At 43.7% G+C, this 72,089-nt stretch overlaps 4 protein-coding genes across 8 annotated transcripts; all 4 read right to left on the bottom strand.

Annotated features, from left to right (window-relative positions):
• Positions 1–9,426: 9,426 nt before the first annotated feature.
• On the bottom strand, positions 9,427–11,718 carry LOC134943235 (gamma-crystallin 1-like). Of its 2 annotated transcripts, none has more exons than XM_063932179.1 (3): positions 11,710–11,718; positions 10,225–10,467; positions 9,427–9,702 (listed from the first exon to the last, which is right to left on the bottom strand). In XM_063932179.1, exons 1-3 carry the CDS (start codon positions 11,716–11,718, stop codon positions 9,427–9,429), a joined length of 528 nt encoding a protein of 175 aa, XP_063788249.1. The 2 variants fall into 2 exon arrangements, with proteins under 2 accessions (XP_063788249.1, XP_063788250.1); XM_063932180.1 differs by having other exon boundaries at positions 9,427–9,696.
• Positions 11,719–34,587: 22,869 nt separating this feature from the next.
• LOC134943234 (gamma-crystallin 1-like) lies at positions 34,588–39,850 on the bottom strand. 3 transcript variants are annotated; one of them, XM_063932177.1, is made up of 3 exons: positions 39,842–39,850; positions 36,282–36,524; positions 34,588–34,863 (listed from the first exon to the last, which is right to left on the bottom strand). In XM_063932177.1, the coding sequence occupies exons 1-3, from the start codon at positions 39,848–39,850 to the stop codon at positions 34,588–34,590; spliced, it is 528 nt and encodes a 175-aa protein (XP_063788247.1). The 3 variants fall into 3 exon arrangements, with proteins under 3 accessions (XP_063788247.1, XP_063788246.1, XP_063788248.1); XM_063932176.1 differs by lacking the exon at positions 39,842–39,850 and adding an exon at positions 37,552–37,560; XM_063932178.1 differs by lacking the exon at positions 39,842–39,850 and adding an exon at positions 37,552–37,560 and having other exon boundaries at positions 34,588–34,857.
• A 5,624-nt stretch (positions 39,851–45,474) lies between these two features.
• On the bottom strand, positions 45,475–47,413 carry LOC134943403 (gamma-crystallin-3-like). Its single transcript, XM_063932276.1, has 3 exons — positions 47,405–47,413; positions 45,968–46,210; positions 45,475–45,750 (listed from the first exon to the last, which is right to left on the bottom strand). Exons 1-3 carry the CDS (start codon positions 47,411–47,413, stop codon positions 45,475–45,477), a joined length of 528 nt encoding a protein of 175 aa, XP_063788346.1.
• A 6,514-nt stretch (positions 47,414–53,927) lies between these two features.
• Positions 53,928–55,142, bottom strand: LOC134943232 (gamma-crystallin 1-like). Of its 2 annotated transcripts, none has more exons than XM_063932175.1 (3): positions 55,134–55,142; positions 54,457–54,710; positions 53,928–54,189 (listed from the first exon to the last, which is right to left on the bottom strand). In XM_063932175.1, the coding sequence occupies exons 1-3, from the start codon at positions 55,140–55,142 to the stop codon at positions 53,928–53,930; spliced, it is 525 nt and encodes a 174-aa protein (XP_063788245.1). The 2 variants fall into 2 exon arrangements, with proteins under 2 accessions (XP_063788245.1, XP_063788244.1); XM_063932174.1 differs by having other exon boundaries at positions 53,928–54,203; positions 54,468–54,710.
• Between the last annotated feature and the right edge of the window lie 16,947 nt (positions 55,143–72,089).

Raw genomic sequence — 72,089 nt, 5'->3', positions numbered from 1 at the left:
AGGATAATTTATCCTACTACTATCCGGTAATTGCAACCCCATTACACAGCTTGGCTAGCATCCTTTATGCTGCATGTGCTCTATATAGTATTCAATTATCTAAATTATCTATTTTATCCATTGGAAAGGGTTGTCTACAGGGAATGTGTGTGTTATTGTAATTTAAAGGAATAAAACTGTATTACACCAGATATTCCTTTCTCTTCATCCTGAACTGCTGGTTTAATCCCATCTTCCAGCTATCCAGCTGTCCTGTACTGCTGGCTCAATCCCAGCTTCCAGCTATCCTGAACTGCTGGCTCAATCCCAGCTTCCAGCTATCCTGAACTGCTGGTTCAATCCCAGCTTCCAGCTATCAGTTTTCTACCACAAGTGTCACTCAACTATCATTGCACTGGTATCCCCAGTGTTCTAGTTCCTTGTAGATGTACAAACACTTGTGGCCAGCCATAGAGTTTAGTCGGACCTGCCACGTCTGTATGAGTAGGTCATATATCAAGCCCATACTATTCCGTCCTCGGGACTCCAGCCAACTAGCTGCTCGAACTCATCCGGTTCCACAAGTACCATTAGCCGTGACAGTAACTAATAGAGTTATTGAAAGAATCAATAAGGTTGTATCAATATACATAATTATATGGCTTTGGAATATTTTGTCGATGGTTAGAATGTCAACATAGTCATAATGTTGACATCTAACATGTCAATATGTTCAGTATGTTGACATTGGCCATGTAGACATTGAGATTGTTGACACTGATGACAAGTCAACATGCTAATAATATCACCAATTGGCGGTGCGGCTGGTCAGATGTACCCTAACCTTAACCATGAGCCTAAGCCTAACCAAAAGCAGAGTCCTAACCCTAAAACTAACCCTAACCCTAGGCCATGGCTGATGTTCTTGCTGTTTTGGCTTTATTCGCAATCTTGTAACATGGGGGTCATTCCGAGTTGATCGCACGCTAGCTATTTTTTGCAGCTCTGCGATCAGGTCAAAACTCGGCAAAACTGCGCATGCGTATGCACCGCAATGCACAGGCGTGTTGTACGGGTACAAAGCGGATCGGTGCTGGGCAATGGATTTAATGAAGAATCCATTCACACAGCCGACCGCAAGAAGATTGACAGGAAGAGGGCGTTTATGGGTGTCAGCTGACCGTTTTCAGGGAGTGGTTGGAAAAACGCAGGCATGTCCAAGCGTTTGCAGGGCGGGTGTCTGACGTCAATTTCGGGACCGGACAGGCTGAAGTGATCGCAGCGTCTGAGTAACTTCAGACCTACTCAGAAACTGCACGATCTGTTTTTGTACTGCTCGGCTGCACAAGCGTTCGCACACTTGCAAAGCGAAAATACACTCCCCCATAGGCGGCGACTATATGATTGCAGCGCTGCAAAAAATAGCTAGCGAGCAATCAACTTGGAATGACCCCCGTTAGCCTCTACCTGTGTATAATGGCGCAATCTGCTATTGCGGCAGTAAGTGTGTACCTATTCTTAACCCTTTACTAATCCTAACCATAATCCTAAACTTAACTATAAACCCAACCATAAATCTTATGCTGTCATTTCACAAAAATGTTGACAATCCACTTGTTGACAAGTATGATGTCAACATACATTGACATCACGACTGCATTCTAATTATATCACAGTGGAATGAAGGACTTCTATAAAGTTAATTGCTATTCAAACTGTTATAATTCTGTAATAAAAAGTCTATATGTTTAAAAGACAGATAAAGGTTTTTTCCTAAGTGAAATTGATACATTAAAATAACATACAGTATTAATATCAAACACAGGAAAATAATTTGTTCATTTTAAAGATGAAGATACTGTGAGACAATAATAATGACATAACTTCTATCTACCATTATCACTCTGAACCACCAAGAAAAAAGGCAGTATTCATATTTTGGGATAATTATAACAAGACAGATTATACTGTCTGGTCATCCAACTAATCACTTCAGGTTATACTATGAGCTGGACATGTACTAGTTGAAGGGTACTTTTCCAATGACATCTTATCTACACCGCCAGATAAATTAATTTTATATTTCCATTATAGGTTTTGTATATGAGAAAAGTTTACTATTAGGATTTTTTGATAATTTTCTGACTTTTCAGAAACTTCTTTAATTATTAGAGATGAGCGGGTTCGGTTCCTCGAGATCCGAACCCCCCAAACTTCACCCATTTTACACAGGTCCGAGGCAGCCTCAAATCTTCCCACCTTGCTCGGTTAACCAGAACGCCCCCGAACGTCATCACCCCGCTGTCGGATTCTCGCGAGATTCGTATTCTATATAAGGAGCCGCGCGTCGCCGCCATTTTCACTTGTGCATTGGAGATGATAGCGAGAGGACGTGGCTGCGTTCTCTCAGTTTCTGTGTTCAGTGTGCTGCAAATATCTGTGCTCAGTGTGCTGCAAATATCTGTGCTCAGTGTGCTGCAAATATCTACGTTCTCTGTCTGAAAACGCTCCATATCTGTGCTGCATTGTAGTTGTGCGCAGTATATAGTAGAAGGACAGTGCAGAATTTTGCTGACCACCAGTATATATATAGCAGTATGGTACAGTAGTCCATTGCTCTACCTCTGTGTCGTCAAGTATACTATCCATATCTGTGCTGCATTGTAGTTGTGCGCAGTATATAGTAGGAGGACAGTGCAGAATTTTGCTGACCACCAGTATATATATAGCAGTACAGTAGTCCATTGCTCTACCTCTGTGTCGTCAAGTATACTATCCATATATGTGCTGCATTGTAGTTGTGCGCAGTATATAGCAGGAGGACAGTGCAGAATTTTGCTGACCACCTGTGTATATATAATATATATAGCAGTACGGTACAGTAGTCCATTGCTCTACCTCTGTGTCGTCAAGTATACTATCCATATCTGTGCTGCATTGTAGTTGTGCGCAGTATTAAGTAGGAGGACAGTGCAGAATTTTGCTGACCACCAGTATATATATAGCAGTACGGTAGAGTAGTCCATTGCTCTACCTCTGTGTCGTCAAGTATACTATCCATATCTGTGCTGCATTGTAGTTGTGCGCAGTATATAGTAGGAGGACAGTGCAGAATTTTGCTGACCACCAGTATATATATAGCAGTACGGTACAGTAGTCCATTGCTCTACCTCTGTGTCGTCAAGTATACTATCCATATCTGTGCTGCATTGTAGTTGTGCGCAGTATATAGTAGGAGAACAGTGCAGAATTTTGCTGACCACCAGTATATATATATAGCAGTATGGTACAGTAGTCCTTACTCTACCTCTGTGTCGTCAAGTATACTATCCATATCTGTGCTGCATTGTAGTTGTGCGCAGTATATAGTAGGAGGACAGTGCAAAATTTTGCTGACCACCAGTATATATAATATATATATAGCAATTCGGTTCAGTAGTCCATTGCTCTACCTCTGTGTCGTCAAGTATACTATCCATATCTGTGCTGCATTGTAGTTGTGCGCAGTATATAGTAGGAGGACAGTGCAAAATTTTGCTGACCACCAGTATATATAATATATATATAGCAGTACGGTACAGTAGTCCATTGCTCTACCTCTGTGTCGTCAAGTATACTTTCCATATCTGTGCTGCATTGTAGTTTTGCGCAGTATATGATAGGAGGACAGTTCAGAATTTTGCTGACCACCAGTATATATATATATAGCAGTACGGTACAGTAGTCCATTGCTCTACCTCTGTGTCGTCAAGTATACTATCCATATCTGTGCTGCATTGTAGTTGTGCACAGTATTAAGTAGGAGGACAGTGCAGAATTTTGCTGACCACCAGTATATATATAGCAGTACGGTACAGTAGTCCATTGCTCTACCTCTGTGTCGTCAAGTATACTATCCATATCTGTGCTGCATTGTAGTTGTGTGCAGTATATAGTAGGAGGACAGTGCAGTATTTTGCTGACCACCAGTATATATATATAGCAGTACGGTACAGTAGTCCATTGCTCTACCTCTGTGTCATCAAGTATACTATCCATATCTGTGCTGCATTGTAGTTGTGCGCAGTATATAGTAGGAGGACAGTGCAGAATTTTGCTGACCACCAGTATATATATAGCAGTACGGTACAGTAGTCCATTGCTCTACCTCTGTGTCGTCAAGTATACTATCCATATCTGTGCTGCATTGTAGTTGTGCGCAGTATATAGTAGGAGAACAGTGCAGAATTTTGCTGACCACCAGTATATATATATAGCAGTATGGTACAGTAGTCCATTACTCTACCTCTGTGTCGTCAAGTATACTATCCATATCTGTGCTGCATGTAGTTGTGCGCAGTATATAGTAGGAGGACAGTGCAGAATTTTGCTGACCACCAGTATATATATAGCAGTTCGGTACAGTAGTCCATTGCTCTACCTCTGTCGTCAAGTATACTATCCATATCTGTGCTGCATTGTAGTTGTGCGTAGTATATAGTAGGAGGACAGTGCAGAATTTTGCTGACCACCAGTATATATATAGCAGTACGGTACAGTAGTCCATTGTTCTACCTCTGTGTCGTCAAGTATACTATCCGTATCTGTGCTGCATTGTAGTTGTGCGCAGTATATAGTAGGAGGACAGTGCAGAATTTTGCTGACCACCAGTATATATATAGCAGTACGTTACAGTAGTCCATTGCTCTACCTCTGTGTCGTCAAGTATACTATCCATATCTGTGCTGCATTGTAGTTGTGCGCAGTATATAGCAGGAGCACAGTGCAGAATTTTGCTGACCACCTATGTATATAATATATATAGCAGTACGGTACAGTAGTCCATTGCTCTACCTCTGTGTCGTCGAGTATACTATCCATATCTGTGCTGCATTGTAGATGTGCACAGTATATAGTAGGAGGACAGTGCAGAATTTTACTGACCACCTGTATATATATAGCAGTATGGCACAGTAGTCCATTGCTCTACCTCTGTGTCGTCAAGTATACTATCCATATCTGTGCTGCATTGTAGTTGTGCGCAGTATATAGTAGGAGGACAGTGCAGAATTTTGCTGACCACCTGTATATATATAGCAGTACGGTACAGTAGTCCATAGCTCTACCTCTGTGTCGTCAAGTATACTATCCATATCTGTGCTGCATTGTAGTTGTGCGCAGTATATAGTAGGAGGACAGTGCAGAATTTTGCTGACCATCAGTATATATAATATATATATATATATAGCAGTATGGTACAGTAGTCCATTGCTCTACCTCTGTGTCGTCAAGTATACTATCCATATCTGTGCTGTATTGTAGTTGTGCGCAGTATATATTAGGAGGACAGTGCAGAATTTTGCTGACCACCAGTATATATATAGCAGTACGGTACAGTAGTCCATTGCTCTACCTCTGTGTTGTCAAGTATACTATCCATATCTGTGCTGCATTGTAGTTGTGCGCAGTATTAAGTAGGAGGACAGTGCAGAATTTTGCTGACCACCAGTATATATATAGCAGTACGGTACAGTAGTCCATTGCTCTACCTCTGTGTCGTCAAGTATACTATCCATATCTGTGCTGCATTGTAGTTGCGCGCAGTATATAGTAGGAGGACAGTGCAGAATTTTGCTGACCACCAGTATATATATAGCAGTACGGTACAGTAGTCCATTGCCCTACCTCTGTTTCATCAAGTATACTATCCATATCTGTGCTGCATTGTAGTTGTGCGCAGTATATAGTAGGAGGACAGTGCAGAATTTTGCTGACCACCAGTATATATATAGCAGTATGGTACAGTAGTCCATTGTTCTACCTCTGTGTCGTCAAGTATACTATCCATATCTGTGCTGCATTGTAGTTGTGCGCAGTTTATAGTAGGACAGTGCAGAATTTTGCTGACCACCAGTATATATATAGCCATAGGTGTGCGCAGGGGGGGTGCCTGGTGCGCACAGGCACCCCCTAATGTCTGGCACCCCGATCTCACATGCCTGATGCAGGGATCGCCGAGCAGGCTGATTACTGTCCCCTCTGCACTGCACCCTGCAGGACTGCATTACTGACCGGACGCCTGGGTTAATCAAGGGTGCCACTGCCACCGGCTTTCAGATTCCCAGCTCCACCTCCATGTACAAAAACAGTGTGATGTGACGTGATTATGTCATGCTGCTCACATGCCCACCCGCCACATACACACCTCACTCCTTCTATGCTATGCCAACGCCAGCCACTGATGAGGAGCAGCATGCAGCCAGCGTTCCTCTTAGGAAGACAAATTCAATACTGGCAGACGGCCGGCAGCAGCACAGAAAGGTCACTCGTTTTTCCATCAGCAGCAGTAACTGGTCTGTGACTGTCAGTGTCAGTTTAGTTACTGACTTGTAAGTAAGCTGCTGCAGCTTGCAGGGGAAAGAGGGGGAGCCAGACCAGGCTGTGGAGGAGCAGTGTAATTGCATGAGTGCCATCAGGGGTGTTTGTTTGGTGCACACCACAACATCTGACAATGTATCTGCTTTATTAGGATTGGTACAAAGGTGGATATTTTATATGCGTTGACCATCAATAGATGGTGCTAGACACGCCCAAAAGGTGGGCTAGACACACCCCTCCGACGGTGCACCCCCTAATAAAATGTGCTGCGCACGCCAGTGTATATAGCAGTACGGTACAGTAGTCCATTGCTCTACCTCTGTCTCATCAAGTATACTATCCATATCTGTGCTGCATTGTAGTTGTGTGCAGTATATAGTAGGAGGACAGTGCAGAATTTTGCTGACCACCAGTATATATATAGCAGTACGGTACAGTAGTCCATTGCTCTACCTCTGTGTCGTCAAGTATACTATCCATATCTGTGCTGCATTGTAGTTGTCCACAGTATATAGTAGGAGTACAGTGCAGAATTTTGCTGACCACCAGTATATATAATATATATATAGCAGTTCGGTACAATAGTCCATTGCTCTACCTCTGTGTCGTCAAGTATACTATCCATATCTGTGCTGCATTGTAGTTGTTTGTGATGTTTGGGGCTAATTTTTTTAAGTGCCATCCTGTCTGACACTGCAGTGCCACTCCTTGATATGCCAGGTGTTTGTGCCGGCCACTTGGGTCGCTTAGCCTAGCCATCCAACGACCTTGGTGCACCTCTTTTTTTCTTTGCATCATGTGCTGTTTGTGGACTATTTTTTTAAGTGCCATTCTGTCTGACACTGCAGTGCCACTCCTAGATCAGCCAGGTGTTTGTGCCAGCCACTTGGGTCGCTTAGCTTAGCCATCCAGCGACCTTGGTGCACCTCTTTTTTTCTTTGCATCATGTGCTGTTTGGGGCTAATTTTTTTAAGTGCCATCCTGTCTGACACTGCAGTGCCACTCCTAGATGGGCCAGGTGTTTGTGACGGCCACTTGGGTCGCTTAGCTTAGCCATCCAGCGACCTTGGTGCGCCTCTTTTTTTCTTTGCATCATGTGCTGTTTGGGGCTAATTTTTTTAAGTGCCATCCTGTCTGACATTGCAGTGCCACTCCTAGATGGGCCAGGTGTTTGTGCCGGCCACTTGGGTCGCTTAGCTTAGCCATCCGGCGACCTAGGTGCACCTCTTTTTTTCTTTGCATCATGTGCTGTTTGGGGCTAATTTTTTTAAGTGCCATCCTGTCTGACATTGCAGTGCCACTCCTAGATGGGCCAGGTGTTTGTGCCGGCCACTTGGGTCGCTTAGCTTAGCCATCCAGCGACCTTGGTGCACCTCTTTTTTTCTTTGCATGATGTGCTGTTTGAGGACTATTTTTTAAATCTGCCATCCTGTCTGACACTGCAGTGCCACTCCTAGATGGGCCAGGTGTTTGTGCCGGCCACTTGGGCCACTTAGCTAAGCCATCCAGCGACCTTGGTGCACCTCTTTTTTTCTTTGCATCATGTGCTGTTTGGGGACTATTTTTTTAAGTGCCATCCTGTCTGACACTGCAGTGCAACTCCTAGATGGGCCAGGTGTTTGTGCCGGCCACTTGGGTCGCTTAGCTTAGTCATCCAGCGACCTTGGTGCAAATTTTAGGACTAAAAATAATATTGTAAGGTGTGAGGTGTTCAGAATAGACTGGAAATGAGTGGAAATTATGGTTATTGAGGTTAATAATACTATGGGATCAAAATGACCCCCAAATTCTATGATTTAAGCTGTTTTTGAGGTTTTTTTTTTAAAAAAAAACACCCAAATCCAAAACACACCCGAATCTGACAAAAAAAATTCAGGGAGGTTTTGCCAAAACGCGTCCGAATCCAAAACACGGCCGCGGAACCGAATCCAAAACCAAAACACATAACCCGAAAAATGTCCGGTGCACATCTCTATTAATTATATTTTATTTCATTTTCTTTTGAGAATCTTAACAAAATATATATTTTTAAAAATAGATAAGAAATCCATATTTGTGTCTTTGTTTTGTAAGAGAATAGTGAAGTTCAGTGATTGCACCTTGCTACAATCAAACGGTGATAGTACAGTATATCTGAGAGAATGATCTGCCATGTTTGGGGCTTTACAGATAAATATCATACCAAGGTCTTCTGCAGGAATATCTTTTGTTTGATTGTTTTGGGATCCTTTCAGGTAATACATACAGTAGTGACTAAATCCAAATTTACAAAGGTTAGAATGTTACTGTACAGTACAGTATGTATTAGAATTTATAGAATTGTTTTCCATATGGATAAAAAACATATTCAACAGCTCTGCAAACATCTAGCATAACAGCAAAAAAATTGGTACTGTAATTTTGTGTATGGGTTTAGAATACCCCAAGTCCTTTACTTAGCTCAAAACAGCAACTTTACTGGACGTGTGTTTGATATGATCTGTGATGTTCTTGATATCAAACAACTGTTGCACACAAGCTTTACCAGCTATAAATTAGTGTGAGGGTTGAAAGATACTGTACAATAGTACTTGCCAATGTTATCGAACATTCCTGCCCCTCGGCTTGGTGTTACATGATATAAGAACAACACAGAAGTCTTAGACATGTGTGGGATCAGTAGATTAAATTAAGTGTTGGTCAATGAAGTACCATGTTCGTGGTTTTTAGTGTATCTCCAGGTAAGTTAGCCCTCAATGTACAAATTCTATTTGACCTAATATAGGGAATTCAATGTTTAGACTCAGATTTATTAGCACCAGTAACTGTATAACTAATCATGTATTTCCAAATGTGTGTAACTTAGAAATCTGCATTTTATCTACAGGTAGAATAACTGCTTTTTTAAATTGGTTCTTGAAGACCCTTGCCTTTTTTGAACCTGCTATTATTTAAATTGATTGTGCAACTTCCTTATTGCCTGTAACTTAAAAAGAAATTCCTTCCAATACTATAAAGACTGCTAATGATATAAAACTTACGACATGAATTTGCTTCATGAACAGTTTATTAAACCAAAGAAGTGCATAGAAGTCTAACAATGTTCTTCACTTAATACATATGGTGGACACGTCTGAAGGAGCCAATTCTGGGGCTGGTGGCTCCCCAGTCGGTGTATCTCCGGTACTCCCCAGGCTTCAGATAAAACTGACGTCCCCGGTAGTTGGGCTCCTCATAGAACATCCAGTATCCGTCATATACATGGGCGGAGTGAATGTCATGGTAGCGGAACCTCTCATAGACATGGGGACAGTCTTCTGTGAACTCCATCATCTGACCTCGGAAGTTCTCTCTCTCATAGACACTGATTCTGAATGATCCCTGGTGCTGTTTTAGAGAAAAGACAGATTGAAATGTTCAAGATGTGAGAAAGAGGTCACATGTAATTGTTTAACAGATCTTTAATATGAACATGTATACCTTAACATGTGAAAGCTTTATAATGGGAAACATCAATCAACAACTTTGATTATGCATCTGAGTGAGTGGAGACTTGATAAAATTATATAGAGATTTTTACTTTTTATGTTTTATATTAGTGTTTTATGATCTCTTATATTAATATCAGGACTATAATCTAAAGGGAATTGCCTTACATTAGCCTGAGACAATTTTATTTTATACAATTGTTATTTAAAAATAACAACTAAGGTGTAGATATTATTAACGCTTCTACTATAGCTCTATTGTACTCTAAGTGTTTTTTCAAATGTTAATACTTGATTAACAAGATGTCCAAAGTTTGTTATTTCCCCCAATGTTGACACATTAAAACGGACAAATGACAGAAAATTAATCTTCACTTTATTTTAAACAAAAATTAAATCCATTACTAAAAATGCTGCTTACCTGGGGGCTCAGACGGCAGGACTTTATAGAGTCATTGTAACCCAGCCACTGCTGGAAGTCGGGGTACTCCCCTCTATGCAGGAAGTACTGGTGCCCCCTGTAGTTGGGGTGCTCATACAGGATCCAGTTTCCACTCTCCACACGGATGGAGTTACAGCGTCTGAAGTATGAGGACAAGTCTGGGCACTCAGAGTTACACTCATGGGAACGGCCCTGGAAATTCCTGTCCTCGTAGAAGATGATCTGAAAAAAAAAATATATATAGTTCATTCTTGCATTTTTTTGTTTTCATTTCCTCTTTAATCCACTTCATTAAACAGGGAGTAATTCAATTGTTTTCATCGTGGCTTTAACTAATGGGCGCAGGAGAGCAATTCAATTGTTTTTGGGTGCCCATTAGTTTTTGCATGTATTGCGATGAAAAGCACTAGGTTTAGCTGCGCAAAGCAGATAATCCCATCTAAAGTCTTGGGTAGACTGACTTTTTAATGATTTCTGCTCAATATCTTAGGAGGATGCAAGTGGAAATATTTGATGAACGCAATAGAATTCTCACCTTAGTGTCTGTTTCTATCTCCCGTGTAATCTTTGTCATGTTAGACAACAGAAAGGCATTGCTTGCCAAAATGTTATGTCCTACAGCAGTGATGGCTAACCTTGACACTCCAGCTGTTGTTGAACTACACATCCCAGCATGCCCTGCTACAGTTTTGCTATTTGTCCATGCTAAAACTGATGCAGGGCATGCTGGGATATGTAGTTCAGCAGTTGGAGTGTCAAGGTTAGCCATCACTGTCCTACAGTATACAGACAGGTGCATAACTGAGTTATCCACCCATCCAATGCCCGATTCAGCATGATATGTAGTTTTGCAAAAATGCCCAAAACTACAACTCCTTCCACTAGCATGTGAAGGGGCCGCCCTGCACAGGGCAAGGCCGACCCGCATGCTGGGTCCTTCATCCCCGCTAAAATGCAAGCGCTTTGCATGCGCAGAAGTGCAGATATCGCTGAATAACGATTTCTGCTCTTCAGCGACTGATGCTGAATCGGCCCCCATATACACAATTTGGCCAGCTTACTGACTGCATAGATTTACACTTGTTTTAAGTCACTGAAAAGATTTAGGGTGAAATGTACTAAGCTGTGCAGAGAGATAAAGTGGACGGAGATAAAGTACCAGCCAAACAGCTCCTAACTGTCATGTTACAGGCTGTGTTTGAAAAATGACAGTTAGGAGCTGCTTGGTTGTCAACTTTTCTCTCTACACTTTATAACTCTCCAAGGCTTAGTAAATCTGCCCCTTACACTTTTATCCCTATAAAATGAAAATATTGTTATCAAACAAAATAAGAGGGAACAGCAACAAATTATTTGCATGAATCAAACTTCACATATTGTATACGTTCACTATGTTTAATTTGCCCCTCGCATTAAAAATGAAGAAGCCAATTATTAGATATATTTACTGTAAGTTGTCATTACCTTGCCCATGTTGGAAGCTGAAGGTGTTCTCAGTAACTGTCTCTTAGAGCAGGGGGAACTGCAGCTATATATACATCACTTTCTCTATACAGTACAACGAGCGCTGACAATACACATGGAAGCATCTGTATAGCCATTGTGTATTATATTATGTTAGAGACTGTTCAGGAATTGTTTGTAACTGTTGCTATTGGGTTTTGTATAGAACCAGTAACCTACATGCAATTTCTGATCAGCTCCTCTGTAGTTTAAGCAAAAACTATTTACCGGTAACAGTGCAAGAAAAGCTTCTGTAGGTTCTCTGTTGGCTTTTTTCATATTGGCTTTTCCCAGGCTATTTAATTAATTAGCACAGCGGCTCTCAAACTGTGTGGTCACTTGCAGGGGTGCCTCGGGTTGGTGGTCCAGGACCAATTCAAACTATTTATTGTCAATGTAATAGGCGTGGTTGCCAATCATATAATATGTGACCAAACAGAAGCAAATCCTGTCCCTCAGCACACAATAGAACCTAAGGATGACATATAACTAGTGATGTGCACCGGAAATTTTTCGGGTTTTGGTTTTGGATTCGGTTCCGCGGCCGTGTTTTGGATTCGGACGCGTTTTGGCAAAACCTCCCTGAAAATTTTTTGTCGGATTCGGGTGTGTTTTGGATTCGGGTGTTTTTTTACAAAAAAACCCTCAAAAACAGCTTAAATCATAGAATTTGGGGGTCATTTTGATCCCATAGTATTATTAACCTCAATAACCATAATTTCCACTCATTTCCAGTCTATTCTGAACACCTCACACCTCACAATATTATTTTTAGTCCTAAAATTTGCACCGAGGTCGCTAGATGGCTAAGCTAAGCGACACAAGTGGCCGACACAAACACCTGGCCCATCTAGGAGTGGCAATGCACTGTCCTACTACTATATATATACTGCGCACAACTTAAATGCACCACAGGTATGGATGGATAGTATACTTGATGACACAGAGGTAGGTAGAGCAGTGGCCTACTGTACCGTACTGCTATATATTATATACTGGTGGTCAGCAAAATTATGCACTGTACTCCTACTATATATACTACAATGCAGCACAGATATAGAGCGTTTTTCAGGCAGAGAACGTATAATACTGGTGGTCACTGGTCAGCAAAACTCTGCACTGTACTCCTCCTATATAATACTGCTGGTCTCCAGTCCCCACAATAAAGCAGTGTGAGCACAGATATATGCAGCACACTGAGCACAGATATGGAGTGTTTTTCAGGCAGACAACGTATACTGGTGGTCACTGGTCAGCAAAACTCTGCACTGTACTCCTCCTATATAATATACTGGTGGTCCCCAGTCCCCACAATAAAGCAGTGTGAGCACAGATATATGCAGCACACTGAGCACAGATATGGAGCGTTTTTCAGGCAGAGAACGTATAATACTGGTGGTCACTGGTCAGCAAAACTCTGCACTGTACTCCTCCTATATAATACTGGTGGTCCTCAGTCCCCACAATAAAGCAGTGTGAGCACAGATATATGCAGCACACTGAGCACAGATATCGAGCGTTTTTCAGGCAGAGAATGTAGATATTTGCAGCACACTGAGCACAGATATTTGCAGCCCCCTGAACATAGAACTGAGAGGACGCCAGCCACGTCCTCTCACGATCATCTCCAATGCACAAGTGAAAAATTGCGGTGAGAAAAAGCCAGATTCACATAATACACTTCAGTTCCCCCATGTGTCACTCCAGCCAGCACCCTCATGTGTCACTACAGCCCACCCCCCCAACACACACACACACACACACACACACACACACACACACAGTGTGCCATTGCAGCAGCCCCTTATGTGCCCTCTGCCAGTGGGTGTCCCACCTCTAGTATCTGGCTCCCTCAGTTCTCAGTCATCATAATACTGCTGCCTGTCTGGATCTGTTGTGATCACGTGACTTTGAGTGTGGGGAGCCACATTTGAATAAAGAAAGAGCCGCATGCGGCTCAAGAGCCACAGGTTGGCCACCACTGCACTACAGCATCAGTAGTCTGCACATCTGTGGGATGGAGTGGTGGGAGTTTCTCTATTAAGTTGGGCTGGCTGGTGAGACAAAAGTGGGCTGGAGAAACAGAAGGGGGCTGGCTGGTGAGACAGAAGAATGCTAGCTGGTGAGACAGAAGTGGAGCTGGCTGATGAGACAGAAGTGGGTCTGGCTGGTGAGACAGAAGTGGTCTGGCTGGTGAGAGAGAAGGGGTGATGGCTGGTGAGACAGAAGTGGGGCTGGCTGGTGAGACAGAAGTGGGGCTAGCTAGTTAGACAGAAGTGGAGCTGGCTGGTGAGACAAAAGTGAGGCTGGCTGGTGAGACAGAAGTGGGGCTGGCTGGTGAGAGAGAAGGGAGCTGGCTGGTGAGACAGAAGTGGGGCTGGCTGGTGAGACAGAAGTTGGCTGGTGAGGGTGGCTAGCTGGTTAAAGAAAAATGGTGCTGACTGGTGACAAGTGGTGCTGACTGGTGAGACATAAGTGGGGCTGGCTGCAGAGACAGAAATGGGGCTGGATGATGAGACAGAAGTGGGGCTGGCTGATGAGACAGAAGTGGAGCTGGCTGGTGAGACAGAAGTGGAGCTGGCTGGTGAGACAGAAGTGGGGCTGGCTGGTGAGACAGAAGTGGGGCTAGCTGGAGAGACAGAAGAGGGCTGACTGGCGAGACAGAAGTGGGGCTGGCTGGTGAGACAAAAGTGGGGCTGGCTGATGAGACAGACGGGGGACTGACTGGAGAGACAGAAGAAGTCTGGCTGGTGAGACAGAAGTGGGTTTGGCTGGTAAGACAGAAGTGGGCTGGCAGGTGAGATAGAAGGGGGCTGGCTGGTGGGACAGAAGTGGGTCTGGATGGAGAGACAGAAGTGGGTCTGGATGGAGAGACAGAGGAGGGCTGGCTGACGGGACAGAAGTGGGGCTTGCTGCTGAGACAGAAGTGGGTCTGGCTGGTGAGACAGAAGTGGGCTGGCAGGTGAGATAGAAGGGGGCTGGCTGGTGGGACAGAAGTGGGTCTGGATGGAGAGACAGAAGAAGGCTGACTGGTGAGACAGAAGTGGGGCTGGCTGATGAGACAGAAGTGGTACTGGCTAGTGAGACAGAAGTGGTCCTGGCTAGTGAGACAGAAGTGGGGCTGGCTGGTGAGACAGAAGTGGGCTGGCTGGTGAGACAGAAGTGGGGCTGGCTGATGAGACAGATGTGGTACTGGCTAGTGAGACAGAAGTGGGTCTGGCTGGTGAGACAGAAGTGGGGCTGGCTGATGAGACAGAAGTGGTACTGGCTATTGAGACAGAAGTGGGACTGGCTGGTGAGACAAAATGAGGCTGGTTGGTGAGACAAAAGTGGTACTAGCTGGTGAGACAGAAGTGGGGCTGGCTGATGAGACAGAAGTGGTCCTGGCTAGTGAGACAAAAGTGGGGCTGGCTGGTGAGACAGAAGTGGGCTGGCTGGTGAGACAGAAGTGGGGCTGGCTAGTGAGACAGAAGTGGTACTGGCTGGTGAGACAAAATGAGGCTGGCTGGTGAGACAGAAGTGGTACTAGCTGGTGAGACAGAAGTGGGCTGGCTGGTGAGACAGAAGTGGGGCTGGCTGATGAGACAATGTGGTACTGGCTAGTGAGACAGAAGTGGGTCTGGCTGGTGAGACAGAAGTGGTACTAGCTGGTGAGACAGAAGTGGGCTGGCTGGTGAGACAGAAGTGGGGCTGGCTGATGAGACAATGTGGTACTGGCTAGTGAGACAGAAGTGGGTCTGGCTGGTGAGACAGAAGTGGGGCTGGCTGGTGAGACAGAAGTGGGGCTGGCTGGTGAGACAGAAGTGGGGCTGGCTGGTGAGACAGAAGTTGGGCTGGCTGGTGAGAGTGAAGTGGGGCTGGCTGGCGAGACAGAAGTTTGGCTGGCTGGTGAGACAGAAGTGGGGCTGGCTGATGAGACAGACGGGGGACTGACTGGAGAGACAGAAGAAGTCTGGCTGGTGATACAGAAGTGGGTTTGGCTGGTGAGACAGAAGTGGGCTGGCAGGTGAGATAGAAGGGGGCTGGCTGGTGGGACAGAAGTGGGTCTGGATGGAGAGACAGGAGTGGGTCTGGATGGAGAGACAGAGGAGGGCTGGCTGACGAGACAGAAGTGGCGCTTGCTGGTGGGACAGAAGTGGGTCTGGCTGGTGAGACAGAAGTGGGCTGGCAGGTGAGATAGAAGGGGGCTGGCTGGTGGGACAGAAGTGTGTCTGGATGGAGAGACAGAAGTGGGTCTGGCTGGTGAGACAGAAGTGGGGCTGGCTGGTGAGACAGAAGTGGGGCTGGCTAGTGAGACAGAAGTGGGCTGGCTGGTGAGACAGAAGTGGGCTGGCTGGTGAGACAGAAGTGGGCTGGCTGGTGAGACAGAAGTGGGCTGGCTGGTGAGACAGAAGTGGGCTGGCTGGTGACACAGAAGTGGGCTGGCTGGTGAGACAGAAGTGGGGCTGGCTGGTGAGACAGAAGTGGGTCTGGATGGAGAGACAGAAGTGGGTCTGGATGGAGAGACAGAGTGGGGCTGGCTGGTGACACAGAAGTGGGCTGGCTGGTGAGACAGAAGTGGGGCTGGCTGCTGAGACAGAAGTGGGTCTGGATGGAGAGACAGAAGTGGGTCTGGATGGAGAGACAAAGTGGGGCTGGCAGGTGAGACAGAAGTGGATCTGGCTGGTGAAACAGAAGTGGACTGGCTGGTGAGACAGAAGTGGATCTGGCTGGTGAGACAGAAGTGGACTGGCTGGTGAGACAGAAGTGGATCTGGCTGGTGAGACAGAAGTGGACTGGCTGGTGAGACAGAAGTGGATCTGGCTGGTGAGACAGAAGTGGATCTGGCTGGTGAAACAGAAGTGGACTGGCTGGTGAGACAGAAGTGGATCTGGCTGGTGAAACAGAAGTGGACTGGCTGGTGAGACAGAAGTGGACTGGCTGTTGAGACAGAAGTGGACTGGCTGGTGAGACAGAAGTGGACTGGCTGTTGAGACAGAAGTGGACTGGCTGGTGAGACAGAAGTGGGCTGGCTGGTGAGACAGAAGAGGGCTGGTTGGAGAGACAGGGGTAGGACAGGGTAAGTAGGAGGAGAGGTTGGGTGTGCATAAAGAATGACCAATGGCAAAGTAGGCAGCACATGCAAAGGTGAATGTCCGTGTACAGGAGTGACTGTGTGCAGGTAAACCATGTGAAAGCAGTATTTTACTGACCTGCAATTGTCTTTATGCTGTTAATTACTGAAGATAATCATGTAAAATGGGAAAATATTTATCTATCCCATCCTCGTACTTGTTGCTCCCCCGCTGCCATTAACCACCAAAGAGAGCTCCATAGCACCAATATCCTTCACTTTCCAATGAGATAGAAGTCATTCAAAATAATTGTGCCGACAGAAACAAATAAAATGAATAAATTAAGAATGCCCTAATTTATATGGAATATGTAAATATGTAAAGTTGTTATTGTTGTGTAATGTGAGCAGCATTTGTGACTCCTGAACTCTAGTGTCCTCAGGCTGGGTACAGCATGTAAAATCCATCTGCTGCTGTAAGTGTCTCATGACGAGTCCAAGCAAAATGCAGATGGCAACACTGGGTACTGACAGAAATGACTGGTGCAGTGACAGGACTGGTGCTATGACAGACAGGGCAGGTGCAGTGACAGGACTGGTGCTATGACAGACAGGGCTGGTGCAGTGCCAGGACTGGTACTATGACAGACAGGGCTGGTGCTATGACAGACAGGGCTGGTGCAGTGACAGGACTGGTGCTATGACAGACTGGGCTGGTGCAGTGCCAGGACTGGTACTATGACAGACAGGGCTGGTGCAGTGCCAGGACTGGTACTATGACAGACAGGGCTGGTGCAGTGACAGGACTGGTGCTATGACAGACAGGGCTGGTGCAGTGACAGTACTGGTACTATGACAGACAGGGCTGCTGCAGTGACAGGACTGGTGCTATGACAGACAGGGCTGCTGCAGTGACAGGACTGGTGCTATGACAGACAGGGCGGGTGCAGTGACAGGACTGGTGCTATGACAGACAGGGCTGGTGCAGTGACAGGACTGGTGCTATGACAGAGAGGGCTGGTGCAGTGACAGGGCTGGTGCTATGACAGACAGGGCTGCTGCAGTGACAGGACTGGTGCAGTGACAGGACTGGTACTATGACAGACAGGGCTGGTGCAGTGACAGGACTAGTGCTATGACAGGCACTGCTGGTGCAGTGACAGACAGGGCTGCTGCAGTGACAGGACTGGTGCTATGACAGACAGGGCTGGTGCAGTGACAGGACTGGTGCTATGACAGACAGGGCTGGTGCAGTGACAGGACTGGTGCTATGACAGACAGGGCTGGTGCAGTGACAGGGCTGGTGCTATGACAGACAGGGCTGCTGCAGTGACAGGACTGGTACTATGACAGACAGGGCTGGTGCAGTGACAGGACTGGTACTATGACAGACAGGGCTGGTGCAGTGACAGGACTGGTGCTATGACAGGCACGGCTGGTGCAGTGACAGACAGGGCTGCTGCAGTGACAGGACTGGTACTATGACAGACAGGGCTGGTGCAGTGACAGGACTGGTACTATGACAGGCACGGCTGGTGCAGTGACAGGACTAGTGCTATGACAGACAGGGCTGGTGCAGTGACAGGGCTGGTGCTATGACAGACAGGGCTGCTGCAGTGACAGGACTGGTGCAGTGACAGGACTGGTACTATGACAGACAGGGCAGGTGCAGTGACAGGACAAGTGCTATGACAGGCACTGCTGGTGCAGTAACAGACAGGGCTGGTGCAGTGACAGGACTGGTGCTATGACAGAAAGGGCTGGTGCAGTGACAGGACTTGTGCTATGACAGACAGGGCTGGTGCAGTGACAGGACTGGTGCTATGACAGACATGGCTGGTGCAGTGACAGGACTGGTACTATGACAGGCATGGCTGGTGCAGTGACAGGACTGGTGCTATGACAGGCATGGCTGGTGCAGTGACAGGACTGGTGCTATGTAGAGATGAGCGGGTTCGGTTTCTCTGAATCCGAACCCGCCAGAACTTCATGTTTTTTTTCACGGGTCCGAGCGACTCGGATCTTCCCGCCTTGCTCGGTTAACCCGAGCGCGCCCGAACGTCATCATGACGCTGTCGGATTCTCGCGAGGCTCGGATTCTATCGCGAGACTCGGATTCTATATAAGGAGCCGCGCGTCGCCGCCATTTTCACACGTGCATTGAGATTGATAGGGAGAGGACGTGGCTGGCGTCCTCTCCGTTTAGAATAGATTAGAGAGACACTTGATTTACTAATTTTGGGGAGCATTAGGAGTACTCAGTACAGTGCAGAGTTTTGCTGATAGTGACCACCAGTTTTATTTATAATCCGTTCTCTGCCTGAAAAAAGCGATACACAGCACACAGTGACTCAGTCACATACCATATCTGTGTGCACTGCTCAGGCTCAGGCCAGTGTGCTGCATCATCTATTATCTATATATAATATTATATATATCTGTCTGACTGCTCAGCTCACACAGCTTATAATTGTGGGGGAGACTGGGGAGCACTACTGCAGTGCCAGTTATAGGTTATAGCAGGAGCCAGGAGTACATAATATATTATATAGTGAGTGACCACCAGACACACAGTGCAGTTTATTTAATATATCCGTTCTCTGCCTGAAAAAAGCGATACACACAGTGACTCAGTCAGTCACATACCATATCTGTGTGCACTGCTCAGGCTCAGGCCAGTGTGCTGCATCATCTATATATATTATATATCTGTCTGACTGCTCAGCTCACACAGCTTATAATTGTGGGGGAGACTGGGGAGCACTACTGCAGTGCCAGTTATAGGTTATAGCAGGAGCCAGGAGTACATAATATTATATTAAAATTAAACAGTGCACACTTTTGCTGCAGGAGTGCCACTGCCAGTGTGACTAGTGACCAGTGACCTGACCACCAGTATATATAATATTAGTAGTATACTATCTCTTTATCAACCAGTCTATATTAGCAGCAGACACAGTACAGTGCGGTAGTTCACGGCTGTGGCTACCTCTGTGTCGGCACTCGGCAGCCCGTCCATAATTGTATATACCACCTAACCGTGGTTTTTTTTTCTTTCTTTATACATACATACTAGTTACGAGTATACTATCTCTTTATCAACCAGTCTATATTAGCAGCAGACACAGTACAGTGCGGTAGTTCACGGCTGTGGCTACCTCTGTGTCGGCACTCGGCAGCCCGTCCATAATTGTATATACCACCTAACCGTGGTTTTTTTTTCTTTCTTTATACATACATACTAGTTACGAGTATACTATCTCTTTATCAACCAGTCTATATATTAGCAGCAGACACAGTACAGTGCGGTAGTTCACGGCTGTGGCTACCTCTGTGTCGGCACTCGGCAGCCCGTCCATAATTGTATATACCACCTAACCGTGGTTTTTTTTTCTTTCTTTATACATACATACTAGTTACGAGTATACTATCTCTTTATCAACCAGTCTATATATTAGCAGCAGACACAGTACAGTGCGGTAGTTCACGGCTGTGGCTACCTCTGTGTCGGCACTCGGCAGCCCGTCCATAATTGTATATACCACCTAACCGTGGTTTTTTTTTCTTTCTTTATACATACATACTAGTTACGAGTATACTATCTCTTTATCAACCAGTCTATATATTAGCAGCAGACACAGTACAGTGCGGTAGTTCACGGCTGTGGCTACCTCTGTGTCGGCACTCGGCAGCCCGTCCATAATTGTATATACCACCTAACCGTGGTTTTTTTTTCTTTCTTTATACATACATACTAGTTACGAGTATACTATCTCTTTATCAACCAGTCTATATTAGCAGCAGACACAGTACAGTGCGGTAGTTCACGGCTGTGGCTACCTCTGTGTCGGCACTCGGCAGCCCGTCCATAATTGTATATACCACCTAACCGTGGTTTTTTTTTCTTTCTTTATACATACATACTAGTTACGAGTATACTATCTCTTTATCAACCAGTCTATATATTAGCAGCAGACACAGTACAGTGCGGTAGTTCACGGCTGTGGCTACCTCTGTGTCGGCACTCGGCAGCCCGTCCATAATTGTATATACCACCTAACCGTGGTTTTTTTTTCTTTCTTTATACATACATACTAGTTACGAGTATACTATCTCTTTATCAACCAGTCTATATATTAGCAGCAGACACAGTACAGTGCGGTAGTTCACGGCTGTGGCTACCTCTGTGTCGGCACTCGGCAGCCCGTCCATAATTGTATATACCACCTAACCGTGGTTTTTTTTTCTTTCTTTATACATACATACTAGTTACGAGTATACTATCTCTTTATCAACCAGTCTATATATTAGCAGCAGACACAGTACAGTGCGGTAGTTCACGGCTGTGGCTACCTCTGTGTCGGCACTCGGCAGCCCGTCCATAATTGTATACTAGTATCCAATCCATCCATCTCCATTGTTTACCTGAGGTGCCTTTTAGTTGTGCCTATTAAAATATGGAGAACAAAAATGTTGAGGTTCCAAAATTAGGGAAAGATCAAGATCCACTTCCACCTCGTGCTGAAGCTGCTGCCACTAGTCATGGCCGAGACGATGAAATGCCAGCAACGTCGTCTGCCAAGGCCGATGCCCAATGTCATAGTACAGAGCATGTCAAATCCAAAACACCAAATATCAGTAAAAAAAGGACTCCAAAACCTAAAATAAAATTGTCGGAGGAGAAGCGTAAACTTGCCAATATGCCATTTACCACACGGAGTGGCAAGGAACGGCTGAGGCCCTGGCCTATGTTCATGGCTAGTGGTTCAGCTTCACATGAGGATGGAAGCACTCAGCCTCTCGCTAGAAAAATGAAAAGACTCAAGCTGGCAAAAGCAGCACAGCAAAGAACTGTGCATTCTTCGAAATCCCAAATCCACAAGGAGAGTCCAATTGTGTCGGTTGCGATGCCTGACCTTCCCAACACTGGACGTGAAGAGCATGCGCCTTCCACCATTTGCACGCCCCCTGCAAGTGCTGGAAGGAGCACCCGCAGTCCAGTTCCTGATAGTCAGATTGAAGATGTCAGTGTTGAAGTACACCAGGATGAGGAGGATATGGGTGTTGCTGGCGCTGGGGAGGAAATTGACCAGGAGGATTCTGATGGTGAGGTGGTTTGTTTAAGTCAGGCACCCGGGGAGACACCTGTTGTCCGTGGGAGGAATATGGCCGTTGACATGCCAGGTGAAAATACCAAAAAAATCAGCTCTTCGGTGTGGAGGTATTTCACCAGAAATGCGGACAACAGGTGTCAAGCCGTGTGTTCCCTTTGTCAAGCTGTAATAAGTAGGGGTAAGGACGTTAACCACCTCGGAACATCCTCCCTTATACGTCACCTGCAGCGCATTCATAATAAGTCAGTGACAAGTTCAAAAACTTTGGGTGACAGCGGAAGCAGTCCACTGACCAGTAAATCCCTTCCTCTTGTAACCAAGCTCACGCAAACCACCCCACCAACTCCCTCAGTGTCAATTTCCTCCTTCCCCAGGAATGCCAATAGTCCTGCAGGCCATGTCACTGGCAATTCTGACGAGTCCTCTCCTGCCTGGGATTCCTCCGATGCATCCTTGCGTGTAACGCCTACTGCTGCTGGCGCTGCTGTTGTTGCCGCTGGGAGTCGATGGTCATCCCAGAGGGGAAGTCGTAAGCCCACTTGTACTACTTCCAGTAAGCAATTGACTGTTCAACAGTCCTTTGCGAGGAAGATGAAATATCACAGCAGTCATCCTACTGCAAAGCGGATAACTGAGTCCTTGACAACTATGTTGGTGTTAGACGTGCGTCCGGTATCCGCCGTTAGTTCACAGGGAACTAGACAATTTATTGAGGCAGTGTGCCCCCGTTACCAAATACCATCTAGGTTCCACTTCTCTAGGCAGGCGATACCGAGAATGTACACGGACGTCAGAAAAAGACTCACCAGTGTCCTAAAAAATGCAGTTGTACCCAATGTCCACTTAACCACGGACATGTGGACAAGTGGAGCAGGGCAGGGTCAGGACTATATGACTGTGACAGCCCACTGGGTAGATGTATGGACTCCCGCCGCAAGAACAGCAGCGGCGGCACCAGTAGCAGCATCTCGCAAACGCCAACTCTTTCCTAGGCAGGCTACGCTTTGTATCACCGCTTTCCAGAATACGCACACAGCTGAAAACCTCTTACGGCAACTGAGGAAGATCATCGCGGAATGGCTTACCCCAATTGGACTCTCCTGTGGATTTGTGGCATCGGACAACGCCAGCAATATTGTGTGTGCATTAAATATGGGCAAATTCCAGCACGTCCCATGTTTTGCACATACCTTGAATTTGGTGGTGCAGAATTTTTTAAAAAACGACAGGGGCGTGCAAGAGATGCTGTCGGTGGCCAGAAAAATTGCGGGACACTTTCGGCGTACAGGCACCACGTACAGAAGACTGGAGCACCACCAAAAACTACTGAACCTGCCCTGCCATCATCTGAAGCAAGAAGTGGTAACGAGGTGGAATTCAACCCTCTATATGCTTCAGAGGTTGGAGGAGCAGCAAAAGGCCATTCAAGCCTATACAATTGAGCACGATATAGTAGGTGGAATGCACCTGTCTCAAGTGCAGTGGAGAATGATTTCAACGTTGTGCAAGGTTCTGATGCCCTTTGAACTTGCCACACGTGAAGTCAGTTCAGACACTGCCAGCCTGAGTCAGGTCATTCCCCTCATCAGGCTTTTGCAGAAGAAGCTGGAGGCATTGAAGAAGGAGCTAAAAGGGAGCGATTCCGCTAGGCATGTGGGACTTGTGGATGCAGCCCTTAATTCGCTTAACAAGGATTCACGGGTGGTCAATCTGTTGAAATCAGAGCACTACATTTTGGCCACCGTGCTCGATCCTAGATTTAAAGCCTACCTTGGATCTCTCTTTCCGGCAGACACAGGTCTGCTGGGGTTGAAAGACCTGCTGGTGACAAAATTGTCAAGTCAAGCGGAACGCGACCTGTCAACATCTCCTCCTTCACATTCTCCCGCAACTGGGGGTGCGAGGAAAAGGCTCAGAATTCCGAGCCCACCCGCTGGCGGTGATGCAGGGCAGTCTGGAGCGACTGCTGATGCTGACATCTGGTCCGGACTGAAGGACCTGACAACGATTACGGACATGTCGTCTACTGTCACTGCATATGATTCTCTCAACATTGATAGAATGGTGGAGGATTATATGAGTGACCGCATCCAAGTAGGCACGTCACACAGTCCGTACTTATACTGGCAGGAAAAAGAGGCAATTTGGAGGCCCTTGCACAAACTGGCTTTATTCTACCTAAGTTGCCCTCCCACAAGTGTGTACTCCGAAAGAGTGTTTAGTGCCGCCGCTCACCTTGTCAGCAATCGGCGTACGAGGTTACATCCAGAAAATGTGGAGAAGATGATGTTCATTAAAATGAATTATAATCAATTCCTCCGCGGAGACATTGACCAGCAGCAATTGCCTCCACAAAGTACACAGGGAGCTGAGATGGTGGATTCCAGTGGGGACGAATTGATAATCTGTGAGGAGGGGGATGTACACGGTGATATATCGGAGGGTGAAGATGAGGTGGACATCTTGCCTCTGTAGAGCCAGTTTGTGCAAGGAGAGATTAATTGCTTCTTTTTTGGGGGGGGGTCCAAACCAACCCGTCATATCAGTCACAGTCGTGTGGCAGACCCTGTCACTGAAATGATGGGTTGGTTAAAGTGTGCATGTCCTGTTTTGTTTATACAACATAAGGGTGGGTGGGAGGGCCCAAGGACAATTCCATCTTGCACCTCTTTTTTCTTTTCTTTTTCTTTGCATCATGTGCTGATTGGGGAGGGTTTTTTGGAAGGGACATCCTGCGTGACACTGCAGTGCCACTCCTAGATGGGCCCGGTGTTTGTGTCGGCCACTAGGGTCGCTAATCTTACTCACACAGTCAGCTACCTCATTGCGCCTCTTTTTTTCTTTGCGTCATGTGCTGTTTGGGGAGGGTTTTTTGGAAGGGACATCCTGCGTGACACTGCAGTGCCACTCCTAGATGGGCCCGGTGTTTGTGTCGGCCACTAGGGTCGCTAATCTTACTCACACAGCTACCTCATTGCGCCTCTTTTTTTCTTTGCGTCATGTGCTGTTTGGGGAGGGTTTTTTGGAAGGGACATCCTGCGTGACACTGCAGTGCCACTCCTAGATGGGCCCGGTGTTTGTGTCGGCCACTAGGGTCGCTTATCTTACTCACACAGCGACCTCGGTGCAAATTTTAGGACTAAAAATAATATTGTGAGGTGTGAGGTATTCAGAATAGACTGAAAATGAGTGTAAATTATGGTTTTTGAGGTTAATAATACTTTGGGATCAAAATGACCCCCAAATTCTATGATTTAAGCAGTTTTTTAGTGTTTTTTGAAAAAAACACCCGAATCCAAAACACACCCGAATCCGACAAAAAAAATTCGGTGAGGTTTTGCCAAAACGCATTCGAACCCAAAACACGGCCGCGGAACCGAACCCAAAACCAAAACACAAAACCCGAAAAATTTCAGGCGCTCATCTCTATCTATGACAGACAGGGCTGGTGCAGTGACAGGGCTGGTGCTATGACAGACAGGGCAGGTGCAGTGACAGGACTGGTACTATGACAGACAGGGAGCTCTACACAAGGCTTATTGAGACCCTTTCAGGACATAGTAACAATACTGAGTGACATTCTCGATAGCTGCATAATTATACTAGCATCATTATAGTGAATGTGTCACTCTCCAAGAATTTAATTCTTATCATTTGAGGTGTGTCTTTTTTCATTCAGGGATATTAACACTCTGATTGACTTACAAGCGCAGCAATCAGAATTTATATATCAATACTTATGAAATAAGGTACAGCATACATCAACCTTATACTTATATTTAATCCAACTGAATTCTGGTATTGTACTCGCCCTATCTGGGTAACTATGAACAACAGATACACTAAACAGTAATAAGTGGACACAAGTGCGAGATGATATAGTAATACTATAGAGAAATCCGTAATCTCTGCAGACCACATTAATAGTACCATCAGTATTAGTACAAGTGGCCAATAAGACGCCTTGGATAAGAACTGCTGACAATTAGATAAACTGATAGACTGACTGAGAACAAGAATAATATTACATACAGTATGTCTGGGCATTTAGAATGAGACACGCTGACCCATATTTTAATCTTAAATCACCTTTATTATTCCTATTGCACTTGTTATATGTTGTGTATTTGTCCAAGTTTTAGCCTCTATGTTTCGCTCATACTACTTGTCTGTGCGTGAGTTATTTTCACACTTCTTAACCTTATAAAAATAAAAGTTACATTTTATGAACTTTCTGGTGGATGTGACAATTAGGTCACCTCTCCCTTTGTGCATCGACAATACAGCCCTTTCTTTCTCTTCTTCCAACGCTTATGAGTACAAAGATTACTTTGCTCTGATTTGATTAGTTAGACCATGGGAGCTTCTGTATTCAACTACAATGACTAACACTGACAAAATGTACCACTGGAGTTCCTATTTATCACAGAGGTGTTTTTTCTTGTGTGGGGGTCACATTTCTGTGTTGGCCTTATCTCCCACTGGTACTCATCCCAATACTGAAGAGGCTACAGGTGGCTCCCATCATGGCTGTTGGATTCCCCTCTGCGGGTCATCCCTACTGTAGTAGCACCAGCCCTGTCTGTCATAGCACCAGTCCTGTCACTGCAATAGCCCTGTCTGTCATAGCACCAGTCCTGTCACTGCACCTGCCCTGTCTGTCATAGCACCAGTCCTGTCACTGCACCTGCCCTGTCTGTCATAGCACCAGTCCTGTCACTGCACCTGCCCTGTCTGTCATAGCACCAGTCCTGTCACTGCACCAGCCCTGTCTGTCATAGCACCAGTCCTGTCACTGCAATAGCCCTGTCTGTCATAGTACCAGTCCTGTCACTGCACCAGCCCTGTCTGTCATAGCACCAGTCCTGTCACTGCAATAGCCCTGTCTGTCATAGTACCAGTCCTGTCACTGCACCTGCCCTGTCTGTCATAGCACCAGTCCTGTCACTGCACCTGCCCTGTCTGTCATAGCACCAGTCCTGTCACTGCACCAGCCCTGTCTGTCATAGCACCAGTCCTGTCACTGCACCAGCCCTGTCTGTCATAGCACCAGTCCTGTCACTGCACCTGCCCTGTCTGTCATAGCACCAGTCCTGTCACTGCACCAGCCCTGTCTGTCATAGCACCAGTCCTGTCACTGCACCAGCCCTGTCTGTCATAGCACCAGTCCTGTCACTGCACCAGCCCTGTCTGTCATAGCACCAGTCCTGTCACTGCACCAGCCCTGTCTGTCATAGTACCAGTCCTGTCACTGCACTAGCCCTGTCTGTCATAGTACCAGTCATGTCACTGCACCAGCCCTTTCTGTCATAGCACCAGTCCTGTCACTGCACTAGCCCTGTCTGTCATAGCCAGAGCCGGCCCTAGGTATAGGCAAACTAGGCAATTGCCTAGGGCATCTGGTATGCCTAGGGGCATCAGCAGCTTCTGCTGATTAAAATGATATGCAGCATGCCTATATTCTGTGTGTAGCATTTCATATGCAGATACAGCCACAGTCGCACACAGAACATAGGCATGCCGCATATCATTTTAATCAGCAGAAGCTGCTTGTGTATCCTAGCCACATAGCAATGGAAATAAGATGCATTTTCATATAAAAATAGGCACCCGACGTTAGCAGAGCTGCCAGTTGACTCACGCTGGGAACTACATGTGTCATTATGTGTATAAGGGCATTAATAATGTGTAACATATGTGTAAGGGGCACTATGTATGTCATTATGTGTATAAGGGCACGAATAATGTTCAGCATATGTGTAAGGGACATTATGTGTGTCATTATGTGTATAAGGGCACTAATAATGTGCGGCATATGTGTAAGGACAAATGTGCACACTGTTCTTATTTAAATTACAGGGGGTAGGGAAAAAAAAAAAAGGACTGCTATGGGTGGGGGGTGATGGTGCTGGGAAAGGGGTGCAGGGTCAGAGGCGTAACTAGCGGTGGTGCTAGGGGGCACCAGCCAAAATCTTGCCTAGGGCATCATATTGGTTAGGGCCGGCTCTGGTCATAGCACAAGTCCTGTCTGTCATAGTACCAGTCCTGTCACTGCACCAGCCCTGTCTGTCATAGTACCAGTCCTGTCACTACACCAGCCATGCCTGTCATAGTACCAGTCCTGTCACTGCACCAGCCCTGTCTGTCATAGTACCAGTCCTGTCACTGCACCAGTCCTGTCACTGCACCAGCCCTGTCTGTCATAGTTCCAGTCCTGTCACTGCACCAGTCCTGTCTGTCATAGTACCAGTCCTGTCACTGCACCAGCCCTGTCCCTCTAGGGATATAACTATTGTGACCAGTGGATTCACATCTTATATCAGAACTATACCCACATTGAGTCTTATTAATAAACCTTGATACTACACTCAGGGCCGGTTCTAAGACTTGTGGCTCCCCGGGCAAAATATGGGGGCGTGGCTTCAATTGGGGGCGTGGTCACGACGCTGCAAGAAAATAAATAAATAAATAAAAAGTCTACTTACCATCCCCGTTCCTGATCCAGACCCCCTCCGCCGGCGGCGCCGCTCTTCTCCTCTCCTCTCTTCTCTTCGATCTATGGGAGAGACGTTATTACATCTCTCCCATAGAACAGCATAGACACTAGAGGTCAATTATGACCCCTAGTGTCTGTGCCAGTATGCTGTGCAGTGCGCGATGACGTCATCGCGCATCGCACAGCAAAGGTCCTCTACACGAAGGGAAACTAGACCGTAGCGTCTAGTTTCCCTTCATGGAGAGGACATTTGCTGTGCGGTGCGCGATGACGTCATCGCGCACTGCACAACTAAGGTCCTCTCAATGAAGGGAAACTAGACGCTACGCGTCTGGTTCCCTTCAAAGCGGGGGGGCACAGCAGGGCACTGCGGGGGGCACTGCGGGGGGCACAGTGGCGGATCTTGCCCTGGTGCGGCGCCCTCCGGATGGCACTGGCGCCCTCCGGATGGCACTGGCGCCCTCCGGAAGGCGGCTCCCCGGGCAAAAGTACCGCTTGCCTGTGGCAAGAACCGCCACTGACTACACTCACTACTCGTCAAATTGAATTGATGAATACCATTATTTGAATTATGTATGATGTCTGATAAGGATACTTTGTATACCTGCAGGGAGCTCTACACAAGGCTTATTGAGACCCTTTCAGGACATAGTAACAATACTGAGTGACATTCTCGATAGCTGCATAATTATACTAGCATCATTATAGTGAATGTGTCACTCTCCAAGAATTTAATTCTTATCATTTGAGGTGTGTCTTTTTTCATTCAGGGATATTAACACTCTGATTGACTTACAAGCGCAGCAATCAGAATTTATATATCAATACTTATGAAATAAGGTACAGCATACATCAACCTTATACTTATATTTAATCCAACTGAATTCTGGTATTGTACTCGCCCTATCTGGGTAACTATGAACAACAGATACACTAAACAGTAATAAGTGGACACAAGTGCGAGATGATATACTAATACTATAGAGAAATCCGTAATCTCTGCAGACCACATTAATAGTACCATCAGTATTAGTACAAGTGGCCAATAAGACGCCTTGGATAAGAACTGCTGACAATTAGATAAACTGATAGACTGACTGAGAACAAGAATAATATTACATACAGTATGTCTGGGCATTTAGAATGAGACACGCTGACCCATATTTTAATCTTAAATCACCTTTATTATTCCTATTGCACTTGTTATATGTTGTGTATTTGTCCAAGTTTTAGCCTCTATGTTTCGCTCATACTACTTGTCTGTGCGTGAGTTATTTTCACACTTCTTAACCTTATAATAATAAAAGTTAAATTTTATGAACTTTCTGGTGGATGTGACAATTAGGTCACCTCTCCCTTTGTGCATCGACAATACAGCCCTTTCTTTCTCTTCCTCCATTGTATTTACCACAGCTGTAGTTGGTAGCACCACCAAATTAAATGATAATTATTAAACATACAATAGGGGTCCTTTTTGAGTTGGAGCTTCAGTTCCAAATCAGTATTGAACAAATTGTGTGTGTGCAGATACAATCTTGCTTACTCATAAGCGTTAAAGGGTAGCCCCCCCCCCTCTCATTTCTTACGAGGTACAACAGCAAAAAACCTGGTGTAGGGGTCACTCAGCCGCAACTGGTGTGGCCCCTAACAGGTGCATGGACATTACTATTTTATATAGGGGGTCATTCTGACCCGATCGCACGCTGCAGTTTATCGCAGCAGTGTGATTGGGTCAGTACTGCGCATACGCCGGCGCCGCAGTGCGCCAGTGCACGCCAGATGGCCAAAGGCCATCATTGCCTATCGATCGCCTTTGCCTGATTGACAGGAAGAGGCGGTCGCTGGGTGGAAGGGGGCTGGACGGTGGCGTCAATCCGCCGTTTAGGGGGAGCGGTCCGGCCAACGCAGCAAAGAGGTTCTCCCGTCCTGCCGCAGGAGCTACGCTGGCCGGGAGTTGCTCCTCAAATGCAAAAGCATCGTCGCTGTGCGATGCTTTTGCACTTCTGCGGGGAGGGGGGGCCGGCACCGACATGTGGGGCGGACTAGCCCTTTGCTGGGCATCCCCCCGCATGTCTGAGTGCCTGATCGTAGCTGTGCTAAATTTAGCACAGTTACGATCAACTCGGAATGACCCCCAAAGTTCACATCTCTATAAGGGATTTGGTCCAACACACAAACAGCTTCATAGACACAGGCTGCATTGACGCTTCTTGTACTCAGGGATACCAAGTCATTGACTTGATGTATTGCCTGTAGTGTATCAGTCACTGCAGCAGGAAGCAGGAATGCTGCAGTTTAAAAATGATAAAAAATTGCACTGCAACCGGTGTTTGTGGTGTTTGATCTGCTCTGAAAATACAGTATAAATAATGTGATGAAGAAGAAAGCAGAGCGCTTGTGATATTGTGACTGCTATATGTAAACTGTGGCTAATCAGTGTGACGGTGTAAAAAAGATACTAAGTATTTTTATTTTATAGTGCTATACCTGAAAAGAAAAAATGGGGTTAGTGTAATGCTTACAGCCCTTTTGTCCAGTTGCTGCGGTCCTCAGGTAGTGAAGGGTTCCATTTTATTGCCGTGTGGGAAGGGAGCAGTTCTTAGTGAAAAGTTTGTGGTGTGCTAACTTTCCCTATGCTACCAACCTTGTCCGCTGGTTCCCCCGCTCGTGCTGCAGCTCGTGTGTGCTGTGTAGTGCGCTGTATAATAGAGTCCCGGTCCGGATAACAGCTCAGCAGCGTGATCCGGAAGTTAAATCCCAGTACCTGATTCTCCTTTATCGGCGTTACCAACGCGTTTCGGGCTGCAGGCCCTTTCTCAAGGATCTGCTGCAGTGACTGGGGACAATTAACCAATCACTGGGTCTACAAAAGAGGAGGAAAAGGGGGCATCGTTGACTAATGCTACAGCTTGCTTCACAGACAAAAGCCTGTACTCCCTTCATTAATGTGGCCCCCAAAATACACACAATTTGGCCTTCTTACTGACTGCATAGATTTACATTTGTTTTAAGTCACTGAACAGATTTAGGGGGAGATGTACTAAGCCTGGAGAGAGAAAATGGACGGACATATATTACCAACCAATCAGCTCCTAACTGCCATATTGCAGGCTGTGTTGGAAAAATGACAGGAGCTGATAGCTTTAATAATAAAATGAGTTGATATCACATATTTAATTTGATGGTCTTAAAGATAATTGACTAATAACAAGCGCAGGTTACTCTGGAAACTGTTTGTGGATACAATTGCACTCTTATGTAGATGGAACAACAACAGACATTTACATATTTCCAAAAGTCAGTTTGCAGTTCTCAAAGTTTCATGTTTGCACAGTTTCTCCTGATGGGTGGACGTTTATTCCCGTCCTAGAGCTCAGACATGGGGCCTAATTCAGAGTTGATCGCAGCAGCAAATTTGTTAGCAGTTGGGCAAAACCATGGGGGTCATTCCAAGTTGATCACTCGCAAGCTACTTTTAGCAGCCGTGCAAATGCATTGTCGCTGCCCCCGGGGGAGTGTATTTTCACTTTGCAAGTGTGCGGACGCGTGTGCAGCCAAGCGGATTGAAAAAGTTTTGTGCAGTTTCTGAGTAGCTCTGGACTTACTCAGCCGCTGCGATCGCTTCAGTCTTTTTGGTCCCGAAATTAACGTCAGACACCCGCCCTGCAAACGTTTGGACACGCCTGCGTTTTTCCAAACAGTCCCAGAAAACGGTCAGTTGCCACCCACAAACGCCTTCTTTCTGTCAATCACCTTGCGAACGGCTGTGCAAATGGATTCTTCATAAAACCCATCGCCCAGCAATGATTCGCTGTGTACCCGTATGCCGCGCCTGCGCATTGCAGTGCATACACATGCACAGTAGTGACCTGTTCACGAAAAAACAGCCTTGAAAAAGGGACTTAATAGCCCCGAAACGCGTTGACATTGCCCTGCTGTGCCTTTTCCACCTGATGGACTCTTTGGACGAATAGGACGACACAGACGTTCAGTGGGAATTTAATCACAGGAGCCAACAAGCAGGGTATTTCCCGGGGTACTCTGCATCATTTAACACCTGCGGCTCCATATACTTCCACTGGTACGATTTTATTCCTGCCACCAAAAGTGTTTCTGAACCACTTCATTTCTTAATAACTTTTGAACTATTTTATTTCATTACCCTAAACTCATATGTGAATTATTTTATTATGTTTATCGTGTTTTATATGGATTAAAAGTGATTTTATATTCTACAATATCACACCTACTTATTAGACACCTAACAACAGGGTGTTAAGGATCCAGCGCCCTTAAGGGGGTGCAAAAAATTCCTTCTTTGTGCTGTATATTCAGGGAGTTCACTAGGGGAACCCCAGCACCTTCCCTGGGCTTGCTTAAGATTCTATACAGTGCATACATCTACCCCCACTCCCCACCTTTTCACAAGGGCCTGTGTGAATTTTTAAAGTGATTAATGTTATTTTATGTGTGTGTACACTGTAATGGGCAGCACGGATGGTGTAGTGGTTAGCATTACTGCCTCACAGCACTGAGGTCATGGGTTCAATTCCCACCATGGCCCTAACTGTGTGGAGTTTGTTTATTCTCCCCGTGCTTGCGTGGGTTTCCTCCCACAATCCCAAAAATATGCTGGTAGGTTAACTGGTTCCCAACAAAATTAACCCTAGCGTGAATGTGTGTGCATGTGATAGGGAATATACTGTAGATTGTAAACTCCACTGGGGCAAGGACTGATGTGAATGGGCAAATATTCTCTGTAAAGTGCTGCGGAATATGTGTGTGCTATATAAATAACTGGTAATAATAATAAGAATAATATTTTAAGGGTGCATAGCCACATACTTTTATTGAATTGAGGTATAACATATTAATTTTTGTTTATTCTATTTTACATTTGATTGTAATATGTAATCCATTTTAATTTTCATCCCACTTGCGCTCATTCATTTCACTTTATTAGTAGGTGGTTTTTGTTAAATATTTAGGTGATGCAATCATATGGAATGTTCACAAGCAGGCCTATTTCTGAAAAACATTGAAATGATATCCAACATCAAAATAAACACCTTGCCTGTCTGACACTAGCTAAACAGAAACATACCAGACTAACCACTAGAAGCACATTTGAAAGTTTTAGCAAGTATAGCTCACTTGTAGCAAGCAGCAGGTTTCTCTCACAGAGACTGTGCTGTCACTTTTCCCCAGGCTGACAGCCTTTTAACACCCTCATGCAGGTGCATTTACGAATTAGCTTGGTCTAAGCAAAAAGACCCTAAGACTCCAAATGTGTATAATGGATGGAGCCGGTCCTCTTTCACCATCCATACCCCCACTAACCCTTAGCCGGCTTTTACCAAAGGTTCTTAGTAACACCACTTAAACGTTTTCCTTGGGTTTTAAAACATGTACCAAAAACCTGGGACAAATATACCTGCCCTCACACATGCCATTTGACAAACTATGGAGGATGATCCAAAATTTAATAAATATTCTGAAGTCAGTAAAAAATTTAAATGCATTTTGAAACCAATTTATTTCAATTAATTATTGTTTCTATTAAAAAGTAATTATCAATTCAAATCCAACTCCAGATTTCTCCCATTTCAACTCTATATTCTTTTAACTCACTCAGTCCAGCATTGTAACACACACGTGTCCTTATAAAATGTCAAGTCTTAGGCACACACGGAATCAGTAGCTGGTAGGGAGTGCTAGTTTTTGAATTGCCGCTATGGAGGCTCGTAGGGTACTTCTTGGTAAGTTATCTTGCAGATTAAAAACTCATGAATATTTGATCATATACTTTTATTGTTTAGAGTTAATTCCACTCTATTAGCATGAAGTGGCTGGGTGGTTTATTCTACAGTATATTTGAAAATATTTGACTTCTGAATTCTATTAACAAACAAATAGATTATCAGCTTTCACTAGTTCACAGTATCATGCAGGCGGTGAGAGCTGATTGTGTTTTGTTTTTAGACAACCCCTCCAGCACCTGATATCCCTTATAAGTTGATTGAGACACTTCCATTTGTCTGTCATTGCCTTTTAATGCACTAAGAAACTTAATTATTGGTGCTGCTGACTACAATACAAGTAAATCCATGAGTTTGCTTGTTATGAAAACTTTATTACAGCAAAGAAATGAAGAATCATTTAACAAGTGTATTTATTTAATAGAAATGGTGGACACGTCTGAAGGAACCAATTCTGGGGCTGGTGGCTCCCCAGTCGGTGTATCTACGGTACTCTCCAGGTTTCAGATAAAACTGGCGTCCTCGGTAGTTGGGCTCCTCATAGAACATCCAGTATCCGTCATGTACATGGCAAGAGTGGATGTCATGGTAGCGGAACATCTCATAGACATGGGGACAGTCTTCTGTGAACTCCATCATCTGACCTCGGAAGTTCTCTCTCTCATAGATGTTGATTCTGAAAGATCCCTCGTGCTGTTTTATCAAAAGATACATCAGACAGTTCACAATGTGAGAGTCAGGCGCAATTATTGAACACATCCTTTATATAAAAATGTAATGTATACAGCAGTGGTTCTCAAACTGTGTGCCGTGGCACCCTGGGGTGCCTCGGGACACTTGCAGGGGAGCCTCTGATTGGTGGTCTAGGACCAATTCAAATTATTTATGGTCAACATAATAGGGAAAAACCAGCACTGGTCACTGCCAATCATAAAATATGTGGACAAACAGAAGCAAATCTTGTCCCTCACCACACAACTGAACCTAAGGATGATATATAAACACAATTTACTTAATTTAATATTTCTTTTTACATTTCTCAAGAAGAAACTTTTGGTCCAGGGGTGCTGTGAAAATAAATTTCTGATGTTCTAGGGTGCCGTGATTCAAAAAAAGTTTGAGGACTACTGGTATACAGTATCTTAATATGTGAAAGCTTTATAAACGATGATTCAGTAACTATAATTATGCAGCTCAGTAATTGGAAACTTTATACAATAAAACAGAGATCTACTGTTTTTAAGTAATATGAATATTTATAACATTTATTTTCACTTACATTATTATAAATCCTGTAATCTAAAAGCAAACACCTTATATTAGCCTGAAGTCAGGGCAGTACGGATGGTGTAATGGCTAGCATTACTGCCCCACAGCACTAAGGTCATGGGTTCGATTCCCACCATGGCTCTAACTGTGCGGAGTTTGTATATTCTCCTTGTACTTGCGTGGGTTTCCTCCCAGAACCCAAAAATATACTGGTAGGTTAATTGGCTCCCAACAAAATTAACCCTAGTATGAATGTGTCTGTGTACATGTGGTAGGGAATATAGATTGTAAGCTCCACTGGGGCAGGGACTGATGTGAATGGGCAAATATTCTCTGTAAAGCGCTGCGGAATATGTGTGCGCTATATAAATAACTGGAAATAATAAATAAATTAGTAATTGTTTTATAAATCTAGAATATTGATTTATTGTACCAAGACTTTACCCTATGTAGATACTGTGCAGTCAACTTAAATGTTGACTTTAAGAGATATTTACTTACTGTGACTATTACATTTTCATAATCACATTTATCTTGTATACTTACATCTTGGCATCCTCGTCTTAGTATCCTATGCCATGCTGATAAAATCATGCTTCATTTTACCTGTTTTATTGGTGTTTTCAGTGGCAAAACACTGTAATAAAGTCATTTTCTATATTTCTACAGTACTGTAGCTCCATGTGTTATTTATTCTCAAAATTTGGTTAATAAAATATACAAAGTTTGTATCATGTTAACCAATGGTAAGATAAGACATAGAGAAACGGACCGAAAACAAATTAACTTTGTTTCATTCTGTTTAAAAGAAACTAAATAAAACAGTTGCTAAAATTACTTACCTGGGGGCTCAGACGACAGGACTTTATAGAGTCATTGTAACCCAGCCACTGCTGGAAGTCGGGGTACTCCCCTCTATGCAGGTAGTACTGGTGCCCCCTGTAGTTGGGGTGCTCATACAGGATCCAGTTTCCGCTCTCCACACGGATGGAGTTACAGCGTCTGAAGTATGAGGACATGTCTGGGCACTCAGAGTTACACTCATGGGAGCGGCCCTGGAAGTTCTTGTCCTCGTAGAAGATGATCTGAAAAAAAATTCAAATGAAACATTTATATTTAATCAAATTTTCATTTAAATTCTTATTAATGCTTTAATTCACTCTTTAACTCAATTCACTAGATAGCGAGGGCCCATGTCTCCTGAAAGCTACCTGTTTTCATGCACTCGCCCCTTTGAATAAACACAATGATTTCTCAGGCTTGCCGTCACGAGCCAGCTTGCGAGGTCAAGGAAACTGCGTCTTGCGATGCAGTCCTTGGCCTCACCACTCCCGTTTTAAGCAACACCGGCCGCCCCCTCCATGTTCCTCCCCCTGAAGGCCTCTGCCTGTCAATCAGGCAGAGGCTTTCGCGTCACTGGGATGCGATTGCAGGACTCGTTCTGCTCATGTGCAGAATGGATCTTGAACATGCACAGTTTTCCAACCATTGTGAAACTGCGGCCCAAAATTAGCAAATTGTTACAGAACAAAATAAGAGAACACAGTAACAAAGTTTCTGCATGAAATATGTTGTTTTACAGTCAACATTATTAACATTTTTTATACATTGCTATCCTATTCCGTTATGTTTTACACTTTATGGAACAAATTTCAGGTATATCATGTGCTCACTCCATTTGCGTAACTTTCCTAAAGTATATCACGTTAAAAGTATAAAAAAAATGGAGGATAGAAAAGAAATAAAAGAGAAATTATTGCAAATATTTAGCAGTGACTAGAAAACAATCAGCCACTAAATTTTAGTTCTACTGATTATATAATAAAATCTAACAAAATTAAATATCTGTGAAAGTAAATTATGTACAGTATATATGTATATACAGTATATATATATATATATATATATATATATACAGTATATATATATATATATATATATATATATATATATATATATATATTACAACTCATTTACTGTAAGATCATTCTTTTTAAAAGAACGATATATAGTGTATTCATTGTTGCTACAACTATTGATAAGTCATAAAAAACATTTATATTTGAATGCAATATACAATATACAGTAAGTATAATTTGTTGTAAATCTTACCTTTCCCATTGTGAGAGTAGAATGTGTTCGCACTGACTGTCTCTTAGAACATGGGGAACCGGAGGCTTATATACCCAGTACACAAGGACGATGATGTATAGCCGTTGGGCATGTTATTATGTTAGAGACTGTTCAGGAATTGTGTGCAGCAGTTGTTTTTGTATTTTATGTAGAGCCAGTGTCCTATACGCACTTACTGAGCAGCTATTCTGCAGTTTAAGCAAAACTATTTAGCTATGTAGCTTCTGTACATTGGCAGAGTGTGTGTGTTCCTGACCTACAACAGTATTTTATATATTGATTTTATCAGTAATTATAATTCTTTAGTATAAGTACAGAAGTCTTTACAATTGTACTGATCATCATACAGTAGAACATAAACATTATATCTATATCTGACCTGTGTGATTGTAATAAACAGCAAGGAGGCTCTTGGGCATACTTACCTACTTTGCTGCCCCATCTTCCGGTAGGAGGCAGGGTTGTAGGTGCATGGGGGCGTGGCCGACAGGGAAGTGGACAGTCTGGGGGGCGTGGCATCAGGATCACGTCCTCGTGGCTCCGCCCCCACTATGCAGTGCCGAGAAAATAGACACTGTATAGCGGGGGCGGAGCTACGATGACGCGATCCAGAGCGAATCGCGTCATTGGACCCCCTCGGCCAGCCCACTTGTTCTCTGCTGCTGGCGGCTGAGGAGGGTCGTGGAGGGGATGCAGGGAAAGCGGGAGCTTGCCCACCTTTCCGGGGGGCCGGGAGGGCCACCCGATTTTTGGCAGCCTCTTGGCCATTCCGGGAGGGTAGGCACGTATGCTCTTGTGTGTGGTTCTTTGGGTTGACCCTAACTAGGTCAACAGTCATTAGGTCGACACCTGAAATAGGTCAACACAATCATATGGTCGACATGAAAAAAGGTTGACATGAGGGTTTTTTTTGTGTCATTTTCTTCGTAAAGTGACCGGGAATCCCAATTAGTGCACCGCGTCCCCTCGCAGGTTACTATTCCCAGTCGTAGTCCACGTGGATAGTAAAGTATGAAAAAGTTAAAAAAATTTAAAAAAATTGTTAAAAACTCATGTTGACTTTTTCATGTGTCAACCTTTGCCATGTCGTCCTAAAGACCATGTGAACCTAAAGCATGTTGACCAATAGTGGTTGACCTAATGACTGTCAATCTAAGTGTGGTCGACCTAAAAACCAGATACCGGGGCTCTTCCCCCCCAATTGACTCTTGTTACATGAAACCTAAAATGTACTGTATCTTTCGTTAGCATAATGATTCTTCAGATACCTATTGAGACAACTATGTTACTGTTTGTATTTTGTAGTTTTGGTAAGTTGTCAATAAAGTTTCAGAAGGACAGGAATCTAGGTACTGATAAATAGCGGTTGAATCTTCCATATCTGAAAATCGTATATGCAAAAATTCCAAAATCCTAATTTTTTTGAACACTAATAAGAAAGTGACACCTTGTTTTCTGATGGTCCAATGTATACAAACTTTGTTTCATACACAAATTTACTAAAATATTGTGTAAACTTAGCTTCAGGCTGCATATATAAGGTGTAGGGATCTGAGTTGCACCAAACCTCTGCTCAGGGCTTCCCGTCATGTTCGGATTCCAAAATAAGGCAAAATGTTGTCTTCCCAGCATCGGCTCTTGAAGGTTTTGGATTTTGGATCCCTCCCTCGTGATCGGGCACAATTTCACACAGGAGACCAGAGAGAGAAAGTTTGTGGGACTGTGGGGTGCAGCATGGTAGGGAACTAATCATCATTAGAAATCAGACTGAAGTTCTTGGTTAATGTAATGCCAGTAAAAGTTCACTGTGTCATTTAAAAAAAAATTCCATTAGGAGCACTGTGTTTAATTAAAAGGTACACTGTGTAGTAAAGAGGCATTGTGTCATTTAAAAAAAAATCACCATTAGGAGCACTGTTTTTATCTTAAAGGGGCACTGTGTAATAACCCCCCCCCCCCCCCATAGAAGCACTGTGCTCTCAGCTAGATCCCAGCACATGCAATCTCTTTACCATCAACACCTTCATCCTCATTCGTCTCATTAGTGATCAGAGGTAGTTCTCCTGCATCCAATTTGCTAACTGACTCCTCCCCTATCCAGGGTTCCACAGGAGAATCCTTGCGCGCTAAAGCTGCTGCTGCTGGGGGTGAATCTACAGATAGAGCCACGCCAGTCATGGCTCCATCTATGCCTAGGCATGCCCGCCTAGGTGCGCCTAGGACTCGGTGTCTCCGTCTCCGACTGGACATGCACACCCATGACGGAGACGCGCCCCATTCAGTAGAATAGGAGAACGTCTCTGTCCGGGCACACACGCACGCCCAGATAGAGACGCAATCTTGCATGCCCAAACGGAGACGCTCTCCTATTCTATGAATGGGAGAGCATCTCTGTGCACTCCCGGCAAGACTAGGTGGACGGATCGCCTAGTCACACCATGAGTGCTCGTTTGTGATGGAGCCGCCTCAGATGAGCACGGCTCCATCTGTACATACAGTAAGGGGAACAAGAAGAGTAGTAGTTTCAAACAACAATTGTGTGTGAAACAATCCTTTGTAAGACAAAGCAAGTATTATAGTTGCCATCTAGTTGCACAGTGGATCACTGAAGCCATGATGACTATGCTAGTATTAGGAATGTGTCCAATATCCACCATCAATACATCCGGTTTAAAAGAATTGAGGTCCTGTGTCCTTACTATCAAATTCCATCTTGATTCCATTCTACCAGAACAGCAATTCTGTACCAGGAGGTTAAAAAAAAACAAATTCTTGTCCAAGAAAAGGCCATTGTACCCACTATCCACTTAACCACAGTACCACTTGGGGACAAACAATACTGGTCAAACTAAAGATTTTATAACTGTGACAACCCACTGGGTGGGTGTATCAGTTTCACCAGCAGCAGTAGTATCTAACTCACAAACTTAGGGGGTCATTCCGAGTTGTTCGCTCGTTATTTTTTTCTCGCAACGGAGCGATTAGTCGCTAATGCGCATGCGCAATGTCCGCAGTGCGACTGCGCCAAGTAAATTTGCTATGCAGTTAGGAATTTTACTCACGGCATTACGAGGTTTTTCTTCGTTCTGGTGATCGGAGTGTGATTGACAGGAAGTGGGTGTTTCTGGGCGGAAACAGGCCGTTTTATGGGAGTGTGTGAAAAAACGCTACCGTTTCTGGGAAAAACGCGGGAGTGGCTGGAGAAACAGAGGAGTGTCTGGGTGAACGCTGGGTGTGTTTGTGACGTCAAACCAGGAACGACAAGCACTGAACTGATCGCAGATGCCGAGTAAGTCTGGAGCTACTCAGAAACTGCTAAGAAGCGTCTATTCGCAATTCTGCTAATCTTTCGTTCGCAATTTTGATAAGCTAAGATTCACTCCCAGTAGGCGGCGGCATAGCGTGTGCAAAGCTGCTAAAAGCAGCTTGCGAGCGAACAACTCGGAATGACCCCCATAGCTCATTCACCGACAGGCTAATTTCTGTATCACCAGCTTCACTTAGAGACAAACCGATGTCAACCGCTATCAACTCACAGATGTCATAGCAAAATGGCTGACACCCCTAGGACTCTCCTCAGGATTTGCTGTAGCCGATAACACAAGTATTGTGAGAGCATGGGTGAATTTGAGCATGTACCATGGTTTGTACACACAATAAACTTGGTGATACAGATAGGAAAAAAAAAGACAGATGCATGCAAAAGATGCTCTCTGTGGGCCATAAAATATGGTGCCATTTTTGGCATTCAGCAAATGCATGTAGAACATTGCAGCAGCTGCAAAAACAGTTCCATTTGTCCTGCCACCAACTGAAACAAGAGGTAGTGACCAGGTGGAATTCCACTCTTCCTGAAGCCACTCAGTGAGCTTTCTGACAGGTAGCATCAGATGTGAGCATGTCAGGGAAAATCCAGCATGGTGTAGTCACATCTGCGACCATGCCAAGCAAGCAGTTAATTAAAGTACTAGAAAAGCACCTAGAGAAACTGAAGGAGGAGCTTAAACAAAGTGATGCCGCTAAGTATGTTGGCCTTGTAGATCAAGGGCCTAATTCAGGGTTGATTGCAACAGCAAAATCATTCTCTAATGGGCAACACCATGGGCACTACAGGTGGGGCAGATATAACATGTGCAGAGAGAGTTAGATTTGGGTGGGTTATATTGTTTCTGTGCAGGGTAAATACTGGCTGCTTTATTTTTACACTGCAATTTAGATTTCAGTTTGAAAACACCCCACCCAAATCTAACTCTCTCTGCACATGTTACATCTGGGGATGCACCACAAGGATGGCGAGTGCAACTGCTGTTACTGGTGTTTCCACTCTGAGGATTAGCAATTCACTCCCATTACGGGTAATTCAATTGAGCCTTTTGACTATGTTAAGCTAATATTAAGAGCTGCAACTTGGCCTAACAGGTACTAAGCTGGCATTTGCTTAAATGCAGTGATCCATTGACGGATGGGTTATTGCATCCACGCTCATTATTTTTCTGTGTGAGAATGTGCAGAGAGGCGCATGTGCAGTCTTTTAATGCTATATATGGTGCATGCACAGTTTGCTGATATCACTGTCCCCATTTGTACTTGGCATCTCACTCAGATTCCAACCCTTAGAGATGACACATGTAGCTGCACTCTTATACACCTTTCAAATATCCAAGACAGGAACTTGCTGTGTTTAAAAGCTGGCAAATTCCCAGGTGTCAGCAGGTACGGGATTCAGGACTTCACACTTTGGGTGAGATTCAAATGACATATCACGCCCAATTTCCTTTCTAAAATGATCTCCGTTATCGCGCATATTGCACCCATAGTAATCAGGTTTACTGTGTAAAGGGTTGGGTGCCTCGCTACTCCAGGTGTAGCGAGCTGAAATAATGATACAACGTCCCTGACGGCAGAAACAGAATGAGTGTGGAAAGGCGTGAAAAGAATTGAATCCCACCCTTTGTGTGTGTGAATGTATGGAAGGTAATGACAGATTTGACATGCCCAAGAAATGTTACAGGAGGTAAAAGTTTGGGACTGTATTTGATTAATTTATAATTTACACCTAGGGAACATTTATTTCCTGAAATATGTATATATACATTGCCTTACAAAGTGGCGTTATATTGTAAAATGTTTGTATAACCCAATGTATGAGATGGCAAGTTGTAAGATCTGGGGTATCCAATTGAAGAACCTTCTTATTCTGCCTTTTCTCGGGTATACAGAGTATATGACTATGTGTTATGTATTTCCTGAATTCTTGTTAACGTATATGTCTGTATTTAAACTTATGAATGTTGTTTACTGTATATTTACTGTAAATTATTTCCAATGTCTTGAAACTTACTATGTTAAATCTAAACTTTAAAATGTTTTGTCCTTGTTTCCCCAACAAATCCATAGGCCTTTTATGAAGACAATTACTGCTTGACTATACTATCCCTGTAACAAGTTGACAAATTAACGCTTTGTATGGTAGTTCAGGCAGTGTTAACCCTTTGAATGCTGTCATCTTAATTGTTAATAATACGCAAAGTGGGAGCCATTGGATAAGCTTGTTACACAATTGCCATCATACAACAGATAATACAGATAATTAGTGTGTATGGGTGTGAGATAACTGTTTTGAGGGCTACTTACAGTAGCTAAACGGTAACATGTGTATGTTAAGGGCGAGATAATTGCTGAAAGTGATATGTAGCTTCTTACAGTAAATATGTCAAGAATGTAGTGATAGGGCGTTCATAACAAGTGGTATAGTTGGGTGTGTTTCACCCTATTATCAATTATTGTTCTATTGTCTAACTCATAATTATCCACATAATTCCCTTTAATACCATTCTATTTATTTTCCAGAATTTATCTTTCATCACCTCAAGTCTACGTAATCTACGTAAGCATCCATGGTCTACACATTAAGCACATCATTTGCTTTACTCATCCTCCCTTTTAACATCATTGTATCTTAGCAACATAATTAAATACTATTATTCATTCCTAAGAGACCCTGCCACAAGTTAGCTTTAAATCTATATTTACTACCACAAGAACACACACATTCACAATCAAATGTTATTAAGACTTTCTTTTTGCTCATCGTATTATGGTCCTTATTCCGAGTTGTTCGCTCGCTAGCTGCTTTTAGCAGCATTGCACACGCTAGGCCGCCGCCCTCTGGGAGTGTATCTTAGCTTAGCAGAATTGCGAATAGAAAATTCTTAGCAGTTTCTGAGTAGCTCGAGACTTACTCCTACACTGCGATCAGCTCAGCCCATTTCGTTCCTGTTTGACGTCACAAACACGCCCTGCGTTCGGACAGCCACTCACCCGTTTCTCCAGACACTCCCGCGTTTTATCCTGGCACGCCTGCGTTTTTCCGCACACTCCCAGAAAACGGTCGGTTTCTGCCCAGAAACACCTACTTCCTGTCAATCACACTCCGATCACTTCAACGATGAAAATTCTTCGTTCGGATGTGAGTAAATCTACTAAGTTTTGTGCTAAATTACTTAGCGCATGTGCACTGCGTACCATGCGCATGCACATTTTCGCCTTAATCGCTCCGTTGCGAAAATCGGCAACGAGCGAACAACTCGGAATGACCCACTATAATGGGCAGCACGGATGGTGTAGTGGTCAGCATTACTGCCTCACAGCACTGAGGTCATGGGCTTTATTCTAACCACTGGCCTACCTGTATTGAGTTGGTATTTTATGCATGTGCTTGTGTGTGTTGTGTGTGTGTTTCCTCCCACTATCTAAAAATATACAGGTTGGTATAATATACTATAATATACTGGTAGGTATGTTGCTTGTAAGTTCCACTAGGGCAGGGTTTGATGTGAATGGGCAGATATTTTCTGTAATGCGAAACAGAATATGTGAGAGCTATAGAAGAGGTAATATTATTATTTATTATTAATAATAAGAAGGAGAAGAAGAAGAAGAAGAAGAAGAAGAAGAAGAAAAAGGAGAAGAAGAAGAAGAAGAAGAAGAAGAAGAAGAAGAAAAAGGAGGAGAAGAAGAAGATGAAGTTGAAGAATATCTGATTTCTTGTTTTTAATTTTGTATTTCTATATTGGTGTTGGATTGAAAAGCATTAAGGGGTGGAATTGATGATTAAGGGCTGAACATTGTTACATAGATATTTAGATGTATAGAAAATAGTTCTCCGATATAGATCACATCTTTATGATTTAATATCTGGGAAGGTTCATCACCAGCTTTCTTTAGTTTACATAAATAGAAAATTACTGAATGACAAGAGGAAGCCAGTTACACAGTTTGATATCTTCGTACAGATGTGAATTTGAATTAAGGGGGGTACTCACGGAGCGATCGCTGCTTAAAATCTAAGCAATCTGACTAGATTGCTTAGATTTTAAGCACGATCGCTCCGTGTGTAGCCCCCTTAGCGATAGCGATGTGCAGCCCCGCGCATCGCTATCGCTGCTGCAAGATTGGCCTGCATGCAGGCCAATCTAGCGGGTCGCTCACTTCACCCGCTGGGTGAAGTGAGCGCCCCCCCCCATCTCCCCCCGCCCGCTCAGCACAGATCGCGCTGTGCTGAGCGCCGGGAGAGATGTATGCTGAGCGGTTCGAAAAATGACAGTTAGGCTGTGATTGGCTGGTAATTTATCTCCAGCAAATTTATCTCCATCCCAGGCTTAGTAAATAGACCTCTGAGCCCTGAACCATACAAGATGTACACAAAGTATTTCAGATGCCATAACGTCCAGATAACAGACATAAGATTCCACACTCACTCTGTACATTTTATTTTCTCAGCAAGCCAGTTACAATTTAATAAAAAGTAAATAAATGCATAAATAAATAAAATGAAAAAAAAATTGTATTTAAAATGTTTTATTGAATGAAAAGAAATACAGAGTTTAGTGATCTGCGGTTCTAATACATATGGTGGACACGTCTGAAGGAGCCAATTCTGGGGCTAGTGGCTCCCCAGTCGGTGTATCTCCGGTACTCCCCAGGCTTCAGATAAAACTGACGTCCCCGGTAATTGGGCTCCTCATAGAACATCCAGTATCCATCTTGTACATGGGCGGAGTGGATGTCATGGTAGCGGAACCTCTCATAGACATTTTGGCAATCTTCTGTGAACTCCATCATCTGACCTCTAGAGTCTTCTTTCTCATAGATCCTGACTCTGAATGAACCTTGGTGCTGTGTTAATAATTTTTCAAAAAAGTCAGTTCTAAAAGTGTTCAGATGTACTCCGTTTCAGAATATAGTACACTGTAATTATATACCACAATAATAATGGATTTTAATATTTGCACATTGTCATATTTTAAAGTGTTTAATGGATGAGTTGAGTGCCACAACTTATTAACTGTCGATATATTGTTATGTGTTGTAAATTAAAGTGCATGCACATTACCTGTGGGCTCAGGCGAATGGAACGGATGGAGTCGTTGTAACCCAGCCACTGTTGGAAGTCGGGGTACTCCCCTCTATGCAGGAAGTACTGGTGCCCCCTGTAGTTGGGGTGCTCATACAGGATCCAGTTTCCGCTCTCCACACGGATGGAGTTACAGCGTCTGAAGTATGAGGACATGTCTGGGCACTCAGAGTTACACTCATAGGAGCGGCCCTGGAAGTTCCTGTCCTCGTAGAAGATGATCTGACAAAAGAAACATATTGGATTTAAAAAAAATAATTTTATGTTAGCAGCAGGTAATTCAGGAAACTAAGTATTTTTACATTTTCCCCTTCAAAACATTGTTTATCATTTTTTTTATTTAATATAGTTGAAAAAGTATTTTTCAAAATATTTAAATATTATATTATGCACATCTGCAGAACGGATATCTTCATCAAAAACTGGGGGGGGGGGGCAGTGGGATGGCTCGGTCACATGAGATCTGACCATGCCAGTTAAGTGGTTAAAGAAGAGGGTTCTATTATGGAGAAAAAAAAATAGCTGATTTTTGCAAATCCGCAACACACATCTCCCTATTTCGTTCTAGATTTTGGACTTTTATACAAGATTTTTGAAACTAACTACTTAACCATTTTAGAAAGATGTACAGTACATAAATAAACCAGACTGTAACACATATTCATCGTACATGCAAACACGTTACAAGTGTGCATGTAATGTCCAATTTATTTATTTTTTGGTCACACTATCATGACTTTCATCTCTCTTGAATTTTTTGGAAATGTATATTGAGAGACTTAGGGGTCTATGTACTAAAGGGCCCCATACACTAGAACGATTTTGCTCAATTTCAGCTAAATTTGGTCATTCTGGCCGATATCTAGGGGGAAATCGAGCATTTTTGTTGTGTATCCAATCCGATCTGATGCGCAGCCCCGTGAGCATCGGGTCGACTCCTCCAGGTCGTTGGTGCTGCACTCGTTATATGTCGTGATCAAGTGGAATTGTATGGAATCGAACGGTGGTTTTTGTGCTTGCGATATATCGCATGCGATCTATAGTAGGAAGTTTGAAGCACCCTAATCAAGCCCATCAGATGTTTCTGGTGGTACCTGTGAATGCATGCTATACATCCCATGCGATATGTAGGCGCTTGACATATCGTATGCGATGTATAGCATGCTCAAAAAAAGTCAAATTGTACCGAATCATTTGGAATCGTATGGAACCACTCCCGGGAAGCTCCCAAGAGAGTTAGAGGGAAATCGCCCCGACTTCAGCCTCTAGACATATCGTTCTAGTGTATGGGGCCCTTAAGTCTGGAGAGAGACAAAGTGGATGGAGGTAAAGTCCTAGCCAGTCAGCTCCTAAACGCCATGTACTAAATGCAAAAATTAAAGTTTGTTTTAATATTTGAAGTTAAATAAGACTCACCTTTCCCATGTTGTAGATTCAAATGTGTCCAAACCCGCTGTGTACTGAGGACATGGGGACAGGAGGTATATATACAACCTGAGCTGAATACGTTGTAAGGAAAGTGTTGAGCTGTGTTATCCTCTTTATGTAAAAGACGTTTGTGTGTCTGTGTGACTATTGTTCGTGTATGTTCCATGGTACATTCATTTTACCCAAAGCATTGATCAGAAAACAATACATCAGTGTAAAGCAAACTTGGTTTTGCAGCGTTTGTCAGGTCTCCATTGTTATGTTGTATGAACAGAGTGTCGGCATTATCTGTGGGAGTGAGTGACCATCACATGACCATTTCTCATCACAGAGTTATGAGTACAATCTGACCATGTTCTTATAGTGAATATGAAATTGTTGGGGTTAATTATAATTAGTGGCATCGTCCAAAAATAAAAATCTGCAGTAAACTTACAGCAACAGTATTATATTGTATCTGTCAGATTAAAAATAAAGTCAGGGAGTATCCAGTGTCATATATCAGACTTCCAGACCCTCCAACCTGACCTGGCACTGCCATTTTACTTCCTGGGGTGTTTCCTCAGGATATTATAGTAAGTCTAGTCATGCTGTATCTGACTAGCTTCTGTTACTTTGACAAATTTTCCCAGACCCAGTGCTGCATGGGGGCTGCCATGTTGATCATGTCAGCTGACTTATGATCAACCAATCACTGACTGCTCTTTTCCCACCTGAATAAATTGTACTTACCAGTCACCTGGGTCAGGGTTAAGCAGCTTACAGCAACCTGATGTCTTCCCTGTTTCTCTACAGTTAGCCCATTGTTCTACATTCTGCTCTGCATGCTCTCCTAGTGTTTCGGTGCCTCCATGCAGAACTACACTCCAGTTGCCCAACTGTACCTGTGCACTCCAGTTGCTTTCTGGGATACTCTGCATAGCACCTAGAGAGCACATTCACATCAACACCTGTGCCATTGGCCCTCATTCCGAGTTGTTTGCTCTTTATTTTTCTTCGCATCGGTGCGATTTTCTGCTAACTGCGCATGCGCAATGTTCGCACTGCGGCTGCGTCAAGTAAATTTGCTAAGAAGTTTGGTACTTTACTCACGGCATTACGAGGTTTTTTCTTCATTCTGGTGATCGGAGTGTGATTGACAGGAAGTGGGTGTTTCTGGGCGGAAACTAACCGTTTTATGGGTGTGTGTGGAAAAACGCTGCAGTTTCTGGGAAAAACGCAGGAGTGGCTGGAGAAACGGGGGAGTGTCTGGGCGAACGCTGGGTGTGTTTGTGACGTCAAACCAGGAACAACAAGCACTGAACTGATCGCACTGGAAGAGTAAGTCTCGAGCTACTCAGAAACTGCAAAGAAAAGTATTTTCGCAATATTGCGAATACTTAGTTCGCAATTCAGCTAAGCTAAGATTCACTCCCAGAGGGCGGCGGCTTAGCGTGTGCACTGCTGCGAAAAGCGGCTAGCGAGCGAACAACTCGGAATGAGGGCCATTGTACAGTTCCCAGTTCCTCATTGCTGGCCACAAGGTTCACCATCTGTTCACCAGGCTACATACACTTTCTTGTTTACATTGGCTACCAGTGCAGGACAGCATTTCCAGAGAACCTGTTACAGTGTTCTACATGAATAAAGAAGAACATTATAAAACCACCTAAGTTTAAGCCCTGAGGTCCCTGTTAAAAGTTCAGACAAAATTACAAATGTGACAGTTTGTTCACACAGCACAGCAAAAATACAAACCCAATGGGCAGACTCCGTGCAAAGTTGGGTTAATCAGTGAAGAAACAAACAGTAACAGAAAGTCAAGTAATACAATTCCTGCAGGAACCTTCGCTTCTCAAGCAACTCAAGAAGGGGACTGCTCCTCCTCACCTCATTTTCATCTGCCTTCTCAGAAAAAACATCCTGACCCTAAAACATGCAGGGGATTCCTTAAGTAGTATGGGATCCATTTTTAATTACAAGCAAGTAATTTACCCACTGCTAGGACCAAGGTGGCATATATAAGTTCTTTGCTTACCGGACCTGCCCTGGCATGGCTTCTCCGCTAAGGGAATGTTTGGATCCTATTCTCTCTTATTTTGTTTGTTTTATTGAACCATTCAGAAAGATCTTTAATGAAGGAGTGGTTTCAGCCGCTACTGATGTATTAAGATTACACTCCTGTATGGTGGCTCAGGATGTCATCCAATTCCATTCTTTGGCCTCTGAATCAAGATGGACCAACAAGGCCTTGATTGTTGCCTTCTGGCAGGGACATTGATAAAATTAAGGATGATTTGGCTACTTGGGACTTACCCACTAACCTGGAAGATTTTATTTCATTATGTAGTAAGGTGGATCTTTGTTTTAGGGAATATTCCCAGGAAAAAAGGAAGAACAATCAATTCAAGAATAAACTACTGTAGTACCCCATTTCCAGAAGCAATCTTCCAACATTGAAGAGCCTTTGCATATGAATCAGTCCAGATTATCACCTAAAGAATGTCGGATGCGTCACGGAGATACTATGGGTGGAATTCAAATGTTTGAAAAGTTGGTTGGGTGTCTGTTTTTTCCTGTCTATTAGATAGGAAAAAACAGACTCCCAACTGACTTTTCAAACATTTGAATCTCCCCCTTTATGCCTATATTGCCCTATTAAAGTGTCAGGTCTTAGGATTCTGTTCCCAGAGACTGGGAAACTTTCCAGCTAGACAAGATTGTATATTTCCAGTTACCCTGGTAAATGATAAGGGATCCAATACTTTCCATCCAGTACTAGATTCTGGGGAAACTTTCCTTATTCATCTACTGTATTGTCCAGGATTTGTCTTTATCGACCATTCAACTGCCAGTACCCTTCTACCTTAAAGCAGTTGATGGCAGTTGCATCCCTGGAAGTCTTATTTCCAACCAAACCACAGCAGTGAAGCTTAGAGTTGGGATTTTACACTCCAAATTTATTAATTTCTTTATCATACCAAAACCTTCTAATGTAGTGGTACTGAACTATTACTCAAGATATTTCATGGGGTATTACCTGCAAAAAGTATTGTCTCCAACAAGTGGCCACTTCAGGTACAGTTCACTCTGAGGACTTTGCTCTTTCATTGCCTTATAAAGCATTCCGTGATATATTCAATACACAAGCGACAGATTCAATTACACCACATATAAACTGAACTGTTCTTTTGATTGGTTCCCTGGCAAGACACTTCACAGGGGTTCTGTATATCCAAGTTCATTACCAGAAACTCAGGCCATGTTGGACTATATTAAAGAGAATCATGAATCTTCATTAAACTGCATAATCCGTGTGTTTTTTCATGCTTTCGACCAATTTTTTTTTTTTTTTATGGAGTCTGACCCTGGGGACCCGCGTGTGATACTGCAGAGACTTGCACGCGTATATACCCAGCTAATTAAATAGGTCCGTCCAGCATGGTAAACCCTGTGGCTAATTGAATTCCCACCTATGGGCCGTATTCAATAGCTGTCGGGTCGCATTGACATTGTCGGAAACAGGGCTAAAACCTGTCGGTTATGGCCCCGCTTCCGACAATACACGCGGCTCGGCGGCTTCACGTGTATTCCGACAAGTCGGATTTTCCGACTTTTTGGAGAAACTGTGCCCGGAAGGAGTAGGTGGGAACCCCTTCCAACCGATTCCAATCAGAAACTGCCGTCTTTCCGACAAGACTGCAGTTTCCGACTCTAATTGAATACGGCCCTAAGTGTTTGTGCGCAATTAAGTATGTTTATGGACTTATACCAAAAATGAGAGTTTTGTGGCTTATCTGTGTGTCTTTTCAGAAGATTCACTCCATATCCCTCAGGAGGGCTACCAAAACATGGTATAAATCACCAGGCCTTAGAACACATAGCATAGCGTTTTATATAGCAAATACAACTAACAAACTCTCAATTAAAACACTTGTGTATTAGCTTATCTGACAACCACTGGATGCAGGTAAAGAAGGAACTGCTAGCACCAGCTCCTCCTCCTGCCTCTGAAGGGGAAAACAAATCAGTCTTAACACCACAGCAAATGAAGAAGATCTGGGACCCCGAGGGGTTTCATCCAACAGGACTTTATCAAAGGGTAAAAGTTCCTCCAGAGTACATTTCCTTATTCACAGGTTGCTGTATTTATACAGGACTTTCATTTAAAAATGACCAGTCACGTGATCTCACTTGATTTCAAGGTTTCTTTTACCAAGCTTTTTTTTCTTTTCAACAAACTTATAAGAATTCACTAAGCAGTGCTTAAGTCCAATCTTCTCATTTACTGTAGAAACCAGAGGTCTGATCATGGCGAGTACATTACCACAGAAGTAACAGGTTGTGTGTGCAGTAAACCCCACAGAGCATCAGTTTCCGCTGACTTTGTTTTTGAGTGGTATGATATAGTCCTTTGTTACATTTTCTTCCTGGCCACCATGTCCTCAGACAACCAGAAGAATGGGCGGTCGGACTTTTTAAAATCATTTAAGGGAAATCAGAGAAGAAGAACCTGTACCAACCACCACACAGAGGATGGTTTAATTATACAGAAGTAAATACATGAGCGTCCACCAATAAATTCCTGGATCTTTCTGTGGGTAATAAAGTGATCATTGCCCATGTATTTTATCTGTCCAGGATGCTGTATTATTCCCACTATTATGGTGCCTTGACACACCTCCGATGCCCCCTACTACTCTACTGTACGGATGTTTCCGATCTAAAATAAGGATGGAGATGTTATTGTAGCTGAGTATACACTCTGTGTAGTCTATGATACTCCCCCACACCTCTACTGTCTATTTTCAGGAAATGACCAGGATTCTACTTCTGCCGCTGCTTGACCTCTTCATTTTAGAAAAGATGGCATCTTTCCCAAATGTATATATTGTAGCACTATGAAGATAGATGGTGATTGTTAACTATGGATTCTGTGTGGGGCAGGAGGCATCCACCCACACATTGAAGAAAAAGGAGGTGTGACCACACCTAATGGCTGCTGTATGGATCGAGCCCTAGTAGGACTGGGCAGTCAAGTGTAGTGCTGCCTCTGTAAACAGTCCAGGTGGGGTGGTAGTAGGCCAGAGAGGCTGCAGCCAAGCACAGACAGTCCGGGAGAGATGTTGGAAGGCAAGAGAGGCTTCCCAGAGTACAGTTCCCTCATGAGGCTGGAAAGCCAGAGGCCAGGCCAGGCCAGTGGGCTTTGAATCTGAGGAGGCCAGGAGGCCATGTAAATGTATGCAAGAGACAGGGAGAACTGTAAGACTTTAGAATGGAGATTAGCTGCCCTGTTAGATAGAGGTCAAGCACTGAGGTAGTGCCCTGAATGAGGACTGCTGTAGGTTGTTTTTGTTTTCCCAAAACAAATCAATGCAATATCATACGGAAGGAGTTCCACTCATATTCTACAGCATGGTTAGTAGATAAAAGGCACTGTACTGTAGGTGGGTGGCTAGTTTTCTGCCTCCTCAGCATTCTATGCACCACTCTGACCTGCCATTTATCCGACCAACAAGTCCACGCTCATTTCAAGGTACAATAATAGGGGGCACAGGTGCAAACTACTGTACATGCAAATCAATTATTTTGTTCACCACAAATCAATTTTTAAATCCAGGACTGATTTTTAATTGTGGGGGGTTCCTGTGCACACTAAGGAGCCACAATCTTTGGAAACCCAAACTATAGTGAATGTCTACCACCTGCTGACACAGATGTGGACACGCTCCTGTGAGTTTCCCAATATCAGCATAAATAAAATAAATAATTACATTAAATAGATAACTAAACATTTTCCAACGAGAACTGTTTTTTTACACCCACAACACCCTGAATTTTGCAGCTGCTAGAAAATATGTGATACTGCAAACAATGAAAGGTTACGTAAAGATGGAGCCAGTGTTATCTTTGCTGGCTGAGGCGCAGGCGTGCGCTCCCGGCGTGATTAGGTGACCCATCCACCTAGTCACATCGGGAGTGCACGAGCCGCTTCCCATTCAGAGCGTCTCTGTCTGGGCGCGCGGACGGAGACGCTCTCCATTAAAGTGAATGGGGAGCTTCTCCGTCTGGGCGTGCGCCCTTCCAGACGGAGATGCTCACAGTGACTAGGTACACCCAGACGGACGAGCCTAGTCACATAAAGAGCCAAGATAAAGAAGGCTCCATCTGTAGAAGGCTCCATCTCCATCTGCACTCAATATTTACAGACCAATGAGATTTATGATGCAATCAGGGTCCCCAAATATCTAACTTATTGAGTTACTTTATAGTATCTCAGTGCAAGTGTGTTAATTGGTACAGTAATTGCGCTTCTTGTTAAAAAGAAGTATATGTTTCACTTGAATTGAAACCATGAGGATGAAATATATAATGAAAGACCCTTGTTAAAAATAAATGCAGCACTTTCTCTTCTGGGTTAGTTGGAGGATTAGGCTGAGACAACGCTTACAGAATTGAAAAAAAAAACACATAAATAACGAACGTGATATTCAGAATGAAAAGAATTGACAGATTTTATTTTTCTGCTGGTTTAATACATATGGTGGACACGTCTGAAGGAGCCAATTCTGGGGCTAGTGGCACCCCAGTCGGTGTATCTCCGGTACTCCCCTGATCTCAGGTAGTACTGACGTCCCCGGTAGTTGGGCTCCTCATAGAACATCCAGTATCCGTCTTGTACATGGGCGGAATGGATGTCATGGTAGCGGAACATCTCATAGACATGGGGACAGTCTTCTGTGAACTCCATCATCTGACCTCGGAAGTCTTCTTTCTCATAGATCCTGACTCTGAATGATCCCTGGTGCTGGGGTAAAAATGTTCAATAAAGCAAATTAAAATAACTGTCCTATAATTGGAAAGCAATAATTGTAAAGCACGTCATAAATTATATTTGCAGGTGTTATTAATATTTCTGCAGACATCCTATTACAGGATTATATGGAGGAATTGATTTTCCAGGGGAGGGTACAATCTGCTAATTGTACATAAATCTCACTTTGGTCAGGAAATATAACTTAGGAGATCTTCTTCATGTACACTACAGAATAGTGATAAAATGTATAATTACCTGGGGGCTCAGACGACAGGACTTTATAGAGTCATTGTAACCCAGCCACTGCTGGAAGTCGGGGTACTCCCCTCTATGCAGGAAGTACTGGTGCCCCCTGTAGTTGGGGTGCTCATACAGGATCCAGTTTCCGCTCTCCACACGGATGGAGTTACAGCGTCTGAAGTATGAGGACATGTCTGGGCACTCAGAGTTACACTCATGGGAGCGGCCCTGGAAGTTCCTGTCCTCATAGAAGATAATCTGTGGAAAAATAATGGTATTGATATGTTTTAATAATTTCCGCAATAATTTTTTAGCAGCAGATTATTCAGGAAATTGTCCAGATGTTTTGATGTTAATGATGTATTTATTCTTCTATATATATATATATATATATATATTTTTTACGTTTGATTACTGAGAAAAACACAAAAGAAATAAAGTGCTTAATTTCTGAAAAAACCTTCCTATATCAGATACTCATATTACCCATTAGATGTGTACGTGTCATGCCCAATTTCCTTTGTCAAGCTCTTATCAATACATCCCTCATAAATTTATGGTAACTTATATTTGTTAAAATACAGCAATATACAGAACATATATTCTCTTTCATCTAGAACGTAAAATCAAAGATGAAAGTATGTTTTAATATTTAAATTAAAACATGTAAATTAGACTCACCTTTCCCATGTTGTGGATTCAAATGTGTCCAAACCCGCTGTGTACTGGGGACATGGGGACAGGAGGTTTATATACAACCTGAGCTGAATACGTTGTAAGGAAAGTGTTGAGCTGTTTCATCCTCTTTATGTAAAAGACGTTTGTGTGTCTGTGTGACTATTGTTCGTTTATGTTCCATGGTACATTCATCTTTCCCAAAGCATTGATCAGAAAACAATACATCAGTGTAAAGCAAACTTGGTTTTGCAGCGTATGTCAGGTCTCCATTGTTATGTTGTATGGACTAAGCATCGGCATTATTCTGTGGGAGTGAGTGACCATCACATAACCATTTCTCATCACAGAGTTATGAGTACGATATGACCATGTTCTTATAGTGAATATGAAATTGTTGGGGTTAATTAGTGGCATTGTCTAAAAATAAAAATCTGCAGTAAACTTACAGCAACAACAGTATTATATTGTATCTGTCAGATTAAAAATAAAGTCGGGGAGTATCCAGTGTCATATATCAGACTTCCAGACCCTCCAGCCTGACCTGGCACTGCCATTTTACTTCCTGGGGTGTTTCCTCAGGATATTATAGTAAGTCTAGTCATGCTGTATCTGACTAGCTTCTGTTACTTTGACAAATTTTTCCAGACCCAGTGCTGCATGGGCGCTGCCATGTTGATCATGTCAGCTGACTTATGATCAACCAATCACTGACTGCTCTTTTCCCACCTGACCAGAGTTGCCAATGTGCAATCTGGATGCACATTGTAAGTGCAGCTGTTCATTGGCCCTCATTCCGAGTTGTTCGCTCGCAAGCTGCTTTTAGCAGCTTTGCACACGCTAAGCCGCCGCCTACTGGGAGTGAATCTTAGCTTATCAAAATTGCGAACGAAAGATTCGCAATATTGCAAAAAGACTTCTCTGTGCAGTTTCTGAGTAGCTCGAAACTTACTCTTCCAGTGCGATCAGTTCAGTGCTTGTCGTTCCTAGTTTGACGTCACAAACACACCCAGCGTTCGCCCAGACACTCCTCCGTTTCTCCAACCACTCCCGAGTTTTTCCCAGAAACGGTAGCGTTTTTTCAAACACTCCCATAAAACGGCCTGTTTCCGCCCTGAAACACCCACTTCCTGTCAATCACATTACGAACACCAGAACGAAGAAAAAACCTTGTAATGCCGTGAGTAAAATACCTAACTGCATAGCAAATTTACTTGGCGCAGTCGCAGTGCGAACATTGCGCATGCGCAATTAGCGGAAAATCGCTGCGATGCGAAGAAACTTACCGAGTGAATAACTCGGAATGACCACCATTGTCAGAAAAAATTGTACTTACCAGTCACCTGGGTCAGGGTTAAGCAGTTTACAGCAATCTGACGTCTTCCCTGTTTCTCTACAGTTAGCCCATTGTTCTACATTCTGCTCTGCATGCTCTCCTAGTGTGTTCCGGTGCCTCCATGCAGAACTACACTCCAGTTGCCCAACTGTACCTGTGCACTCCAGTAGCATTCTGGGATACTCTGCATAGCACCTAGAGAGCATAGTTCCTCATTGGTGACCACAAGGTTGTGATGTGTGTGTATAATGCCCAATTTCCTTTGTCAAGCTCTTATCACTTCATCCCTCATACATACAATGTAACTTATATTTGTTAAAATAGAGCAATTTATAAAACATATATTCTCTTTCATCCAGTACTTAAATCAAAAGTATGTTTTAATATTTAAATTAAACCATTTTAGTTACACTCACCTTTCCCATGTTATAGATTCAAATGTGTCCAAACCCGCTGTGTACTGGGGACATGGGGACAGGAGGTTTATATACAACCTGAGCTGAATACGTTGTAAGGAAAGTGTTGAGCTGTTTCATCCCCTTTATGTAAAAGACGTTTGGGTGTCTGTGTGACTATTGTTTGTGTGTGTTCTGTTAAGTTCAATGAACTTTCAGGGAAATGGAGTACCTTATGACACTGTGGTTCAGGCCGCTGCTCCCGCTAAATGCAAACAATGTCCCCTACGATGTGTATGCACGTTGCGTATACACGCCGATACGCTATGCGCATAATACAGTGACACGTGTGGCTGAATACACCTTATTCCCCAAACAAGAATGGAATGCGACACCAGTAGTTATATGTTATGTTGTGGCCCAACGCAGCAACAATATATTTACTCAAAAAGATACAAGTAGAAAATACAACAATTTCACAGAGAAGAGCTACAACCAATAGTACATACGTTTGTTCGCCAGCGCTCCTGGATCCGGTCCTCAGTCAGTCTTACCAAGATGACCTTCAGTGACCTTCAGAGAATAGACTGAGCCCGGCCAGGAGGACCTGCTTTTATACAATAGGTCAAAAGTACAATACAAAAGGAAATGTAAGCTCTTCTTCCATAGGTCAAGGGGCAGGTCATTTACAGTACATGAGGGGTCATAGGTTGGTTTGAATAAGTGGACGATGCTTGGTCCAGATGTGCTTGCAGGTCTCCACCACCGGGTTCCCGCCGAATATCATGAGTACAGTAATTACAGTATTGGTGAATATTACAATTCTGCGCATATCTATGCGCAGAAACATGTGATTAACTGCACATAACAACCGATACGTAGGTCTCAAAATACTGCACATCTGGATACCAAACACTTAATCCTAACCTGGATCTGCCCCTCACATCCTGTAAAGCTGGATATCTCTATTGTTCTGGCTTTGAGTAAATGTACCTTGCTGACAATGTGTGTGGAGACTATGGGGGTCATTCCGAGTTGATCGCTAGCTGCTTTCGTTCGCTGCGCAGCGATCAGGCAAAAAATTGGCACTTCTGCGCATGCGTATGCAGTGCAATGCGCACGTGCGTCGTACTATTACAACAAATTATGTTGTTTCACACAAGGTCTAGCGAAGCTTTTCAGTCGCACTGCTGGCCGCAGAGTGATTGACAGGAAGAGGGCGTTTCTGGGTGTCAACTGACCGTTTTCAGGGAGTGTTCAGAAAAATGCAGGCATGCCAGGAAAAATGCAAGCGTGGCTGTCTGAACGCAGGGCGTGTTCATGATATCAAAACAGGAACTGAATAGTCTGAAGTGATCGCAAGCGCTGAGTAGGTCTGAGGCTACTCTGATACTGCAGAAAATTATTTTGTAGCCGCTCTGCGATCCTTTTGTTTGCACTTCTGCTAAGCTAAAATACACTCCCAGTGGGAGGCGGCATAGCGTATGCACGGCTGCTAAAAACTGCTAGCGAGCGATCAACTCGGAATGTCCACCCATGTGTAAATTGTGCACTATATGAATTTAATGTTAAATATGTCTTTGTAGCATTTATGTGCGAATGTGTATGCTACCGTATATACTCATACCACGCTGCATTACGCATTATGCGTGTAAGCATATGTACGGCGAGACCGCACCCACACAGAGGCCACTCTGTGTGGTGTTTGCACGTGGTGAGTGTAGGTGGAATATTTTCAACTTCGACAGTCCACTCTTTGGCAGTAAACAATAACTGCCATAAATTACTAACAACAATGAAAATATTTAAAAACACATAATGGGTGATCTAGACACACGTATGTACTTATTTTGCAAATCAGACATCGACTATGGTGGGGGGAAGACAGGGTGGAGGACGAGACTTCCTCTATATGCAGTCGGCGGTCAAGGGACCACTGGTTGTGTGTGGGACGACATTCAACCTATATAGTATGCTGGGGCAGTGCTATAGCCTAAGACGTCTGATTTGAATGAACGTTGCATACATACATGTACCTATGTCTTTGCACACTGATGTCCAGCTTCGGTGGAAGTTTGACTGGGTAAAGGGAGAGAACACAAAGAGATGGTGAAAGAAACAGGCCATGAAGTTCATTTACATTCCTAACACAGCATTGTCTCTATCGTCAGATCGTATACCAGATCTGCCGCATTTACCCGCTCCTTAGACTCATCAAATTTGCATTATGCCTTTTTCGCAGTGTCAAAATCTGAACACATCTAAATATCAGGCCGATAATTATGACGACACTCAGGATACAAAGGAGAAACTTTCCCACACTTGCAATCACACCTTGTGCCCACTCTCCTTACTCAGAGAACCATATGAGTGGGTTCAACCATGAGGCCCCTACAGTCAATTCATTACCCACAGCCACTAAAGTGAGATTGTGTTTCCTTCTAAACTCCCACTTCAACTGCAAGATCTCGTCCATCTTTTGATCAATGATCTCCGTTGGGTCCTCGGTACTGTTCATAATATACATGCAGCACTTCACACCATATTGAGTCGCCAAGGTAACACAATACCCACCTGTCACGGCCGTGACGTAATTTAAGACGATCCTGTGTTGGACCAGTTCCTTCTTGTAGGCCTGTAGTTCCCTACTCGTATACATGAAGGTGTCGTCAAACATCTCAGTGATATTATCTATCAAGTTCGCTAGCGCATGGATGTACCTATAATTTATAATTCCCCTGGCAGTATGGGTGATATCTAATGCAAGAAGAATCTGAATCCTGTTGGATTCATGGATCAAATTAGAGCCTACAAGCTCTCTCCTGTCTATGAGGTGTCTCTTGAAAATGTGTTCAAAGTGGGTGTGAGTATAAGGAGGCGGAGTGCTGCGGTGAATGTCTTTCATTTTGTCATGTGCGATGGTCATGACTTCTGGTAGTACTCTGCCTATGTAACACAACTCTTCAGAGCTCATAGTTAGCCACTTGTACGCCTTCCTTCCACATATGAAATAGGCGTCACCTGGAAGAACATAGGGGACAAAATGCATCAAGATCATATCACAAATACCTTTCACGAAGAAACCTGTCCCCAGTTTTTCCATCTGTTTGATACAAGTATCTGGCTGGATGATGTGCGCACAATATCCCTGTGACACTTTTCCAGCCCACATGGTTTTGCTCCCACGTGTATACCTGTATCGGAAAGTACTTCCCACTTGTGACTTTCCCACGTACAAGCTCAGAGTTGATGGGTTCCTTGTCAGCTCTATGTGAGAAGGTCATTGTCTGATTGTTCCATGTCACTTCCCAATTTCCTGGTTTCCGGAAATTGGTTACGTTGAAACACAGTAGTGATCTATCTACATGGTACTGGTGGAACTTTAAGCTAGGGGGTCTAGATATATTGAATTTTCTTTCCACCGGTCTCCCCCCATGCAATCCGAGTACCTTGTTTGGCACTAATCCCGATTTACTCTGTCCTTGAGATACTTGTGAGCACACCCAGCATTCCATTTGGTTTAAGACCCTACCCAATAATGAGTGATAGTCACTCAAAGGATGTCCATCAATATTGATATTATTGTTTGACTGACATCTCTGGATGCACCCATCTTCGACTATGTTATCGCAGTACTTACATTTGCAGTAATCATCAGACAATAACCCTTCACATTGCCTCTGAGCTCCGTGACTATCAGATCTCTTACTTATACCAACTTTGACCAAAGTGATGGACTGATCTTGGGGTCCTACAAATTCATCCTCTCCATCAGAACCCATTGCATATCATTGCTCGGCTTCTCGGGGACCCTCACAAAAACAAATTGTCCTGATCAAAAGTAGAATCACAATAAAAATCCGGAATACAGTCCCTTGATGTGGATCCATTTCGTTAGGAAAAAAAAAAGAAAGGAGGGGAGGAGAAAAAAAGAAGAGGGGGTGTTTGGAGAGAAAAAAAATATTTAAGACAACCGTCCTTGATTTTGCTTTTCACCACGCTCAGGTGCCGTTCAACAGTCCTGCCTTTCAGCTTTCCCGGAACAGATTCTCCAGTGATATCAGGTTTCCTTCACCTTTCTCTCTCTCATGAGTTATCTCCGGGTCAGCAACCTTCTTGCAGTGGGACGAGTGGACCCAAGTCTCTCTCTCGGCAACCTTCAGTGCTGTCATGCTAGTCAGCAAAACTTGATACGGTCCTTCCTACATGTCTATGAGGCACCCTAGAGCGTAGAAAATTTTTGAATCATCACATAGTCCCCAGGTTCAATTTCATGACAATTACTGTTTGGTAGGTCAGGAATCGCCAGTTTCAGATTCCTTTGCTGGTTTCTCAGTTGCTGGCTCATCCTAACCAAATATTGCACAGTCATTTCATTATTGCATTTCAGATCATCCTGGGGGTCTATCATTACATGGGGCTGTCGTCCAAAAAGATTTTTAAAGGGTGATAGGTTAAGTCCAGTTTCAGACATCACTTTGCACAGCTTGTTCTTAATAGTGCTATTCATTCTCTCCACCTTCGCACTGGCCTGAGGCTGGTAGGGAGTATGTAGCTTACTATTAATACCCATAAGTTTGCACATGACTTGAAAGACTTCACCTGTAAAATGGGTACCCCTATCACTTTCAATAATCTTAGGGATACCATATCTACACACAAATTATTGTACAATTTTCTTGGCAGTGAATACAGCAGTAATTGTGGTGGCAGGGAATGCCTCTACCCAGTTTGAGAAGACATCAGTGCATACCAAAACATATTTCAAGTTCCTACAGGGTGGAAGCTGTATGAAGTCAATTTGTATTACCTGGAAAGGTCCGTCTGTAAGAGGGATATGGGATGGCTCTGTTGGTATAGTTTTACCAGTATTCTTCCTCAAGGAAGTAAGACATGTCATTGCTTTCTTGCTTGCCTGAGAAGAGAACCCTGGTGCACTCCAGTAGGCTCTTACCAATTTGCACATACCTTCCTTGCCAAGATGATTCATACCATGTGCCGCCTCAGCTAGGCTTGGGAGATATGCCCTGGGGGCCACTGGCTTACCTTGTCCATCTCTCCAAAGTCCTGAGGACTCCTAGCCATATCCCTTCGCCTTCCAGACCGCCTTCTCCTGTAGGCAACACAAATCTTGCATTTCAATTAACTGTTGCGTGTTTACCATATTGATTGTCATCAGTTTTGTGGTGTTAATTTGTATGGTGGTGCTTGCTGCTGATTTAGCAGCTTCGTCCGCTCGGTTGTTACCAAGTGAATTTGGGTCTTGGTTGTAGGTGTGTGCTTTACACTTGATAACAGCGACTCTGTCAGGTTCCTGTATGGCTGTTAGAAGCCTTTTGATGTGTGATGCATGCGCCATGGGTGTGCCAGCCACCGCCATGAAATTTCTGAGGCGCCACAGGGCCCCGAAATCATGCACCACTCCAAAAGCGTACCTAGAGTCCGTGTATATATTATCTGACTTACCCTTTGCCAACTCACATGCTCTGGTCAGTGCTACCAGCTCAGCGACTTGTGCTGAGTGAGGTGGACCAAGGGGTTAAGCTTCTATGATACCTTCGTCATCTACAACTGCATATCCAGTGCACAGGTCTCCTGAGTCCATCTGTCTGTGACAACTACCGTCAGTGTAGAAGGTAAAGTCTACGTCTTCTAGTGGGTGGTCACTAATGACAGGTCTCGCAGTGAAAGTCTGGTTCAAGTATTCCATACAATCATGTGCATCAGTGTCTGCACTAAATCCTCCTTCACCATCATTCTCATCCTCCACCCTTTGTACATGACCAGGCACACTCGGCAAATAAGTTGCAGGATTTAGTGTGCTACACATCTTTATGGTGATGTTTACAGGGGCCTTCAGTGATAGTTCCCATTTTGTAAACCGAGCAGATGAGACATGTCTTGTTTGGGCAGAGTTTAGCAAGGCTGATACTGCATGGGGTGTATGGATTGTCAGGTCATGTCCTAACACTACATCTTCACTTTTACTTACCAACAAAGCTATGGCTGCAACACTTCGTAGGCAAGTGGGGAGAGACCATGCTACAGTGTCCAGTTGTGCACTGTAGTAGGCTACCGGTCTGCTGGCATCACCATGTTTCTGGGTTAGGACTCCTGCAGCGCACCCAGCACTTTCTGTACCATATAACTCGAAAAGTTTCTCATAATCTGGCATCCCCAATGCTGGTGCTTGTGACAAGCACTCCTTTAGTCTCTCTAATGCCAGTTTGGACTCCTCTGTATGAGAGACCCATTCTGGTTTGTTTGAAGAGGCCATTTCTTGCAGTGGTAGTGCCTGAATAGAGAACCCCGGAATCCAATTCCGACAATACACACACATTCCTAGAAAAGTGTTAATTTGTTGCTGGGTTTGCGGTAGAGTCATGTCACGGATAGCCTGTATCCTGTCTGTGGTCAGGTGTCTGAGTCTTTGCGTCAAGCAGTGTCCCAAGTATTTAACCTTAGTCCGGCACAACTGTAATTTATCCTTAGAAACCTTGTGTCCTTTCTGGGAGAGATGAAACCGAAGCTGTTTAGTGTCTGCCAGGGATGACTCAAATGAATCAGAGCATAACAACAAGTCCTCAACATGTTGTATCAGCATCGACCCATTCTTAGGTTGAAAGGATTGCAAACAGTAATGTAGGGCCTGGGAGAAAATACTTGGGCTGTCAATGAAACCTTGGGAGAGACGGGTCCAGGTGTACTGGCTGTCGGGGTGAAGAGGGACAGAAAAGAAAGCAGAACAGAGGTCAATCACAGTGAAGAACTTAGAGGTGGAGGGAATCTGCATGAGGATGACAGCTGGATTGGGCACTATGTGGAATTGGCTCTCAACTATTTTGTTTAACCCTCTTAAATCCTGCATTAGCCTGTAACCCCTCCCCCCACTCTTTTTCTCAGAGAAGATGGGACTATTGGCTGTGCTGGACGTCCTGACTAGGATGCCCTGCTGTAGCAGCCGTTCTATGACAGGGTATACTGTACTTCTAATTCCAACTCTGGTTTCAGAGGATACTGGGGGATTTTTGGAGCTATCCTACCATCTTTTATTTGTACTACTACTGGGGCTACATTCGCCATCAATCCAGTGTCCTGTCCATCTTTGGTCCATAGGGAACCCGGTATTTGTGAGATCATTTACTCTACCTGTGATGGACATGTGTCTAGAATGGTAGAGTGTAATATTAGCCTTTGAGGGGTGTCTAGCATATCTTGTACTTCCTGTGCATGGTTCTCAGGGATATCTAAAAACACACGCTCAGGGGTACAATATATGACACACCGCATTTTACATAACAAATCTCTGCCAAGTAGATTAGTCGGAGCCGATGCAGTCAACAGGAAAGAATGTTTGGTATGCAAGGGCCCTATCATAATCTCTGCAGGTCTACTCAAAGGGTACTGCAGCACTTTTCCCATTACTCCTGTTAGAGTACTTTAACCACTTCAGGTCTGGTCTATTAACTCTCTTCAGTCATCAGTCAGAATTCTGTTCCTTTAGCAACCGGTTGGAGGTCAGTAAATGAAAAGATCACACACAGGATTATGTGTAACCTAGACAGATCATAGCTGACCTGCCCAGGGCTCGTTACAGGTTTATTTTTATAGTTTAAAGACAAAGGAATCATGCTTGCCAATACATTTAGCCAATCAGAATACACCATGTATGTCTAAGAACCTGAAATACATCAATTGTCATACAAGATTTTAATTAGCAATTAGAACATTCTTGAATATGGTTTATTGCTTTGTGATTATCAGTCTCTCGGACATATACTCAAAACATCCTTCCTGATATTCAAAAGGGTCAGGGTTCCAACGTTCTTGATGTTCAGACATATTGGCGATCTGCCTGACTGGCCTTGGACACATCTGGCGTTGTATGTCCTTGAACAATTCATGCTTTAAACAAGATATTCGGAGTATACAGTTTTCTGAATATCTGTGCAATATTTAAGGATACATGAACACATTTGTGATTAACAGTAAATATCTTAATCAATGCGAAAAAGCTTGAATCAATGTATTTGCTATACTGCGGAAGCTCCTACACCATCATTTCCCCTCTTTTTTATTCCACTTTTTCTCCCTATTCTACCTACACTAGGCTACATTAGTAATCCCTGTCATGATTCCGGCACCTATGTCACCACACTGGGATGGGCAGCCTGCCATTAAATGCCTTCATGGCAAGAAAACTAATGCAACGAGTTCCCTATTCTACAGAAGAACCTCTTGGGCATTTCTGATTGCGTCCATCTTGTTCACATGTTTCCTGAACCTGCAGGAAAAATAACAATTCCAAGCAACCAGCCCTATCAATACTATGACTATTGCCAGTAGTGGGTGTAGGACAGTTTTCATTAATCCTGTAGCTGATGGGGATTTTCCTGTGAAAATATTCCACCAGTGATGCTGTAAGTTATTTTTTAGCTGTGTAGCCATGTGTTTCAATTCCCCAGCTTCTACTATTGTTTGCATCTGCGCATGCCTTGTAGAGTAATTAACGTCCCTTAGGTGCTCTTCCAATTTGTCTGTATTGTTGATTATATTAATGATGTCCTGTATGCTTAAAGTTATGTTATGGGGGGGGGGGGGGAAGAGTTAATGGCTTAAAAGCCTGATCTAGGTAGTCAGTTTGATCCTTATAGAAAACAATGGTCTGATTTTTCCATATTAAATGAGTTACATTGAACAGGCATCCTGAAAAAGCGTTTGGTAACTGATATAGCTGACTAATCTGTATGTCATATGTAATCATACAGACTATTTGTGGTGCCACTTCTATGAAGATGTCATCTTTTGGGTCATGCAACTCCCAATTACAAACACTAGTAGGATTTTTAAGCTGACATGATTCTGGTATGTATGTAGTATGAGGACATGCCAGCCCATTATCAGTGCTAGTGCATAAGGATAGGTCATGAGTTTTGTTTTCTGGATCAATGTACTGCCCTCTGAACTGTGGTGTCCATAGATCTGAGTTACCTGCTTTTGTGGTGAAGGGTACTGCTAAAATGAAGTATTTACACATGAGCTTAGGTTCTGTTATGTTGTAGGTTTCTATTTGCCCCCAACACCACCTGTCTGTGCAATAAACCTCATGTTCATATAGCCTGACCCATAACTCAGATGCTATATTAAAAATTTTTCTGTAAACCTGTATGTTCCCAGTCATTAACTGGGTCTGGGCCGGATTTTTCTGTTGTTCCTGATACACAGTTCTTATGGAGCATTCTGTCCACTTAAACAAACTAGAGATGTTTTTGGTCAATTTTAACGTGTTCATATAAGAACTATTGACCAAGGTTAGAAAAGAATGATCCCAATTAATGACCTTTAAAATCGGATTGAAGACAGTGGGCATCCATTTTGCCTGCATCTGAACCACTCTTTCCATATCACTGCCTGCATCACTCATTTTGTTAGTCAGTGTTTCTATGTCTATGGAATTTAGTGCTCCCATTGTTGCTCCTGCCCCTCCCAACAGGATATCATACCATTCTCTTTTTATCCGGTTACACTTAGGGCCTTTGGGGAATTAAATATTAAATCGATGTTGTGTTCTAAATTGTTTTATTCCCACCTTCTGACAGGTTGCTGGTATTTTAATCAAAGTGTCATTTCTTATATCTGGCTTATTTTGCAAAATATAAAATTTTGATCTGTGTCCTGTAGCATTACCAGGAAAACTCTATGTGTTAGTACACACAATTACTGTGCTTGAATACTCCTGTGCGGACAATTCGGTATTAAAAGGTAGTTCCTTAGAGCCATTTATACATCTTGATATGGCCTGAACTACCCCCTTATTTCTTATTGGGTATGTGAATGGCTCTACATAGCATTTCATTTTTATCCTGGTACCACGGGACAATGTAAATGTGGTGCGGTTACTTGGCAATAGAAAAAGATGTATTTCTGCACCAATTCTTTTCTTATAAATTTTTCCTTCATTTATAATAATCTTAAGAGCTTTACATGCTCTCCACCTCTTTATAGCTTGCTCTGACCTGTTTTTTGGTGTCTCATAAGTGAGAACTCCACCTTTTTTATAAAAGTAAAAACAGACAGAGGGTTGTGTAGTTAGATTATAGTAATTCCACCGTTGGTCATCAAAGCTCCACCAGCAGGAATCTGGTTTTCCCTTATTAACTGTCCCATCATTATGGCACTCCCTTTCAGTAAACCAGTCCCCTGGACTTATAGCCCAAACCTTGGGGATTACCCCTAACAACAACCAAAGGATAAGCAACTTCATTCTTCTGGTTGGAGAGTCACTGTCAACTTCTTCGAGTAGGAGGCGTGTAACCAGGTATCACGACCTTTCACCTTAATTGAGGTAGGCGTGGTTAGCAGCACTTGATATGGACCATCATATTTTGGTTCAAAGGTCTTTCTCACATGTCTCTTTAAATAGACCCAATCTCCTGGGTTTAGCTTATGCGTAGCTGATCCTTCTGGGTCTGGAATGGAAGAAAACACTCGGCAATGGAGGTTAGTCAACGTTTTACAGACCTCCTGTACATAACCTGTTAAATCACCATGATTATGTTGTAACTGTTGTGGATAATAACAACCTGTTCTTGGAGCTGACCCAAACAATATTTCATATGGAGTCAGCTTACTAGGTCTCATAGGTGTGGTCCTAATATTGAACAAGACTATAGGTAGGCATTCTGGCCAAGTTCTTTTGGTTTCTGTCATCATTTTCTGTAGTTTAAGCTTAAGGTCAAAGTTCAGACGTTCCACCCTCCCACTCGCCTGGGGACGGTAAGGCACGTGGAAGGCCTGCTGTACCCCCAAATCTTTCATTATATGCTGCATGACTTCTCCTGTGAAATGTGTACCTCTATCTGATTCTATAACCTCAGGTACCCCAAATCTACATACTACTTCTGCTATCAGTTTCTTTGCAGTGGTTTTTGCTGTGGCTTTGCTTACTGGCCAGGCTTCGGCCCAGTGACTAAACATGTCCGTTGCTACTAGTCATATGGACCGCTTCGTGGCAACTGTATATAGTCGATTTGTAGTCTTTGAAATGGGTAAGAGGCTTTGGGTATAGTTCTTAGAGGTGTCTTGGTTCTTTGTCCTGGATTGCTGATTCCACAGATCCAGCATCCTGCTACAAAGTTTGTTGCAGCTTTATTGAAGCCTGGAGCTATCCAATGCTCTTGTACTCTATTCACCATGGCTTCCTTTGAATGATGTACTTGTCCATGAGCTACTTGTAACATAGGTGGAAATAGAGCTGCTGGTAGACAGTACTTCAATTCTCTTGACTTCCAAAGTCCATGTTCATCTTCTTCTGCCCTCGATCGTGTCCATTTTTCCTTTTCTCCTTGTGATGCTTGTTGTTGAATTTTGATCAACTCCTCTTCACTGGGTATTTGTTTCACATCTTGAGCTACTAAGACTTGCTCAGGTTCTTTTGATTGTAAGGCAATTCTCTTGGCTTCTGCATCTGCAAATGCATTTCCTTTAGCTTCCATGGTTTGGCTCTTAGTATGTGCTTGTACCTTGATTATTCCAATCCTTTTAGGTAGTTCCAATGCTCTGAAGAGTTCCATAATCAAACTGGCATGTTTGATGGGTTTTCCATTTGCACCTTTGAAGTCCCTACTTTTCCAAATAACAGCGTAATCCTGGGACACCCCCCAAGCATAGCGTGAATCCGTGTAGATGTTAGCTGTCATGTTTTCAGCATGTATGCAGGCTTTGGTCATTGCTATGAGTTCTGCTTCTTGTGCTGACATACTTGGTGGCAATGGTCCAGAATCTATGACTTCAGTTTCAGTTGTTACTGCATATCCTGTCCTTGGGGATCCATTATCATAATATCTTGATCCATCGACGAACAGGTTCATGTCTGGATTGTCCAGTGGTGTATCTTGGACATTAGGAAGAGGTAAAGTCTCTAATTCCATGAGGGCTAGGCAATCATGTGGAGATGTTTGTGTTGTATTTTCTGCATCTGTAGCAACATTTTCCTCCTCATCTGACGATTCACCATCATTACCATTTCCCCCTCTCCTCCCCTCTTTTGAATCGTTGATGGGAAGGAGTGTAGCTGGGTTTAGTACAGTGCATCTTGTGATGGTGACATGGGAGGCGCTGAATAGTGCTACTTCATATTTGGTAAGTCTGGCTGCAGAAAGATGCTTGGTTTTTGCTTGACTTGGTATTTCTGTTACAGCGTGAGGTACTTGTATACACAGTGGATGATCAAGCACAATGTCTGCCACCTTTTCCTTGAGTATTGCTGCTGCTGCCACTGCTCGGTCACAGGATGGTGCTCCTCTGATAATTGGATCCAGCTGGGCTGAATAGTATGCCACTGGTCTTTGTTTTGTTCCGTATTTCTGGTGAGCACCCCTAAAGAATGCCCTCTGTTTTCATGGCAGAATAGGTTAAAAGGCTTTTTGTAATCAGGCAATCCCAATGCTGGGGCTGTTATTATGGCTTGCTTTAGTTTTCTTACTGCTTCTTCAATGGTGTCCCTGTTTTCTGCTGACGTCTCCTTTTTTGTTAATTCATATAGAGGTTGCATCAGTAATGAGGCTGAGGGTATCCATTCTCTGCAGTATCCAATAAGGCCCAGGAAAGCGTTGATTTCTTTTAATGTTCTTGGGGTTTTTGCTTGAGTTATTGCTTTTGTTCTTTCATCAGTAAGGTGCCTTGTTCCTTGGGATATGCAGTGTCCTAAAAAGACAACTTTTTTCTGTACTAGCTGTAGTTTGTCTTTTGACACTCTGCAATCTTCTTCTGCCAAAAAGATGAGTAGTGATACTGTTTCCTTTTTGCACTTCTCTTCTGTCTCTGCAGCAATAAGCAGATCATCGACATATTGAACTAACTGGGTGTCTGTAAAGTGCGGTCTCCATTTCTGCAGGATTAATGCCATTGCCTCTGAGAAATCTGATGGACTGGTTGCTCACCCCTGGGGTAATCGTGTCCAACAGTATTGTTTACCTTCGTAGGTGAATGTTAGGAACTTCTGGCTTTCTTCTGTAATGGGGACAGAAAAAAATGCGTTCGCGATATCGATTGTCGAAAACCATGCAGCTTCGGTTGGAATCTGATTGAGCAAAGTTTGAGGATTAGGTACTATTGGAGTATTGACAATCAGTCTTTTATTGATTTCTCTTAAATCATGCACAAGCCTATATTGAACTTCATTTGTATTAGTTCGTTTTTTCACGGAAAACAAAAGGAAAGTTAAAAGGGGATCTGCATTCTTTAATGACCCCCACCTTCTTGTATTGTTCCACTTGCTGGGTTATGGCTTTTGATTGTGCTTCTGTAAGAGGATATTGTCTGATTGATACTGGTTGCGTTCCTGGTTTCAGCTGTAGCTGTACTGGCTGAACCCGCATGTATCCAACATCATTCTTTCTTTTGGACCAGAGTTTTTCTGGTACTGCCTTTAACCAGTCAGGTACATCAGCCAGATCTTGTTTTGGTGCTGGGTTGAAATCTTGTCTTATATGATATATCTGTATGGCTGCTTCCATCTGTTGATGAACCTTCTCTGGTAATTTACTGGAAAATTTAATTCCTTTTGGTGTGTACTGTATGCAGGCTTGAATAAACTTTAGAACATCTGCTCCTAATAAGTTTACTGGGCAAGTACTAGAGGTGAGGAATTGGACCAGAATGGGAGTTTCAACGTCTTCAATGGTTAATACCATAGGTTTACTTTCCTTTAATTTCACTGTAGTTCCTTCTAAACCAGTTGCTAGAAGTGTCTCAGTGGTCATTAATTCACTTGGTACCTCCTGTTGCTATAAAATTGTTCGGCTTGCTCCAGAGTCTATAATGCATTGATATTGGTGACCTGTTGGCAGTACAAGGGTCACTTGATCATTTTCTTGTTCAGATGGTGTTTTGGCAGGGAGGTACCTCGGGAAGCCACTTTTTCATGCTTTAGGTTTTTCTTGCTGGTTTTCACACCATTCTTTGTATTTCCTGCAATTCTTTTTGAAATGTCCTTCTTGCTTGCAGAAATAACACTTTCTGTCATCTTGCTTGGTTCCTTCTTTTGAGTTCCTTCCGGTGGCCCCTTGTGATGGGCTTCTGGTCTTCCACTTGCTTTGTTCCTGTACAACGTGTACTGTTACCTTTGGTGTTGCATTCTTTTCTTTGGCTTTTCTTATTTTTTCATTCTCCCTTTCCTCCATTCCTTCTAGCACCTGAACTATTGCGTCAAGTTCCATATAAGAGGTTTCTGGCCTGACCTGGAACAACTGAGTTCTGTAGGCTTCTGACAATCCATTTAGGAATTTAGTTTTTAACAGTCTTTTATGTTGAGGGTTATCCGTTGCATAACCTTCATCAGTGTGTCGTATAGTGACTTTATCATAGTAAGTTCTGATGGACTCAGTCTTTTCCTGTTTCAAATCTGGGGCTGCTGGTGCTCTGAGCTTCTGTGCATGACACCATCTCTTAAGTCTTGTCATGTACATCTGTCCACTCTCAAACGCTGTTCTATTTTCCTCTGTCGGAGCGTCCGCTATGGCTGGGCAATCATCTACTGCATTTGCTTTTAACATGGTGCATACTGTTTGGGCAGTTCCTGGTCCTAGTATAGCCTCACACAACTGGTGGTAGTCGACCCATGCCGGTGTCCATATGGTTTGAATTTTTTCCATATAGGCATAAAATGCTGCTGGATTTTGTCTAGGATCTGGGGACTTGGCAACTATACTTGCGAGGTCGTTGCCATACCATGGTTTGTGGTGTTGGCTCTGTACGATATATGGTTCGTTCGTCCTGGCTACATTATCTGGGTTGCGTATTCTCTGTACTTGTTCTGGATACAGAGAAACAGGCAATGATGACCGTCTTTCAGCATTTCTAGTTGCATAGATATCTTGGCATGGTGGTTCATGGGGTGAAATCCAGTTTCCACAATTTGGGCAGTGTTCATATCCTTCTGGAACGCAAAACTGACATACCGGACACAATCTTTCTGGAAAATGTGTCACTTTATTCTGTACATTATGTACCTGGGCATGAAAAGCTGTAGAGGCTGTGTCTTGACCCCTTGCTTCTCCTCTCCGCCTGAATTGCACCCTTTCGCCTATAGTTCCTGATTGTGGACTATTGTTTACTGGACTCATAGCTTGATTCCAGGTGTCCACCACTCGTTTAAACATGAGGGGAGCCTTAGGTGGCCAGTTTCTTTGGTTTGATCTTGTTGGGGTTTCCTGTGATAAAGTATCAGGA

Source organism: Pseudophryne corroboree, chromosome 7, assembly GCF_028390025.1.
Source record: "Pseudophryne corroboree isolate aPseCor3 chromosome 7, aPseCor3.hap2, whole genome shotgun sequence".
NCBI lineage: Eukaryota > Metazoa > Chordata > Amphibia > Anura > Myobatrachidae > Pseudophryne > Pseudophryne corroboree.
This window is presented reverse-complemented; position numbering and strand designations above follow the sequence as displayed.

Bases quoted from the DNA above. Each gene is read 5' to 3' on its own strand.
- LOC134943235 (XM_063932179.1), bottom strand. The intron at 9,703-10,224 runs GTAAGCAGCATT...TCTCTAAAACAG, and splicing joins CCTGCCGTCTGAGCCCCCAG to CACCAGGGATCATTCAGAAT.
- LOC134943234 (XM_063932177.1), bottom strand. The intron at 34,864-36,281 runs GTAAGTAATTTT...TTGATAAAACAG, and splicing joins CCTGTCGTCTGAGCCCCCAG to CACGAGGGATCTTTCAGAAT.
- LOC134943403 (XM_063932276.1), bottom strand. The intron at 45,751-45,967 runs GTAATGTGCATG...TTATTAACACAG, and splicing joins CCATTCGCCTGAGCCCACAG to CACCAAGGTTCATTCAGAGT.
- LOC134943232 (XM_063932174.1), bottom strand. The intron at 54,204-54,467 runs GTAATTATACAT...TTTTTACCCCAG, and splicing joins CCTGTCGTCTGAGCCCCCAG to CACCAGGGATCATTCAGAGT.